We start from the raw sequence: 66,957 nt of genomic DNA on the forward strand, positions 1-66,957 counted from the left end.
TAGTCGATTTCTATGCCGCCTTTCCAAAAATGGCTCAGGGCAGTTTACACAGAGAAATATAAATAAATAAGATGGTTCCCTGTCCCCAAAGGGTTCACAATCTAAAAAGAAACTAAGAGAGACACCAGCTACAGTCACTGGAGGTACTGTGCTGGGGGTAGATAGGGCTAGTTACTCTCCCCCTGCTCAATATTTCATTTGCATAAATCCCCAGGATCAGTCCCTAGCATCTCCACTTAAAAAGATTTCCTAGAAACAGTTCTGTTTGAGATTCCTGAGAGCCAGCAAAGCAGGCAATAGTGGGTGTCGGTATGCCAGGTTAATATGTTAGAAAATCTGATTAATATAAAGCCACCCTATTCCACATCCCGGCATCCAGTGCATTTCATATACCTTTGTGTTTTGAATATTGATTCCCCTATTGCATTAGCACAGCCACACTGCAAATACATCAGTAACGGCTGTGTACAAAATGTGTTGCTTTCAGTGCTCAGAAAATGGGGTGTGTGTGTGTAAAGGAGCCTCCATCTCAAAGAGATGTGCTTCCTCTTTGCGATCCACCTATCTTTATTTGGAGGTTTAGCCTGTCTCATCTCAATAGTTCAGGGTGAGGAGAGCGTGACCTTCACCACAAGAAAATTCCCTCACATTAAATGCTCATTAGAAGACCCCACCATTGTTTGACTTAAACCATCCAGGTGGATCTCATGGTGCAACCCAAAGGTTCTCAGACTTGAACTTTGGTGAGTCACCTGGGAATGAAGGTCCACAACTAGAATGTAAAAAGCAAAATGTCCGGAATCAGGATTGATTCCCATTATTCCCATTTTAGCCAACCTGAAGGAAAGTGACGAGACCAAAGCCCTGCAGGGAAGCTTTTGGCAGAGAAAGGGCCTGCAATTCTAATTAATAAAAATATAAGTAAGAAATTGTCTTTCCGGGGGCAGACTATGGGGTCTCAATTTATGCGAATGCATTCCATGGCCATTGGGAAGGAACCAGTGCATTTCAGTGGGCATTCCCTGCCATTCATTTTAGGATGTCCTGACACTAGTCCACCATCGGAAGTGCATGCTGACAGTCCCAGGTTCAATCCCTGGCAGCATCTCCAGGAACGGCTGGGAAAGACTCCTGCCTGAAACCTTGGAGAAGCTGCTGCCAGTCAGTGTAGACAACACTGAGCTAGATTCTGGCCATGAAATGTTGGCAACCCCAGCTGAGACCCTGCAAGCGGGGGGGGAGTGCCGGACTGCATCCCTGCAGCAGCAGCAGCACATAGGAAGCTGCCATACACTGAGTCCGACCTAGCTCAGTAGTGCCTTCACAGACTGGCAGCGGCTTCTCCAAGGCGGCAGGCAGGAACCTCTCTCTCAGCCCTAGATCTCGGAGATGCTGCCAGGGAGGGAACCTGGAACCTCCGTCAGATGCTCTTCCCAAAGAGGCCTCATCCCCCTGAAGGGAATCTCTCCCAGGGCTCACACGGCTAGTCTCCCATTCAAATGCAAACCAGGGCGGACCCTGCTTAGCGGGGGGGGGGGAGAAGTCCTGCTTGCTGCCCCAACAACAAGGCCAGCTCTCCTCCCATGCTGCCGGTGTGCTGCTTGCCTGCGGCCCCATCTCCTAAGGGGAATCTCTCTCACGGGGCTCCCCTTCAAACGCAAACCAGACGCAGCGGCGGCGGCGTGCGGGTCCCTCTCTCTCGGGGAGGACCATGCTGGCTGTCCCTGCCCCTCGTGGCGGGTCCCGCTCGCCTCCTTCGGGGGCGCCGCCATGTTGTCGCCTTCTTCCCCCTCCTCCGCCGCCGCCGCCGCAGCAGGGCGAGGAGGGAGGAAGCGGCGGGCGGCCAGGGGCGGCGCTGCCTGGCTGAGGCCGGGGCCATCGCCGCCGCCGCCGCCGCCGCCGCTCCTCCTCCCCCGCCCACCCCCGCCTCTCCCTCCGGAGCGGGCGGCAGGTCCCTGCACCTCGCCGGCAGCCGCCGCCCGCAGCCAGTGTCATGGCCGGCTCCAGCTCCAGCAGCAGCAGCAGCCCTTGCATCGTGGTGAGGCGGGAGAGGGCGCAAGGCAGCAGCAGCAGGCCGGCTAGGCCTCCCCGCCTGGGCCGGGCCCTGTGGGGCGTGGGGGGGGGGGGCAGCGCGCTCCTGCTGCGGGTGGGGGGGTCCTCGGCCTCTCGGCAGGGGTTGGCACGGGGAGGGGAGGGGTCTCTCTTGGGAGTCTGCGAAGCGGGGGGGGGGGGTCGGGGTGCTTTCCTCCCCCCCACCAAATAATATTAGGGGTTGGGGGAATGGTGGTTAACCTGGGGGAGTGGGGGCTGTGTTGAGAGAGGAGTGTCGAGATGGGGGGGGGTCCGATTCGGATCCCAGGCCCTGCCTGGAGGTGGGGGGCGGGTCCTCAGCCCCCACCCCACCCTAAAGGGCTTGAAAGTGAAGGTGGGTGAGGAAGGGTGGGGCTGGGCTTCCTGGGGACCTTGATGCTCTCGCCGCCCCCCATCCCGAAGGGGGCAAGGGGTGGTGGGGGTGGTAGAATTGGGGTTATGTATTCTGATTCCCCCCCACCCCAAGAAGGGGTTGCAGCTGGAGGTTGATGTGGGAAGGGGAAGAAAAGGTTAGGTTATGGGGAGGGGTTTGATTTAGACTCCGATCCCCCCACCTCATTCTAGGAGGAGAAATTGGGGGCACACACAGGAAGTGGGTAGTAGTGGGAGACTATAGAGTTTAACTTAGGGGGTGTGTGGAAAGGGATTGGGGTGCATTGAGGGGTTTGGGGAGAGAGGTTAATTTAAATCTCAGCTTGCTGTCCTGAATTACAGAGTGAGCTCCAGTGCGCCCCCCCCGCCCCCAGGAAGGTGAACGTGGCAGTGGACCTGGGGTGGGGGGACAGGGTTACCTTATGTTGAGGGAGTTTAAAAGGGGTGTGTGGGAGTGGGGGCTGCGTTTAGGCAGGGGGGCACCATAATGCACTCACACACACTCTAGGGTGGTGTTAGGGGCGCCCCAAAGAAGAGGAGATGGCAAACTGTTGGTTCTCTGTGTGGGGAGTTTTTAGATACATTGAGGAAATGTGAGAGCGCCTTAATTTGCAGGAGGACTCACCTCCCCCCCCCCGCCCAAATACATTTCTAGTGATCCAGGAAGGGTTTCTGGAGACATGCCTCTGGGCATGGGCAGAGTGCCTCCATGCACTCTCACCTTTGCAGCTGGTCCCTCCCTACACAGATTTTCAGGCTAAGGAACAGGGTAGGTCTGAGTCTAATTAGAAGGAGGTGGGGAAACAGCTACTGGTTGGGTGTGGGGTCAAAAGGGGAAGGGGAAGCATTGGCTGGGTGGGGTTTATCACATTTGTACACCACCCCAAACTTTCCTCTCTGGGCGGTTAACAATAGCATAAAACAAGTTACAATATATACAGAAACTTAAAACACTTTACTTTTAATTCGTGGATGATACTTAAACACTAAACGTACAAGTGGTTACCGACTTTTGTGGGGAGATGGAAGGGGTCAGTGGTTTTGACAGAGCTTGTGGGTGGAGTCAAGGCCAAAGGGGGTCACTCTGGCTTGGGAAGCCTGTGGCTATCTTGAGACTGAATGAGTCTTAGTGAGAGGGGTAGCTGTGGACAGGACATTCTGAAACACTGCAAATATTGTACTTTGTGAACCTGCTTATTTGGTGTGTGGGAGATTGTGGGGTGGGCGGTTGCCTGGCTGTATAAATTTCCCCCAACTCTTCTCTCCGTTTTTAAAAACAAGGCACACCGATGCTGCAATCCTACACTTGCTTCCATAGGGAGAAGTCCTCACAGACTTGTTTCCATGCATGGGGCTGTCCTTTCAGCGTGCCCCAAGCACGGTTGGAAAATGAGTAACGTCCTGTTCAGGGAGCCTAGGATTGAAGGTGTTTCTGGTGCCTGCTTGCTTTTGATAGCTTCAGCGAGCTGTATCTGGGTTTGATACAGACGCAAAGGACTTCAGGCTGGCTGCTAAAACGGAAAATGTCAAAGCTGTTCAAGAGCTGGACAATGCAACACCATAACCCCTGCTAACTTGGCAAACAGGCACCTTTTAACGTGGTGATTCTCTTTTATTTAGCAGGGGGAGAGTAACTGGCCCTATCCACCCCCAGCACAGAACCTCCAGTGACTGTTGCTGGTGTCTATCTTGTGTTTCTTTTTAGATTGTGAGCCCGTTGGGGACAGGGAGCCATCTTATTTATTTATTATTTCTCTGTGTAAACCTCTCTGAGCCATTTTTGGAAAGGCGGTATAGAAATCGAATGAATGAATGAATGAATGAATAACCTTGACCATAATCTCTTCACTAAGCTGAGGCAGCACAGAATATTGTGGCACGCACCACCACCAGGCAACATATGCAAGTAACCCAGGGCTGAGGAAAATCCCTCATATTAGGGCACTGTAAGTAGGAAACACCATCTCGGCCCAAGACTTAGGTTAACACTTTCCCCACGTTTTGTGCTCAACTAGAACTTCCTTCTCTGACTGACACACATGCACACACCACCCCCAGTGCTGTGGAAAGGCCAGAATATGGTTTTTAGAGGGATCTAATCGCAAACATGGACCTAACAGGGTTGTGCCAAGCTTCCTGAGAAATCTGAATTTTGCTATTTATGGATCACAGCTGTCTCTGTTCCATCTTAAGGTCCCCATAGGACATCAGAAACCATTTCAGCAGTTGTGTTCACTCCTTTCTCACATGTGGGAGTTAACCAGGCAGTTTCTTATGAGTCGCGTTACTTGTTCCTTTCAGACCTCTCACTTAAACACACCCAACACTTTCTATATTTTAAAGTGTGTGTGCCTGTTCATTGCTGCCGGCAGCCGAGAGCTGCGACATTACAAACTTGGCAAGTATCCATTCAAAACCCTGCACTCAGAATCATAGAAGACTGAGGGGGTCCACCTAGGAGCTAATGCACAACTGTAAGGGTTTTCATATGACTTATGGCCAATTGAAATTAATAAGAGTTGCTCTCGAAATGCGCCTTTGCCAGCTAGGAAATTCTCACTGTAAAACCTTTACTATAGCCAGGTCCCTTGACACATGAATACAACAAATATTTGTATACTGCTTTTCAACAAAAGTTCCCAATACAACAAATATTTGTATACTGCTTTTCAACAAAAGTTCCCGAAGCGGTTTACATAGATACAAATAAATAAATGGTTCCCTGTCCCCAAAGGGCTCACAACCTAAAAAAAGAAAGAAAGAAAAGATAGACACCAGCAACAGCCACTGGAGGGATGCTGTGCTGGAGATGGACAGGGTCAGTTGCTCTCCCCCTGCTCAATAAAGAGAATCACCATCTTTAACAGGTGCCTCTTTGCTCAGTTGGCAGGAAACAACTGACTGCTGTATATGCTGGATGGTGGCTGTCTGTAAATTTGGTTGGATTTAGAAGAGAACTATATTGCAAATGTGTTGTCATTACTAAAAGTGAGCAATCTTCCCCCCCCCTCCAAAAAAGATACTGTTTCAGTCTGTAGCGGCTGCATCATGTGAGTTTCCGCTGGAGCAGGGGCTCCAAATCTTATTGTAATTCGACGTTCCCCCTTTGTTGCCTTCTCCCACGCCCTTTTCTGTGCCTTTGGCCACGTTGCTTCCTATGTCCAAAATAGCCACAGCATCTCTGTTAATCGGGCTGCTTCCTTCCTCTGGCCTCACTTGTTCAGCAGAGCCTCCCTTGTGCCACCAAAGCCTCGTTTTGCTGGCTCTGTCTTCATAGGGGCATAGGAAGTTGCCTTATACCACCTCAGACTATTAGTCCATCTAGCTCAAAATCTACGCTGGGTGGCAGGAGCTCCCCAAGCTTTCATGCAGGAGTCTCTCTTTCCCAGCCCCGCCTGCAGAAGCCAAAGATTGCACCTGGAACCTTCTGCCTTCACAGTGTGGGCTTTCCCACTGGGCTATGGCCCCATCCCCTGAGGGGAATATATCCCTGTGCTCACATGTCGTCAACCATCCAAATGCAAGCCAAGGCAAACCCTGCTTAGCAAAGACCATCCATGCCCATTACCCCAAGACCAGCTCTCCTCCTTCCTAAAGCCAGCTCTCCTCCTCTGCCACTTGTTTTTTCTCAGCCCCTCGTTGTGTTTGCCAGCTCCACATTTCTCCAAACGTAGATTGTGAGGACAGGCATGTTGTTTGGGTGGTGCCTGGCACATGCTTGGTGATAACCGGGTGTATAGTGGCGTTACCATCCCGAGGCCAGGTTTTGATGCAGATTGTCGTTGTGTCTAGATTGTCTTTGACTAGTGCATTTCTTGAGTCTTAGGGCATGTACAAAAACCCATTTGCCAACTTGCGAGTGCCCACCCCGCCAGCCCCCTGGCGAGCAGGACACCCAGAACCGTCCAGATCTCCTCCCCAGAGATCTAATTTCCAATGCCCTTTTTGAGAAGCAAAGAAACAGCGGGAATCCTTTCTGAATGTCGGAGAGTTTGTTGCTGTTTCTTGCCCTTTCCATATCCCGGGCAAATGACAGACAGCTTGGTTCTCTTCTGAGAGATCTGCCAGTGTGCCAGAAAAGGATCTGAAGGGGAGGGAGGGGATTGGTGTGTGACCACAGTCCCCTCTCTTCCTTAGCTAGTGTGCTAAGCCTGGCTGGCTAGTGTGCTCAGTCTAAATCTGTGGATCCCTGATCTTCGGATAAGAAAAAATAGGATTTGCGGGAGGTTGCTGCGTGGGAGCTGGCCATGGTCAACCCCTCCTGTATTCTACCCAAGACAACCGCTGGGCTCTGTGGTCGCCAGGAGTCAAAATCGACTCCACGGCACACTTTACCTTTAGATCCCTGAATACAGTAGCACTCTACATGCATTTCCGGAAGAGATCTGGTTGCTGCTCCTCTCTTGCACCCAGCAATGGAGGAAGAGCTGGCAATCCAAGCACTTAAGCTATTGGACCTTTCGCCGATGAGCCTTGCCAGTCAAGGTTTGTAATGGTGTATCATAATGGGCCTTGACTGGCTTCTGACTGTAAGAAGCCAACAAATCTTTCCCAGCCTTGAGATCTTTTAGCAGGAAATACCAAAGATAAAACCTGAAGCCTCATGTATGCCCTCTCCAATGAGTTACAGCTTCTCCTCCTCATTCAGTGATGAAAATGAATTCTGCCAGGTATAAGACTGGCACATCATCATCATCATCATCATCATCATCATTATTATTACATTTATCTCCCGCTCTTCCTCCAAGGAGCCCAGAGCGGTGTGCTACATACTTAAGTTTCTCCTCACAACAACCCTGTGAAGTAGGTTAGGCTGAGAGAGAAGTGACTGGCCCAGAGTCCCCCAGCAAGTCTCATGGCTGAATGGGGATTTGAACTCAGGTCTCCCCGATCTTAGTCCAGCACTCTAACCACGACACCACACTGGCTACAGTGTACACTGCACCACGCATGGCACAGTCTTTTTTTCTTTTTCTTTTCATATGATGGGCTGTCCTTTTGTTTGAGTGAGGTAGCCTTTCAGTTTATAAATCTGAATGTTGAAATAACCCCAGGTTATGGACTAGTCTATTTGTTGTTTTCTCTCTCTCTGCGGGGTTGTGTATTAAATTGATTGTGACCTCATCTTTTTTAATTTTTCTTTCAGATTGGAGATGATGAACAAGGTTATGATCTAGACTTGTTCTGCATACCAAAACATTATGCAGAAGATTTGGAAAAAGTCTACATTCCTCATGGACTCATTATGGACAGGTTGGTTTGACTTCAGCAGTATTTTTGAATAATTGTTTCCATTAAGGCTTATGTGTGTTTGTTTTACAGAAGTTTCTGTTAATAAAGCATGTGTTTCTTTGTTTATATGGATGATGTAACTTGAGGTTTAAGAATTCCTAGTGGTTTGTGCTTTAATTTATTGTATCTCTAGCAAACTGTTACCAGTTTTTGATCCAGGTGTCTATAATTTATAATTTAATTATAGCCTTTGTGCTATAAGTGAAATGCACTCTACATTTTTGTCTAGTAAGAAGTCCGGGCATTAATGTTTTTTTCCCATGGTAGCTTGTAAGCACCTGTATAGCTATGAGAAGATAGAATGCAACATCTGCAGTTGTGTAATGATCTGCATAATAAAAATTCAGCAATTTAGAAAAACAGACGAAAAGCTTTGCTAAATTGTGAGAGTGGTGATATTGCAAAACAAGCGGATTCTCAAACCTGGCGGTTGTCTCTGGATTTAATCATAAATAACAGTTGATCAAATGTAAACATGGTGTAATAGAGTGGGTCCCAACGGGGGCACTCAAACGTCTTGGGTTACTTTTAAGTCTTGTAAGGGGTAATCAGAGCCCTCCTGATGGATGGAGTAGTGATCGGGACGCAGCTCAGTTGCCTCCTATTCAAAGGACTTGACTGTTACAGTCACTGGCTCATATTTTGATTTAAGTGACTCATAAGTAGTGCTTTTGAAATTAACGGGACAAGATTACTTGTGCTGTTCTCAATGAGAGTACTCATGAGTAACTTAATCTGGATGTAAGCCAGTAACTATAATAGTCTGTCTCATGACTCTCTCCCTGCCCCTGGAATACCTGAGCTGAGTGTACCCTGTTGGTATGCTTGCATGTAACATTTTGTAAGTACGCCGTAACATGGATATGACATTTTGCTGCTTGTTGGTCTTGTTTCTGAATTACTGTGATGGTTACTGGTACACCAGACAGACAAGTTCAGTCTGTAATACACTTGAGAGAGTGAATTGAATTTACTGTCTAAAAATCTGTGTGCTCATATCTTTTGAAAGTTGTCCAATAACTAGGCAAAAGCTCCAATTTGCTTTGGCACATGCTGCCCTATAAAATCAAGGGAGTTTGGCAGTGCTCCTATTAGATTAACCTTGACAAGTGAGAAAAGGCAGAAATGTCACTGACCAGTAAATAGTCATATTCACTGTGAAGTAGTATGGCGTGAAGAGGCCTGTTTTATCTTGGTACGGTTATTTCCCAAGCCTGGGTGTAACCTTGGAGATTAGTGATGCACGGAGTAAGTGACATACACTCAATCATAATAATTATTTGTAAAGCGCCTAAACACTGGGTGTTGCACTGTAACGTAGCTTGCCTTTTCCAGGCTTAAAATCTCTCTCTTCACAGGACAGAGAGACTGGCACGAGAAATCATGAAGGCCATGGGAGGGCATCATATTGTTGCTCTCTGTGTCCTGAAGGGAGGCTACAAGTTCTTTGCTGACCTGCTGGATTACATCAAAGCCCTGAACCGGAACAGCGACAAGTCTATCCCTATGACAGTTGACTTCATCAGGTTGAAGAGCTATTGTGTAAGTGTGTCTGCAGACGATGGCTTAGCTTCTTAGCCTGCCATGATTTTGTGGTCACCACTGATCCCTCCTTCCTCAAGTCCTCTGCGTGTACCGATCTTGAGCAGGGCCGGATAGGAGGAGGGCATCTCATGTGGTGCTGTGTCCGTGTGGGCCACTTCTGCCTGCTTTGAAGCCCAGTGCAACCAGTAACCCTCGAAGCATGCAGCTGGAGAGGAGGGGAGTAGCAGAGCAGTTTGCCTTCTCCAAAGCTTAGCTATGAGACCTCCCCTTTTCCCTTCTCCAGAGTTGGGATGGGGCATGTCATTCTGGTAGTAGTAGTCATAATAATAATAGCTTAACCCATGCAGGGTATCTGCGTGCTAGTACTTGATTGCTCCCCTCACCTCAGAGATCTCCCTACCCTCACTTGAACTATGCTCCTGCTCCTCCTCCATCCCGTTGCTCCATCCCCCTCACCGCTGTCATGGCCGCTTGTTCTCCTCAGGACGCTGACAGGCCTGGGCCCATCCCTCGCTTGCCTCCCTCCCTCCGCCAATGGCCTCGGTAGTCCTGAGCAGCCGCGACAGTTGACCGGGTCCTTCCTTTCCTTGCTGCCGCCGCCGCCACTGCCACTATGGCCGCTCAGTCCCCTCAGGTTACTGACAGGCCCAGGCCCGTCCCTCACCCTTTCTCTCTCCCCTCCTCTCTCTCTTCCTGAGTTAATAGATCTTGCTCATCTTGTTTCCTCCTCTAATTTGCACAGTGGCAGCCTCCTTCTCCTGAAGGGACTCTTTCCTCTCTCATGACCCCTCTCTTTGCAGACCTCAACCCACTATTCATATATAGATTCATATATATGTATATGAATATATAGATTCATAGATATAGAATATAGAATATCTAGATTCACATATCTAGATTCACATATCTAGATCCACATATCTAGATTCTCCTCTCCTCTACAATCAAGCACATCTTCCAGGCAGTAACAGTTGCATTCCAACTGACCTTAACTATCACAGGCTCCTCCCCGCTATCTGCATATGGAATCCACACTGCCCAATCACCATGGTGCTTCTGACTGTTACCTCTGATTGGTAAAGCACTGTGTAGGCAAGGTTTGCCACATCGTCCTTAGCCTTTTATATAGAGAGACAATAAACTTTTATTTGTTGGCTGCCCCATAACCAATTGTTCTCTGGGTGGCTTACAGAGGTAGGAGCCCACACCAGAGCACCCTGGAGCACTCTTCCTTGGTGAATGGATTTGTGGAGGCCTGTGTTGTGTTAAATGTTGTGTAAACCGCTCCCCTCATCCCGGTGGTTTGGATAACCTGGTTTAAAACTAACTTCAGAGTATTGCCCGTATGTGCTTTCAAAGTATACATGGAGCTCAGGAGAAGGAAGCTTCATCAGAGAGTTGACCGATATGTTCCTTGCAAGTCAGAACATGCCATGAAATCCTTTTTGAATTTTAGAGGAGAACAATAAGACTAGAGTACCTGTGGCAGACGAACGGGTCTGCAGATCTTCGCCTTTATAAGTGAGGAAATGTCCAGGGCCAAAGGCCAGAGAGTAGGAACAGGATCAAGCCAAAAGCTTATTTTCTGAAGCCACATTATAGTGGCACTTCACCTTAAGTGGTGCAGCGGGGAAATGCTTGACTAACAAGCAGCAGGTTGCCGGTTCGAATCCCCGCTGGTACTATATCGGAAGCAGCGATATAGGAAGATGCTGAAAGGCATCTCATAGGCCATGGCAGACCCCTCCTACAGAAGACAACCACAGGGCTCTGGGGGTGCCAGGAGTCGAAATCGACTTGACGGCACACTTTTTACTTACTTACCCCATGCAGTGACACAAACGCTTTGCAGCAAAGTGTATATACCAAATAGGAAGGCATGATTGGCTGCAGCTTCACATTGTGCGTGCTTAGAGCAAAACAGACACACATGTGCCTGCTACATGCAACCTTGCACACACCAGCACAGCTCTGGAAGTAATTATTTCAGAAGCATCCCCTGTCTGCTGCTCTTCCAGCTGAGGTCTAGGCTAACCACTGGAGCTGTAGAAGAATACCCACTGATGTCAAGCATGTAACTAAAGCATTGGTCCGAGGGGGGTAATTGTGTTTTGCCTTCGGAAATTATCTACTTGGCTTTTATTTTGTGTCTTAAAAACTTCTTTCTGCAGAAAACGTTTAAAACCTCTATTTGCTTGTATAAAGGGGAAAGATGTTGCTAAGAAAAAAGTAAAATAAGAATCTGAACGGCAACATCTGGAAAATATTAATTCTGCAGTTCAGGCCTTGTACTCCTATAATTCCTCCCACATCTTACTTATGGGCCTGATTCGAGTACACAAGATGAGGGGGGAAATGTGGAAATAACTAAATGAGAAACATAATTTGCTTGATTTGACTATGAAATTAGTGATTAAATTGTTTACAGAGTTGAAATGAATGGCATTAGGAGGGCTTTATAAAATTAGGCATTGAAGTGGCGTGAGTGATTAATTTCTTTTTAAAAGAGAGAGAGGAGGGAGCAAGTTTTGTAAAGACAATTTTATTTCACCTTGTATGTTTCGGAGCCCACAAAAGTAAGGGTACGTGTAGAGCTTTCTCCTGTGTACCTACCAGGAATTATCATCAGCACCAGTGGGTGTTTGGGGCTTTCTTGGATATTCTGCTTCTTTCCTTGCCAGCATGGGATAGATCCCTTTATTTAAAAGTATGGGATATATCCAGCATGGGATATATCCCTTTATTTAAAAGAGCTACTTTCTGCTACCCTTTCCCTCTACCCCAGTCCCTAATACTGCCCTTACTGTCTCTGTTTTCCTGAATTGGTAGCCGTTATAAGACACCTTGTTAAAGAAGAGGAAACATCACATCTTCCAGACAGACAGTTATTTTTTCCACCGTGTCCAGAAGACACTTTACAGTTGGCCAGTTTGTTTTTGGGAAGTTTAGTCACAGGAGGGCTGGTAGAAGCAGAAAGAATGCGACGGGGGACCTCATTGTGTGCAGGTTACATCCCTGTGCTGTTTTGATGCATCGCTAAGGAAATATTCCTTCTGTGGTATGGTGGATGATGCCGGCCAGGGCTTACAGCCTTTTGAATAGCCTCGCTCTCAGAAGGTGGTGGTTGTAATCCTAACACTTTTTCTTTTCTGTCTGAAATTAGAATGACCAGTCAACTGGTGATATAAAAGTAATTGGTGGGGATGACCTCTCGACCTTGACTGGGAAGGTATGTCCATGTCATTTTCTTTTGGTACTGTATCTCCAAAAGAAGCAGTATGTATTTTATTTTATTTTTAAGTTTCTGAGACACATTTGTGGAGCCAACATTTTTCAAAACCAGTTCTCTTAAAAAAAGAAGAAGAATCTTAATGCTAAGGGCACATTACAGAAGTACATGAGGTGCCCAAATGTCACAAGCTTCCTAGCTATGTCGGGTTATATGCATTAGCCACAGTCTCAGCCCACAGCTTGGAATTCTTGCCCCAATAAAAATAATTATTTCCATTCTGTTGTGGGGGTTCTCGCTGATCCACAACTCCCACCATCTCCATCCACAGTGGCCCAGAAACATCTGGGGACCGACTTAGGGACTGAAATGATCAGCCAGATGATTGATGTATCCCACACCACAACACCTTACCTGAATTGGATTTTTTTTAATGCCGCCCCACACCCTCATATATAGGTGCAAGCATAATACATTCCAAGCAGCTGAGGTGGTTCTGCTCTAAATGTCTAAGTCTTTGAAAATACAAACTCTCTGTTCCAAGTCCTAATGTGGTGCTGGTTGTTTCAAAAGGTGGTTCTGCACATGAATATTCAGTGCTTTTTTGTTCATTGTCCAAGTGAAGGTGCCTAAAGCAGCTCAGAAATAGCAAATGATTAGAAACAGCAGGATTGTAATATCATCTGATTGAAATTAACTCTTTTATTCCTAATTCTCAGTTGATTCTGAATGTTACTACATTGAGATTAGCAGCTTACTCTTGAACAAACGTTCCATTTTTGAGTCCAAAAGAATGTGCTAATGAGCTCTAGAAACTTGGACAGTATAACCACGGGGCGCAATTTGTAGCCATTTTCTGCTCGTTTGTTTTCCTAGATGAGGTATCCGCCTGTATTTGTGTGCTGGCTAATTAGGGAAATGTGAAATGAAAACCAATCTGAAAACGTCCAGATAAATATAAATTGGAACCCAAGCTTGACTTGAATTACTCATGGGTTTTTCTTTTTCTCTCCCCCACCCCTTTCCTAGAATGTCTTGATTGTAGAAGTAAGTATTATGTTTTGCATTGATTTCTTTAATGTGTATGATTAAGATCTCTTGGCTTCCTTACAAGTGTGCCCTGTTTTACTCTAGAATGATGACAGTCCCTGCACTCTCTACTGGTGTTCGGCACTGTGGAGTAGAATCTCCCGAGAGAGAGTGATTCTAAACACTCAAGTCACTTTCCCTGAGATTAGTAGCTGCCAACACAACACTTCTAATTTGCACATCAATTTATTTTTCTCTAAATGGATAATCAAGAAAATATTGTTGAATTGATGCTGCTTAATCACATTGTGATTAATTCAGCTGTTGCTCGTTAGTATTTTCTCTGACAATGCTTTTATAATTGCAGAGGCTCACATTAAAGATGGTTCCTAGGATTGGCTCACAGGACTAGGCTTAATGAAACATAAGAGACACCAGCAACAGCCACTGGAGGGATGCTGTGCTGGGGATGGAGAAGGCCAGTTGCTCTCCTCCTGCTCAATAAAGAGAATCACCACTAAAAAGGTGCCTCTTTGCCCAGTTAGCAGGGGATGCATTTCAGACTCTGAAACTGCATCCATTTCCTCACATTTACTTTCACACCTCTGATGAATCCGAATATCAGTTCCTACCTGTTTTGTTCTGTTTTGTCAATTGGACATTTGAAAGGCTTCTTTTACTATAACGTTCCTTCACAAGGTTGACTTTTTCCCAATTATTCAGGATATAATTGACACTGGTAAGACAATGAAGACTCTCTTGTCTTTGCTCAAGCAGTACAACCCAAAGATGGTAAAGGTAGCCAGGTATGTTTTGCTTACTATCAGTCAGACTGCATTTTTGTCTGCCCAAGAACTGTCCCAGAATGTTCAAGCATAAGTGTGGAGTGGGATTTTTGCATATCTGTTGAGACCCTTTTTAGGATCAGTTCTGGCTATAAACTCACTGAAGGCTTAATAAGCCCAAGGGGCGGGGGGTCACCTTTCACTCTTTAATTTGATCTGTTCTAAAACGGAGTCTTCCACGGCCTCTCTTTCCTCGCTTCTGCTGACTGGTATTTTGCTACAGAAATAATGTTCAGGGACAAGCATTTTATTAATGGTTGTTAAATATGACATCTTCTTAAAGTCTAAATAAGAAATGCTTATTTTATTTTTATTTTTTTAAAACCCATTAAAGGAAAAGCACAGCCAGATCTCACACCACAACCGCTCAGAAGACAGGCCACACCAGCTTGGATCCTGTTCCCCCGCAAACATCTACATTTTTCATTTCTACTAAATAAAGCCTCAGCATTTACTATGCTGACTCCTGCACCCTTCTCAGTCACTTGCACACATTCTCATTTTTCACTTGCCTTATCAGGATGACTTTACCTTGCTAAGCAAACTTTTGTGTTGGTCTTCCTGTAATTGGCTTCAAAGTACTGTTTGCTTTGTGGGGAAAGCAGGATTAAAACAAAGTCCTTGCGACTCTCTAGAGCCAATGAATCCTGATTATTCCTGACAGATTCCCAAGTGTCTGTGACTCTGAGAAAGTCCGTACCCGAGAGGAAACCATCGAGGAGTTTCCTCTATGGGAAGAGAGCTGGTCTTGTGGTAGCAAGCATGACTGTCCCATTAGCTAAGCAGGGTCTGCCCTGGTTGCATGTGAATGGGAGACTAGAAGTGTGAGCGCTGTAAGATATTCCCCTTAGGGGATAGAGCCGCTCTGGGAAGAGCATCTAGGCTCCAAGCTCTTTCCCTGGCAGCATCTCCAAGATAGGGCTGAGAGAGATTCCTGCCTGCAACCTTGGAGAAGCCACTGCCAGTCTGTATAGACAATACTATGGACCTATGGTCTGACTGAGTATATGGCAGCTTCCTATGTTCCTGCCTCTTTAGGGTTCTGGGATTAGTTTTCTGTTATCAGAACTAGAGATAGGCAGAGGGCAAAGCAACGTCTCGGCCCTTTCTGTTGCCATAAAATCACTCAGGCATGTCTGTTGGAGGTGACTAGGGGCACTTGTGCTCGGAAGTCCTGAGGCAACCTCGAGAGGGCGAGGCCAAGAAGATCAGTTGCTTCCGTGTACCTTGAGGACAGCCCGCCAGTACCCTGCGAGTGCAGCTGTACGAGAGGGGAGATTGTTTATTTATATCCCACATTTCCAACCTATAGTAGGCAGCCAACTACCTGAGAATACACACTGCACACATTACATAAGAACCGGGCAAGTAGAACACCGTATAAGAGCAGTCAAAATATAGCTGATCCGGCAGAGAACATCTGCACCCCAAGTTCTCCATGTCTCTCCCCCCTCCCATCTCCATTTCATCTTCAGCCCCAATCCGTTCTCCCCCTCCCAGTCTGCTTTCCCTCACTGCCAGCCGTCCTGGCCACTGCTTTCCTTCCTTCCAGTTACTCTCCCCCTGCTAAATAAAAGAGAATCACCACGTTAAAAGGTGCCTCTTTGCCCAGTTAGACGGGGTTATGGTGTTGCATTGTCCAGCTCTTGAACAGCTTTGACATTTTCCGTTTTAGCAGCCAGCCTGAAGTCCTTTGCGTCTGTATCAAACCCAGATACAGCTCGCTGAAGCTATCAAAAGCAAGCAGGCACCAGAAACACCTTCAATCCTAGGCTCCCTGAACAGGACGTTACTCATTTTCCAACCGTGCTTGGTGCACGCTGAAAGGACAGCCCCATGCATGGAAACAAGTCTGTGAGGACTTCTCCCTATGGAAGCAAGCGTAGGGTTGCAGCATCGGTGTGCCTTGTTTTTAAAAACGGAGAGAAGAGTTGGGGGAAATTTTATACAGCCAGGCAACTGCCCACCCCACAATCTCCCACACACCAAATAAGCAGGTTCACAAAGTACAATGTCTGCAATGTTACAGAATTTCCCGGCCACCGCCCACCCATCGCCACCGCGTTCCAGCAGCTGCTCGCAAACTCTCGCAAGAGCTGCCACACATGGGATTAGCGGCGGGTATGCCTCAGAGAAATAGATAGACAGATAGAAGATGGCCGCAATAAAAAGAGTATGTAAAAAGCCATTTGAGCAGAATTGGGGCATAAAAGGCCATCGCAGCGAAGCGCAAGGTTTGTCTGAACAGGAGCTGGCTCCTCTGCCGAGGAGGAGAGGGGTCTGTATCCGCTGTCGGCTACCAAAGTGTCATGGCAGTGCGGAGGAGTGGGGAGACCGAACCGCCCAGAGCTGCCACCCACCCACTTCCCCTTCTGCACTTTGCACCACTCTGCTGTCTGTAGGACAGTGTCTGTAATGTAGTCAGAGAATACCTTGCCGTACTGGCTCCTCCTCCAGCCCGCAGGTCCAGGGTTCTCATCTGGGGACCGGAGCTTGCGAACTCCTGCCTCAGGTCAAGGTCTAAGCCACTGAAACCTAGAGGGATGCCAAGAGGTCTTTTTTTGACAATCTTCTAACGCTTGGTCCTGGTCCTTGAACTTGGATATACTTGGGAGCAGGGGCGGGCAAGCAGAACTGAATGTGGAGGTGTGCAGCCAGCATGAAAGGATACTGAATGGATTAAATTATGCATTTAAATCCTACGTTCTTTTTTCCTTCCTTTTTTGAAAATCTCTTCCACAGCTTGTTGGTCAAAAGAACACCTCGAAGTGTAGGATACCGGCCTGACTGTAAGTAAATGTTATGCAAGCATTACATAGGTGTTAAAATGTATAAGCTAGAACCACTATTTTATTGATTTATTTGATTTCTAGAAGGCTCCAAGCACATTTGGGAGTTGCGTGGAAAGAGGGAGATGCTTCATTTGCTCAGATTAAACTTTGCAAGGTTCAAGAGCACCTAGAATTATATTAAAGGTGGGACAGCAGGACGTGAAGCAGATCCAGATAGGGGGATGTGACCTGGCTTATATAGATCTTTCCTGTACCCCACATTCTTTCCTGTAGGTTTAAGTAGGGTTTATTGGAAGGACTCAGAGTAGGGTGACCAAATTAACCCTTTGGCAGTGTTTAATATACTTCCAGCGAAATGGGATGGGGTGTTCCCACTGATTTGGAATCCTATTCTCCACTCCCTTTCAGGCATGGTATAGTAAGTAGAGTTAACATTTTAAAAAGATGGTTTCCTCTGTTAAAATGCCATTTTCCCCATATTACCTGTATTTAAATGCACCTGGTTTCCAATACCTAATTAAGATTGTTATATTATGTTGTTGAATTATATCCACCTAGAGATTTCTATATCAGGAGGTCTAGAAATCCAATGAATAATAAATGAAATATATTTAAGCAATGCCAATAGAGTCTTGGTGCTGCATTATTAACTGAGAATGGCCCAGATGATTCCACTTGACTGTCCAAATGCCAGTTAAGTTTAACACATGGCTGAATTGTTGTTCTTTTTCAGTTGTTGGGTTTGAAGTGCCAGACAAGTTTGTCGTGGGCTATGCTCTAGATTATAATGAATACTTCAGAGATTTGAATGTAAGTATCAATGCTTAGTATCAACCTCTTTTGTTTAAAAAACAAGAGGAATCTCCTCTCCTTCTCCCCTCCAGCGCCAACCCTTTTAGCCGTACTTCTGGATACAAGCTTCCACTTCTCCTTTTAGTGACGGGAAGAGACGTGCTAAATAAAGAGCAAGGGTTTGGACAGAAGCAGCCCTCTGCTTTGGAACAGAGTGATCCTCAGACCTAGTCAAGAGCTTCCTTTACCCTCTGGCCCCAGTTTATTCATTTCATTTTTTCATTCATTTTACTTTTTATCTCCCGCTCTTCCTCCAAGGAGCCCAGAGCGGTGTACTACATACTTGAGTTTCTCTTTCACAACAACCCCGTGAAGTAGGCTAGGCTGAGAGAGAAGTGACTGGCCCAGAGTCACCCAGCAAGTCTCATGGCTGAATGGGGATTTGAACTCGGGTCTCCCCGGTCCTAGTCCAGCACTCTAGCCACTACACCACGCTGGCTCTCCATAGAGAGATTGAGATTTAGACTTTTGTCTACCTGGAAGTTACATGTGGCATTTTCCTGAGAGGCAGAGGAGCCAGGCTCAAAGTGGTTTCTCGACAGAGGAGCAGGGAAGTGAGGATCCATTTTGTAATCACTGCAAAGAGGCAGCCTTTCCAGTGGGGGCTGCTGTCTTTAGTGGGGGAGAGCAACTATTCTTGTTTAGCCCAGCATAACATCCTCGTGTCTTGTGTTTCTTTTAAAGATTGTGAGTCTGTCTGGGACAGGGAACCATTTTTACCATTCCTTTTGCTATGTAAACCACTTTAGGAACTCTTTTGTTGAAAAATGGCATGTACATGTAATATTAGGAAATTATTATCATCATCATCATAGAGGCTGAGCTAGCTATTCACTTACAAGAGAAAATAATAAGGGTAGGAACATAGGAAGCTGCCATATACTGAGTCAGACCATTGGTCTATCTAGCTCAGTATTGTCTTCACAGACCGGTAGCGGCTTCTCCAAGGTTTCAGGCAGGAATCTCTCTCAGCCCTATCTTGGAGATGCTGCCAGGGAACTTGGAACCTTCTGCTCTTCCCAGAGTGGCCCCAGTCTCCCATTCGTATGCAACCAGAGAAATAATAAATAAATAAGATGGCTCCCTGTCCCCAAAGGGCTCACATTCTAAAAAGAAACCCAAGACAGACACCAGCAACAGTCACTGGAGGTCCTGTGCTGGGGGTGGATAGGGCCAGTTGCTCTCCCCCTGCTAAATAAAGAGAATCACCATGTTAAAAGGTGCCTTTTTGCCAGTTAGCAATAGACTCTTAAGACACCAATAGATTGGGCACTCAGCCTACTCCCTGGTGGATTCTAGTGTTTGGGTGACGAGCCGGTCTAGTCCTTACTAAGGACCAGGTATGTCCCAGATTACACCCAGTTGACCTTGCCCCCTTGAACTTCAAGGGAGCTCAATGCATGATACCATCCTGGGCTCAGACAGAATCCTGGCGTATCTATTCAGATCACTAGACCGGATTCAGATACACACACCCTAAGAGTGGCTTGGGATAAGCACTGGCAAAACGTTTGAATTCCTTGCTCTTAAGGTCCTAATTCACACAACACTTGTCTTTTCCACGTTTCAGCATATTTGTGTGATAAGCGAGACTGGGAAACAGAAATACAAGGCGTGACGCCGCCAGCTGAAACGCCATGGCCGCTGGACTTCGAAGCAGGCATCCCCAGTGTCCATCTTTCCACTGCCTTCAGCTCCGGTCACCAGCTTAAAATTGTGGAATGTTCCAACCTTGTCATTTTGCTTGCTATAACTCAGGGGTTCTCAAACCCGGGTCCCCAGAGGATGCTAGACTACAGCTCCCATCATCCCCAGCCACTATGGCCACAAAGCTTGTGGAAGCTGAAGTCCATCCCCATCTGGGGACCCGGGTTTGAGAACCCCTGTTATAACTTATTGCATGTACAGTGTGAGAACTTCGTCTTGTTCATTTACATTTGAGGAATGTCACGCGGTGCAGTTCTGCACTCTCCTCTTTCCTTTTCTTTTTCAATTTGCACTATGAATCTACCTGTTCTAGCCCCTCCCCATCTGCCCCCCAACTTCCTAATGGGAGTTTGCTGTGTGTTGACCCAAGTTTAACTCTTCAGGTCATTCTCTCCCCCCCCCCACTTTTTTGCACCTCATCAGCCCAGAACTGAAATAGTTATATAAGTACTGTAAATGTATAAGGCATTTTAAGATGGGAAATCTATATTAGTAATATTTTTTTAAGAAAATCTGTAATTTAAGTTTTATATTGTAATGAATGCAGAAATTGGGATGATTTTTAGATAGCTGCTTTTTTGGGGAGGGGGGTGAGGGTGCCGTGCTGTACAGAAGAGGCACACCGGGGGCGGCTGCTTGACGGCTCCTCTGCCCCTGAAGGAGTACGGACAGTGTTCTGCTGACTGCTTTTTCTGGAGTTGCCTTACTTGCCTCTTACGGGAGTCCCGGAGGGAGGAGCGGGGGGAGAGCCATTTTGGCCCAAAAAGAGAGCAAGACACACTAGAATGTTCAAGCAGCTCCTGAGCTCTTGACCTCCCCTGTTGGATGAACAGCGCAGTCCCCCGGGAACTTCTCACACCCAGTCCCCATAGGGGAAAACGGGGATCCATTTCCCTGAGACTTGCACACAAGAAGTTCCAGGGGGGGTTGTGCCTTGATGCTCCTTCCCTTTCCCCGTCATCTAACAGGATTGCCTTTTCGGATCTCTCCGTCTCGACTGTATTTTACATCTATGATAAATGATTGTAACATTGACGGGGAAATGCCCGCACTTCACAACGCAGGCTGTCTCTCCAAAGGTAGCACCTTGACAGCTGCGTTGTCCTCTTCCATCCGCTTCAGCATCTGTGGCGCCTGCTTTTTCATCACTGGCCACCCCTCTGCCTAGCCGTGGAAGAGAGCCCTTTGGGCCAGGGCAGCCCTGCTGTTATGGAAGAGCTGAGCTCTTGTGTCTTACCCACGCAGTTCCTGGGAAGAGGTATATGCAATTGGGCCTCCAGCCATTCGAGATTTCGGCAGGTTGAAAAACACTGTATGTTCTGCTCTGGCAAAGTAAATAGCACAGATGAATTGTTCATTAAACACCCATGTGTGGAAAAGCAGGAGGTGGTTTTGCAAGTGGCCTTTTTGTTTCTCCTCGTGTGGGGCCCCTTTTCAATTTCGCTTGTAGATTCTCTAACACGGGGGTCCTCAAACATGGGTCCCCAGAGGGAGTTTGGCCACTGCAGCTGGGATTGGTGGGAGTTGTCTAAGCCAATAACATCTGGGGAATCACATCTGAGACTGCCTGCCCTCGTGCATTTTACAGCAAAGATGCATCTTCTGCTGGGGAATAGCAGCGAACGTGTACGTTTTAGTTGCATCCACCAGAGGAACAAAAGTCACCAATCACAACATTAAGGGGTCTTGTTTCAACGTCAGTAGCTGCTATGCATTTAAAATTTTAAGTGTCATTTATGATATCGGACAGGAGGGGTCAGAGTGCAGTGCTGGTGCATTTTAACACGGCAGATTAGGATTACCCCTCTGATCTCCCTGCATTTTACAGAGAACATCGCCCTCTGGTGAGCAAGCAGCAAACCCGGCTCCTCTGGAAACCCACACCAAAGTTCCACTGGGATCCAATTAAGAGTACCACGACACACCCAGCCGTGAGTGCACAGTTAATAAAGGGCCGCCATCCACATCCCACTGAAGCCAGACTTTTTCCAAGCCTCCCAAGGATATCGGAATTGTCCGGCTGCTTCAAATAAAAATGGCTCCGTCTCTGTCTGTGTCCCTACCACCCACTTGTTCTTTAGGTCCCGGATCTTTCAGCCCTCTGTGTACTTCCTCCTACTGTGCCTCCTGGCCAGGCTGCCTACATGCCCCATGCCACCAGCCTCGCCATAGAAGACGGACGTTTCTTCAGGGGGCTTTCATTCCCATCTATCTTAAGTGCTCTGTGATGCACCTTGGCCTCATCGTGATCTCGGACCATGATCTAATGGCACACAAAACAGCTACCTTGCTGAAGCTAAGCAGGTCTTGATGTGGGCAGAGGCTGGATGGGAGACCCATGCATGCCACCTTGGAGGACTGGGCTGTAGCTGAGTGCCAGAGCGTCTACCTTGCATGCAGAAGGTCTCCAGTTCAATCCCTGGCAGGATCTCTGAAAGAGACTGCTGCCAGTCAGTGTAGACAATACAGGGCTAGATGGACCAGTGGTCTACGGTAGCTTCCTATGGTCCTCCTCACATATGGTCATCTTGCCCAATCAAAATGCTCCTTTGAGGATTTCACTCAATGGAGGTAGCTCAGAGAAGCTGGATTGCAAAACTAGACAATTAGGATGTTGGTGAGCATTCTTTGCTGCCCCAAGCATGATATCGTATCGAGCAATACTGAGTGAGCTACATAGATGCTTATCCTTGTCAAATGCTGAATTCTTCCACAAGGAAATCTGGGATGCAGTCACTGATGCAAACTGGGACCAACTGGATGTAATTGTACGGAGGCGAGAGTAGTGTAATCTCCCTGGGAACAGAACACTTATCTCTGCTGATGCCTCTTTGGGCCCTGGTTAACATCTGTATATTGAGATTTCAATAATCCTCTTCCCCTGGTATCCCTAACCATGTGCACTTAATGCTGATAAAAATGCAAGGACCCATATTCCTTTGCAGCAGAAGATAATAGGGACAATGCTGCATTTGGAAAGGACAGTCTCGACGGATACGGTCCTCGGAAGCCCCACGCAGCCCCTTATAGGTGGCTTCCCTGGGTTTGCCAGATTTTACTACACCAGATGCCACAGTTACTGATTCGGGCTGCATCCTACGCACACTGACCTAGGAGATTTGATTCTGAATAGACTTGTAGGGGGGCATCGCTGGACATGGACTGAACTGCTCCCTTCATGGGCGATTCTGAATCACTTACAGGGGGCTGGACTGTGCCACTTCAGAGGACAGAAGGGGAATGGTGTTTTTAAAACGCTATTTTGTATTAAAACAAAACAAAACACTCCCTGCAAATGGAAAATTAGCACAGTGAGGCACAGTGGTGTCTAAAACATTTCAACCTAGTGTGTTAGTTTCATATTTGCAGGTTGGCTGGTTTGACGGAGGGAAAACATTTCAAAATGTGATTCGCTGGGGTTTGAAATGGTACAGTCTACTCTTCAGGATTCTGCTGTCCCATTCGACATACAGCCCAGGTCACAGACAAGCAAGGGTATTACATGTGGCTAACATGCACACACTATAGACAGCGTGGTGTAGTGGCTAGAGTGCTGGGCTAGGACCGGGGAGACCCGAGTTCAAATCCCCATTCAGCCATGAAACTCGCTGGGTGACTCTGGGCCAGTCACTTCTCTCTCAGCCGAACCTACTTCACAGGGTTGTTGTGAGGAGAAACCTAAGTATGTAGTACACCGCTCTGGGCTCCTTGGAGGAAGAGCAGGGTATAAACATGTAAAAAAATAAAATAAAAATATATCAGCCATAGGTAAGCCACCTAATGGCACAGCAGGGAAGTAACTTGCCTAAGGAGCATGAGGTTGCCGGTTCAAATGCTCGCTGGTATGTTTCCCAGACTGGGAAACACCTATATCGGGCAGCCGTGATATAGGAAGATGCTGAAAGGCATCATCTCATACTGCATGGGAGGAGGCAATGGTAAACCCCTCCTGGATTCTACCAAAGACAACCACAGGGCTCTGTGGACGCCAGGCATTGACACCGACTTGATGGCACAACTTTACCTTTACTTTAATGTCTCCCACCCAATTAGCAGTGACTATAACTGCTCCCACAACCTTGGAAGAGGTCTGGCCAAGTGTGTCTTTACTTAACAAGCCAGAGGATTCTGAGAACTCAGACCTATCGGACTTTGCGGACAAATGAGAAGGACATGCATGTGGTGGGCAGCGTTCCCTCTAAGGCGTGCACTCAGTTCATTTTTAGATCACGCTCAGGTTGAATCAGGAATGCATGTGTGCACACACTGCCTTGATACTGCCCAGAACAAAACTCATTCTACACACAGATGGAAAAAGTGATAACACTCGTGGTAGGGTGAGCGTTCCTACCTGAATGTGAGCCTTGTGAAGCTTTTCCAAGGGCGTCTCTTTGATGTCAAGGAGAAGGGTCAACGCTGCGCTTTTTTCACAGCAATATCTTTAGTACAGGAGCCAGCTGGGGTGGTTGGTACCATCTGAGGGATGAATGCACCTTGTGTGTGTTTTTACAAGGTCTGTTCCCTGAGAGATGGGAAAGAGGTTACGGTACGACGAGGCTTTTAAGCTTTCAGTGTGTCCATGCTTTCATTGTCCTGACCATCGGGCCTCCAGCAGCCAGATTTGCCATGGCATTTTAAGAGCTTTTAAAAGTTTTAAAAACACAAAAGCTACTTTTTGTGGAGGACGGGTCTATCGACGGCTACTAGTCTGGTGGCTATAAGCCACCTCCAGTCTCAAAGGCAAAATGGCTCTGAATAGGCATTTAGTTGCAGGGGAGCAACAGCAAGAGAGAGGATGTGCCCTGAGCAATTGCCTGTGGGCTTCCCAGAGGCATCTAGTGGGCCACTTTGTGAAACAGGATGCTGGACTAGATGGGCCTCCTTGGGCCTGATGTTCTTAAACTTCTATCAATGATGTCACAGCAGAGGAGAGCTGGTGTTGTGGTAGCAAGCTAAGCAGGGTCCACCCTGGCTGCTTCTGAAAGGGAGACTAGAAGTGTGAGCACTGTAAGATATTCCCCTCAGGGGATGGAGCCGCTCTGGGAAGAGCAGAAGGTTCCAAGCTCCCTCTCTGGCTTCTCCAAGATAGGGCTGAGAGAGACTTCTGCCTATAACCTTGGAGAACATAGGAACATAGGAAGCTGCCATATACTGAGTCAGACCATTGGTCCATCTAGCTCAGCATTGTCTTCACACACAGACTGGCAGCGGCTTCTCCAAGGTTGCAGGCAGGAATCTCTCTCAGCCCTATCTTGGAGAAGCCAGGGAGGGAACTTGAAACCTTCTGCTCTTCCCAGAGCAGTTCCATCCCCTGACGGGAATATCTTCCAGTGTTCACACTTCTAGTCTCCCATTCATATGTAACCAGGGTGGACCCTGCTTAGCTAAGGGGACAAGTCATGCTGCTGCCAGTCTGTGTAGACGATACTGAGCTAGATAGACCAATGGTCTGACTCAGTATATGGCAGCTTCCTATGTTCCTAATGGAAATAAGGGGTGATAACAAGATAAAGATGTCAATTCAACAATGCTCTCACCTATTTTCCATCACTTTGGGGGTGGGGTAGATGTTGCCCAAAACCACTATGAGCATTTGTCCAGAGATGGTGTCAGTGGCCAAAATTTGTGGGCCTTGCCCTTGGACTATTTTATGTGTTCGCAAAAAGCCACCCTGTGCCAGGTGCCACATGAGAACCACCCTCCAGGCAGTACTCTCCAAACGGAGGCTTATCGGGAAAAGCAAGACATTGCAAGAACCTCCACTCCAACCCAGCTGTCTCTCCAAAGCAAAATGCTCCCTCTCACCTCCATGGCTGTAACACCAAAAGACACTCACCAGATGTTCTGGACCCTAAACAAGGGAGTTCAAAATGAGCTGGACAGCCTAAACACGGAGCTGGAGCTGGCATGATTAAGTCCTGTGGAGATAAATACTATGCGATGCCTCTAGAAAATAAAAATCAAATGCACATGTAGAGACCTGTATAAATCAGGCACTTGGGGCATAGGGCAGCTTTTTTGCCCACACAGAAAACAGATTTGTACAACCTTGTACAAATCTATGGTGCGGCCACATCTGGAGTACTGGGTACAATTCTGGTCACCATATCTTAAGAAGGATATTGTAGTACAGGAGAAGGTGCAGAAGAAGGCAACCAAGATGATCAGGGGAGCACCTTCCTTACGAGGCTGTGGAATTCTGTGCCCTGGGATGTGGTGATGGTCACCAGTTTGGATGGCTTTAAAGGGGGCTGAGATAAATTCATGCAGGAGAGGTCTGTCAATGGCTACTAGTCTGGTGGCTGTGGGCCACCTCCAGCTTCAGAGGCAGGATGCCCCTCACCACCAGCTGCAGGGGAGCAACTACAGGAGAGAAGGCATGCCCTCACCCCCTGCCTCTGGACTTCTTGGAGGCATCTGGTGGGCCACTGTGTGAAAAAGGATGCTGGATTAGATAGGCCTTGAGCCCGATCCTACAGGGCTGTTCTTAAGTGCCCAGAAACCTATTTGTGTAAATAGTGTTTTGTATGAATAGAAATTGGAACTTTAAAGCATTTGTGGTTTGAGTACTGGAGAGCCAGAGGACTCTCTCCGCCCGATCTTAGAGGGAACTTGGAACCTTCGTCATGTAAGAATGCAGATGCTTTTCCCACCTGGGGCTCTTTAGTCTGGAAAAGAGGCGATTACGGGGAGACATGATAGAGGTGTATAAAATTATACATAGAGGAGAGAGAGTGGACAGGGATAAATTAGTCTCTCTCTCTCTCACAACACTAGAACCAGGGGTCACTCCATGAAACTGAAGGTTGGGGAATTTAGGAGCGACAAGTGGAAGGACTTTTTCACACAATGCATAATTAATCTATGGAATTCTCTGCCACAAGATGTGGTGGCAGCCAACAGCCTGGATGGCTTTAAGAGGGGTTTAGATTCATGGAGGACAGGTCTATCAATGGCTACTAGTCTGAGGGGTATAGGCCACCTCCAGCCTCAGAGGCAAGATGCCTGCAAATATCAGTTGCAGGGGAGCAACAGCAGGAGAGAGGGTGTGCCCTCACCTCTTGACCGTGAGCTTCTCAGGGGCATCTGGTGGGCCACTGTGGGAAACAGGATGCTGGACTGGATGGGCCTTGAGCCTGATCCAGCAGGGCTGTTCTTATGTTCTTATAGGGTTATGGCCTAGCTAAAGTGTCACACCCAATGAGGGAAGTTCGGTGCATCCTCCCACTTAAAGGCCAAGGAGAAACAGACCTTCCTTGTGGAGGCGCTTTCCTGAGTTGATATTTCCCTCAAGAATTAAAATCAGGAACATAGGAAGCTGCCTTCTTCAAAGTCCATTGGTCCATCTAGCTCAGTATTGCCAACACTGGCTGGCAGCAGCTCTCAAGGTTTCAGGCAGGAATCTTTCCCAGCCCTACCTGGAGATGCTGCCAGGGAGTGATCCTGGGGTCTTCTGTGAACAAGCAGAGTTACAGCCCCATCCCCTAAAGGAAATCTCTTACAGCAGAGAGTACTTACATGTAGTCACCCATCCAAATGCAAACCAAGGTTAACCCTACTTAGCAGAGGCTAATTCATGCTTCTTACCACAAAACAGGATCTCTTGCAGACCCAAAAGGTGAAAATGAGATGTTGAAGGCCATAGAAAAAATCAAAAGGGTTTTAGGACATTTTTTCCTAATTTAACATACTTTTTAATTTATTTGCGTAAATTATCAGCATATGCATTACAGTTGATGAGCCATCCTCTGTCAATTTTCTCCTTGGGTTTCTTGTTATCATTTTGCACAACTCTGTTAATAAATATAAATATCACAAACGCAGGCTGTTCATCTTCAGGATCATTTCTTGTGTCTGGCTCTTCTAGGCCTTCAATTGATATGCTCATTCACTTCATAGGAAGCAGCCTTATACTGAGTCAGACCCTTGGTCCATCTAGCTCAGTCTTGTCCACACAGACTGGCAGCGGCTTCTCCAAGGTTGCAGGCAGGAGTCTCTCTCAGCCCTATCTTGGAGATGCTGCCAGGGAGAGAATCTGGGACCTAGATGCTCTTCCCAGAGCAGCCCCATCCCCTGAGGGGGAATATCTTCCACTGCTCACACTTCTAGTCTCCCATTCATATGCAACCAGGGGGGACCCTGTTTAGCTAAGGGGACAAGTCATGCTTGCTACCACCAGACCAGCTCTCCTCCCCAGGAATAATTCATGTAGTTGGGTAGAAGATGATTTATTTCAAAACATAAACTTCTATTCAATAATGAGAAGAATATTGTTATTGGAAGTACCAAGACATTCATAAGTATTACCTTTTTCATTAGAGAAAACATAGCACCAAGATGCTGATTGATAGATAGATAGATAGATAGATAGATAGATAGATAGATAGATAGATAGATAGATAGATAGATAGATAGATAATTATTACAGATGTAACAAAAGAAGTTGTTTTCTCCTCTCTCTTCTCACTCATAGAATGTTATTCTATCCTGTCCTGATCAGTGTTTCCTCTAATTTATTCTCACTTGTGTGAAGAATGAGTTTTGTTCTGGGTAGCAGGATCAAGGCAGTGTATGCGCATGTGCATTCAGAGTGGAGCCTTCCTGATTCAACTGGAGCGGGATCTAAAACTAACTGTGCGGATGTTTTAAAAAATTGTGAGTGCACACACAAGCGCACGCCTTAAAGGGAACACTGGTCCTGACCCCGCTGGTCGCATCCCACTCCCTTCTGCGTCTGGCAACTCAGTTGACACAGGCATCCGTAAAAGCTGCCTAGAGGTTAGGTAGAAACCCAAAGCCGCTGTTCTAAATGTTTCAGCCGCTTTAACGAACACTTCTTATTTTCTTCAGTGAAGGATTCAGCGTCAACATCAACATTAATCAGTGTTTGCACTGCAGTCTTTGCTTCTTTCAATGAACTTTCAGTGGATCAGGGATCACTCCGATGGTTTTAAGGGCACCTTCTGTTGCTGGACAAAGATTTATGACTGTTGTTGCAGACAGATGCCTGGATAGCATTGCTTAATGACTGAAGTGGCTTTGCAGGAGGTTTACGAGCGAGAAAATGCCAATCGTCTTCTCTCAACATAGTTGCAAACGTTATCTACAAACTTCACTTCTTAGATCCATCCTATGTGGAAAGACTCTTTCCAAAGCCAACAATAGCAGTTGTAATAATGTCAACTGTTACGTTAAATAAATGTGTACCTGATCTAAACAAAGACTACTGTATATGCATAAACGAATATCAATGGTACAGCATACAAAACCTAAATTTGTTTATTAATATTTATAGTAATCTAGAAACCTCAATTAGTAAAATACATGCTCAAGTATTATCCAAAATCATTATTCACAATATGTAATCACTGATTTTAATAGTCTCTCTTCATAGTTTTAACATGAAGGCCACGAAGTCTGACTAACTTGTGGATCCTTTATCTTTATAGGACATGCCGTCAAACGGATTTTCTCCTTTTCGACTCAAAAGCCTTCATCAGCGGCTTCCTTTCACCAGCTTATCGTTAATACAAAGAGTTGTAAACAAGATCCATTTTCCCCTTCTGGGAACCGATAAATATTCTTTATCTAGTAGAGTGTTCACTTTTCAGCAGCTACAGATCCCACTTGAGGAGTGGAAGCAGCGAGCTCCCGGACAACAAGAATGTTTATCGTTCCCAGGAGGGGAAGATGACAGTGAACAGGAACGGTGGCATACAAATAATTAATACGATGGTTATTGTTTTACCGTTGTACTACAAGCTTCCAACCAGTCAGCTGAATTCATTGCAGGAAAATAAGCAAGCATGCATCCGTTGTTTGGAACCAGCGGCCACTTCCACAAGTTGCGATGCATTTGAGACTGGTCTCCAGGTTGTGTGGTATCTCTTGCGTATATAGAAAGTATGATGCAACAGGCACCTTGGTTTGCATAAACTGTGTTCTGTCCTCAGCATCATTATCCTCATGAAGTGTTTCTGCAATTGGCTTTGACAGGTTAAGGCATACAGCATATTGATGCAATCTTGAGGTTTGGTGCTTTAGCATCCCTTTGACATTTATCATCAATGGTTTTCCTGACCTGGGAAACCAAATTTATCCAATTTTGCAAGATGTAGCAGATGGCAGCTTTTTTATTTTATTTTTTTGGCAGAGATTTACCAGTAACGGAGAGCCAGTGTGGTGTAGTGAGTAGAGTGCTGGACTAGGACTGCGGAGACCCGAGTTCAAATCCCCATTCAGCCAAAATACTTGCTGGGTGACACTGGGCCAGTCACTTCTCTCAGCCTAACCTTCTCTCCTTGGAGGAAGAGCGGGATATAAAACGTAAAAACAACAACAACCAAAAACCCCCATCATTTCTAACCACAATCAGTCTGCAGTCCTATACAGTGCACACTTACCTGGGAGTAAATTATGTTGGACTCAATGGGACTTACTTCTGAGTAGGCATGCACAGACTGCTGCATGTGAGAAAAGTCTGACCAACAACCACCCAAGAAACACCTTCTAGATGTGTCGCTGCTGTATCTTCAGTATCAGGAGGTAACTGTATTTGTGTGCTGGGCTGTCCGATAGAGATAAATCACTTGAACAAGATGGCTGGCGTATAAATCCTGGTTGAGTTTTGAGGTCTCTGAGTGGAAAGATTGTTTTTCGCCTGTTTGTTTTCCTTCTGGGCTGCAAAATATACAACAGATTTGAATAAACAAAATGTAATGTTAGGAAAATGCATGTTTTATATCAGATTAATGCAAATTATACCAAATTGCACACTTAGATATAAAGAATGATGGTCCCTAGTTTTAAAATCGCCTTTGCCCAATAAATCCTATGAATAATAGGATTTATTTAATAAAGAGAGAGGAGGAGGAACTGAGGTGGAAACATATATATAAGCCCTATTCACATGTTAAGTATAATCCATGTACAATGCATGTACACTATCTATATACAGCTCTGTATACACATAGTTATTCACACACTACATTCAATGCAGATACAAAAGTGCTCTTCCTTATCTGTTCCCTGCATTCAAGGATCCCTGTACGCAAGTTCATTTTTTAAAATGAATTAATGTACAATCATTCACACAAAAGCATGTACATGTCTACACACATCTGTACCTATGTACAACATAATGTCTGATTTGGGTTATAGACTGGTGCTCTTTAATGCTGATATACTTTATTAATAAAATAACACATACCTTTTTATTAATGAAGTATTTCAGCAGTACAAAACACAAAAGCACAAGTGTGTGTGTGTGTGTGATGATGATGATTTGAATGCAGACAAAACTAGGGCTGACTTATGGAGGAACTTTGATGCACAAAAGGTACCACAAAAGGTACCTCCTGTACCTTTGATGCACGGAAGGGGGAATTTCAGGCGCTGCAGCTTTTCTCCCCTCTGCATGACAAGCGGTACCTGCTGAAATCCCCTCTTCTGTGCACCTCTTAAAATGGTACAGGGCTGTCCTCTTTCCATATGGCAGCCCTAGACCAAACCATGGCATCTTGGGGCTGGGGTGGATGATGGGAGTTGGGGAAACCACCCCACCCCATCTCTAGCCACCACCACCACGCCCGCATTCCTCTCCCCAGCAGCCTGTCCCTTTAAAAGCCGCCTTTCTCATCAAGTCCCAGGCGGCTGCGGGGATCGTGGTTGGAGAAGGGCGAGTTCTTTTCTCCATACGCCTCGCTTTCCAGGCGAGCAGATCCCATCCCCTGCTCGTCAGCTGGGACCCAACAGGTTAAGTAGCACTGAGCAAGTATGAGGGTGTGCACCCCTCTTGCCTCCGTCCAAGCCTGCCTTCCTTTCGGCTTCTGCCAGACAGACTCCTGCACTGGCAGAACCGCCCGGGACCCATTCTGCAAGCCGCTTGACCCCCCAGGGAATAAGCCCCCGTCATCAACCCCCGTGTCTCGTGGGGGACATCGAAAATATCATAATCTAGCCACCAGGAGCATGGATAGGGATGGCCAGCCCCCTCGCCGCTGGAACAGGTACTCGTCGTCTCCATCAGTTAATCCGGGGTGGGCAAACTTGGCCCCTCCGGCTGCTGTTGGACTACAAACCCCATCACCCCCCCCCCCGCCACAAGAGTTTCAGTTCAACAAGAGCTGCAGCAGGGCCAGGTTTGTATGGAAAGGTGTTAACAGGTAACTACTCTCCGAGAGGGGCAGCACACCTGTTTTGCATGCAGGCCCCAGCCCTCTCGGCCCCCTTAGGGCGGGGGTTCTCAACCGTGGGCCCCCAGATGTGGCTGGACCACCACTCCCATCACCCCCAGTCTTCAGGCAGGGTGGCTGGGGATGATGGGAGTTGTAGTCCAACGAGGACCCAAGTTTTGAGAAGCTCGGTCTTCCCTGTGGCACTCCGGATGTTGCTGAACTCCAGATCCCATCACACACACACCCCTGCTGGGGATGATGGGAGTTGTAGTTCAGCAACATCTGGAGGACCACAAGTCGGGAAGCCCTGTCTTAGGGAAAGAGCCTGCCTCCCGCCCCCTGGTGGCAGGGCAGGGGAAGACACCATAACTCAGCACCAAACCTTGCAACAGAAGGGGAAACGGAGCTCAGGGCCACCGCAATGGGAGATGTTCCTTTAGCGGCAGCCCGACGGGCGAGCTGCGAACAGCTGGAGAGACACTTGTGAAAGCAAAAGCAGCATCACTCCCAACTTCTTTCTCTGCCACCCACAGATCGTTTCCCCTGGAAATGAGAGTGGCATCGCCTGTGGGGGTGGCGGTGCCCACGTTTTAACCCCCGACATGCCCAGCTAAGGATCAGGGTGCTCCTTTTTTAACCACCGCACCGTAAAAACTTCCTACCGGCACCCAATCCAGTGTTGGCAGCTTAAATTCGGGTCCAGTGGGGGCTCCCGGTCTGCAAATGCCACGCGCCCACTAGAGAGTTCAGGATACCGACGCAAGCCTCGCCGGGGAGCAGAGAGAGGAGCCACGCAGCAATTTCTCTCGCTCGCAATGCCAGCGCTTATTTAATGTCGGCATCACGGTATGTGACATCTGGGCGTGAAACCATCGAGGCGCTGGGAGGATGCAAGACGCCGCAGAACCAGCCGGCGCGTGAGCGAGGCAGGCATATAGAATCGTCCCAGAAACTCTGTTAGGGGGACGGAACTTCGGAATTTCAGCCTGTCTAATGAACAGAGTTCCGAATTAGAAAGAGAGCCCTCTTGGGTCAGAGCAAGGCACCGGCCTTCTGCTCCCCACAGTAGCCGGCCGGATCTCTCTGGGAAGCCCACCAGCAGGGCATGAGGAGCCCTCTGCCGCCCCCCCGCCCCCGCCTTTGGCATTCAAAGACATCTTGCCTTGTAACCCTGCGGCTCCATTTACTGGTACGGCTAAGAGCCGCTGAGATACCTTTTCTCCTTCCTGAATGGGTCCAATCCCATTTAAAAAAACCCATCTAAGCCTGTATCCGTTCAGCACTTCACGTGGCAGCAGGTTCCACAAGTTAACCATGCAGAGTGTGACGGAACCCTTTTCTATGGTGGCTCCTGAAAAAGACTCCGCGCTCTAGCATGAGGAGGGGCATGTTCCCTTTCCCCACACCCTGAAAAGTATAGGCCTCTTTATCACATCAATCACTCTCTGCCCCCAGTCCCAAGTACTTTCTCAATGGGGAGTATTCCAGCATGGGGGCAGGTAGTTTCAAGCAGTAGGCTATTTTTGTGGATCATTGTGGATTATTTCGGAGCAGGTGTTCCCAACCTTGAGTCCCCAGATGTTGTTGGATTACCCTAAGATGTCATTGTGGCCGGGGATGATGGGAGTTGTAGTCTTTCTACCACTAGAGACCAAAGGCTGGGGGTCCCAGCTTGCACCCAATTATATTGCAATCTTGCATCTCCTGCAAGGAGCTCAGGGTGTTGTACAAAAGTTCTCTCCCCTCCCCTCTGCTTTTATCCCCACAACAACCCTGTGAGGTAGGCTCGGCCAAGAGCTAAATAGTGACTAGCCCAAAATAATCCAGTGTGCTTTCAGGGCCGGAGGATTTGAAACCGGGTCTCTTTGCTTCTACTTCAGCACCCAAATCCTGGATCTCAAAAGGCATCAATTTTAAATCCTTTCCCCAAGAAATTACTAAACCAGAAGCTGCTTCTGTTCACTGGTGTTTCCAGGGAGCATCCTGGAACAGGCAAAGAATCTCAGCCATCATGAGGCACTAAGTGAAACTGGCCACAGGTGAAACTAAGTCAAACTGGCCCCAGCAGCCTAGGGACCACCACCTTCTTGCCAGTCCTAGGTTAAGATGCCCGGTTCTGCTCTTCCAGGAAAGATTCCCGTTTGTCTCCATCCAGGTGCTGAGCAGGTCCACATCTGCTTTTCAAAAATGATGGCGGCCTGGTCATTGTTCCCACCCGAGTTCAAATCTCGACTCAGCCGTTATTTTACTTTTATTTATTTCACATATTCACACCACACCTTTAAAAACATAGGTCTCTCCAAAGCGGTTTACAAAACAAGAACGCGAAACGATGCAGTCAACAGAAGAATAAAACCAACACAAAAACAAGGACAGATCAGCACACACACACAATCTAATTTAAACAGGCAGCACTAAGGAGGCCATCCATAGCTGGGCCTTTTGAGACAATCTAACCCCCTCTTTATTGCTGGCCCACCTCACTGGGATATTGGGATTGGGAGATCCTGTAACTGAAGCATTTCAAGCACTTACAAAAAAGGATTGCTGCTTTCCTTCTTTTAACGAGGCAGCCAACTAGCTGCCTCGTTAAGAGAAAAGCTGCCTCCAGACCCAGTTTACCAGATTTTTTTTGGGGGGGGGGGGGCGCTTCATGGAAATCACACACGCACACACAACACACAATTACACCGATAGAACCACATCATCTTTGAAACTGTCTCTTGCCATTCTAGTGAGACTGCTCCTTTCACCCCTGAGCTGATAGGAAGCCGCAATTCCCCCCCCCCGGTTTCAAGAGTCCACAGATGTTCTCCGCAGAAGCGCATGTGTGCCAATGTCCAGCCTGGCTAGAGCAGCAAAGCAATACTGGAGGGTATTCAGCCAATCCTATACTCCAGTATTTACGTGCTGCTAGAGCTCGGCGGACAGATGTTTCCTCGCGGGAGCCGTCTCTGCAAGGCTCCCAAGACGGCTTCAGGCTTCTGCTCCCCAGCTGAGTGGAAGGCGGGAAGGCCAGACCAGTTAATCATGCAGGGTTGCAGTAGTGCAACCTCCTCTGTTCTCCACGGCCCCGCCAGCGGTTCTTTGGCTGCATGCACCTCGGAAGCCAACTTGCATCTGCTCGCCTTTCAGAGGAAACTAGGTTTGCACGCTTATGCAGCCTCTTTTGGGAATGCCGCTGAACTCAAGGCATACTTATCATTCCTAAGATGGGGCTTGAAGGATGCAAACCTCAAGCTACTTTGGTGCAAGCTTTGCAGAATTCTATGGAAGGGCAGGCTGAAGCTGACCTCTCATGGCAAACAGCTCTTCAGAACTCCAAGCCAGTTCACACGCCACCCATCTTTGCATTTTTGATTGCTGCTCAGGGCTTGGAGAGAAAGAGATTTGTGACCCAAGGAGCACGCCCCCTAGTGGCTTAGGGAATAGCACAACCATTTCCCAAGATTTTTCAGCCATCATAATCATCATTCCCCTGCTAACTGAGAGGAACCTTTTAAAAGTGGCGATTCTCTTTATTGAGCAAGGGGAGAGCAAATGACCCTATCCATCCCCAGCACAGCATCCCTCTAGTAGCTGTGGCTGGTGTCTGTCTCATGTTCCTTTTTTGAGATTGTGAGCCCTTTGGGGACAGGGAGCCTATTTATTTATTTATTTATATCCATCCATCCATCCAAACCACTTTGGGAACTTTAGTTGAAGAGCAGTATATCAATATCCATCATATTCATACAAAATTATGATTTTTAAAACTATTTCTTAAAGATTTCCATTTTTTAAAAAAAATCACATTCACATTTAAAAAATCACATTCTAACGAATTTTTTGACTGTGTCCCTTGACATTTGGGAAAGAGCATGCAACATTAATCAAAAAAGAGATGGGGGACCACAGTGTGAAAACGTATCTCAACATACCTGATCATGCAACCTAAGGATGGTGCTGGAACCTTAAATTCCTAACTTTCTTGGCTCCAAGGGTGCTGATCACCTTTCTTGACTTAATCCTTGAGGAGAGGAGGCAGCCCAGAACGGTCTGTATCTTCTTGTCCCTACAAACCATGTTGTGCTGCTACACCTCCTCAAAGCCTACCACTAGGGACAGCATCCCGAAAAGGAGATGGGGTTGTACAGCAGGCCAAGGAACAAGGTGAGAACCTCCGCTTCTGCCCACTCCCCCAAATCTATCAAAGAAAGGGTTGGAACAAATCATTTACAACAATAATCCACGTCATGAAAGCACAGTGAGCATCTCAATAACTCAGGGGAAAGCTCAATAATCCGATAAGCACAAAAGTCACCTTTTGGATACAAGATAGATTTCACTGTTTGTTTCTTAACAGAGAATTAACTCCTGCAATTTTATCTGTAACAGTGCTTCTTGTCTCTGCTCAAGTATCCGACAGAGGGGCTTTCCCACCAAAAAGGTAACTGTGGGCAAAGATGAATTTGCTTCTAGGTAAATGCCAGCCCAAAATGTATTTAATGTGTCACTAGACTTAAATGAATTTGGATACATAGGAGGTTCTTCTGACAACCGGTGCTCTATAATTTTTAAGAGCCTTGAACATGTTCTTCTGACTGTGGGTCTCTAAACCATTTGTGCTCTAATTAGGTGTTCTCTCACCAAAGTGCAACTGATGCCAAGGAGACTATTCTAGGATAATCCTGGAATACAGGACATGCAGATTATAACCTTTGAAGGCTTCATGGAGTTGCCTGGTTTTTGTTTTTAAGTTATTTGACCAGCTATCTGAACCCTACAGGCTTCTATTGAGACTATGCTGTGAAGAACAGGGAAATGGAATCCTACCCACCCCTTTTCTTTTGTATGTTGTGTTATTTCATTCCCTGCTATCCTTGCACCCTAAATTTATTTAAGAATAAATGGATTAAGACAGTGCAATTGATTTATCCATGATCTCATACTATATGGCTGGTTTTTCATGAGATTTTAATTTGAAAATTATGCAGAAGAGTGCTTGAGTTACTGTGCTTTAGGGAAAACATTAGGAGTGCAATGTTTATGGCATTGCTACACACTACTTATGAGTGTCTCTTGGTTTAAGCAGTGTATTTAAAATGCATCTCTCCTTAGCTACTATCTCTGTTCAGTATCAAGGCATCACCAAGTTCGAGTCGCAAAGTCCTTTTCATTAACTCAAAGATTATTCAGTTGTAAAACTGTTAATTGATCAAAACATTTGACTGGCTGAGATCAAATCTACATGGGCATCTAGACAGATCAATTTCCTTTTTTGACATTGACATCTCTCAGACTTATGTTTAATCAAAATGGACATAGATAGTGGGAAATGCCGTTACAATATTGTATTTACCTGGACCTAAGATGAAGTTTTTCTCCAGTTCTTTCCGTGTGTGTGTAGGGTGGGTGGGTGGGGAGGCATTCCTCTTTCTTGAGGGTAAATACAGATATAACTTGCATTTAGTCTCTATCTTTGAAGTCATTGTCTTGCAGTCAGTTTTGCCTTCTATTTGGGTAAATATGGTACATCATTCTTCCAAACCATTATCTACACCTATATAATGGTTTAGGAGATTTCTGGTGGCATGGTACCAAGACAGACAGCTCCCTAGTAACTGAAAGAGCAGGGTGAAGAACAGGTATTTACTGGGCTAAAAGATTTATTGCCAAGTTAGATTTGAAGGTACTGGGCTCGTTGGCTGTTTTATACCCCAGCCCATCTTACTCACCTGTCCCAACTTACCTGTTAAGAAAGTAAAAATGATTCCTTCGATCTATTTATCTTCAGTTGCAACACCAACTAAAAACAAACAAAAAAGCCACAAGAAGTTCTTACCAACCATTCAAGTACATACATATTTTAGATAAAGTGGTGAGTGCAGAAACCAACCAAATAGTACTCCTATCCTTTAGGCCTATAGGCACAACTAACAACAAAGGCCGTTAGAGGAAGTTGTGCGTGCTGATTTCTTTTCATGGGGGAAAACCCTACTTCCCCAGACATGGCACAGTACAAAATACAAGATACAGACTGTTTATCACACCCATCCTTTTGTTCTATCACACCCATCCCTTTGTTCATCTCCCCCCACCCCTGCAATTCATCTATCAAAAACAAAAACAGGGTACTGGAAACACTATACTGCAGGTAGGACAGGTTTATGATCCAGCCCCGGTTGAAGACATTTAAGCCCTGTTGGTGTCCAAGGAAAGCTTATGCACCCACTTATCACTCTCCTAAGGACCTAGCAGTGCTTTCTTTTGGCTGGACTGTGCCAAGGTATGGCACAGGTATGGGATGGGTATTGCTGTTCATTAAGCACTGGGTACAGTTCTCCTGTCAATGGGCTTTACCTCCAATCTGCTCCATGGTTGTGAATCTGCCAACTTTGGAAACAGTAGGACTGTTCGCCCAATCAAAAATTGCGTCGGTTAAGCGCCCCACCCTGCTTCAAGAGCTGCGCGCGCGAAAACAACTAGATGGCGACTGTGTGCGAGAGAGGAGCAGAGTTAGGACCCAGCTCCCGTACCCAGCATTTGACAAGGTAGGATTAAAAGCCGTACTACTCACACATGGTTACTCCCCACATCCATATGCAATGGCCATATGCATGCGAGTCATCCCTTGATGCTGGAGCCATCAAGGTACCAACATGCACACGGGAACCAGCCCACAAAAGGGATAATTAAACCAGCTTACCCTCTTCAGTCCACAGGGGCTGCAGTCTCTGTTCTGAGTCCCAGCCACTGGGCAGAAGCATTGCCTGAAATTTAAAAATGGAAACAGACTTACTTGCCGAAGAGAATTCTGTTAAAATTGAAAAGGAGAAGAAGAAAAAAAAGAGTTAAATACAGAGGGCCTTTACTGATGTGAGAAAGCGGGTGGTACCTCAGCATAGCCCTTCACCCAGAATCTCGTTCCAGGACAGGGCAGAGAAGGGACTACAAGCTACATGCCCTGGCTGCAGACCAGCCGCGTCAAGCAAACAAAGACCAGTGTTTGTGGCATCTTTCAACTTCCCCCCCCCCGCTCCTCCACAACTCAGCAGCAGAAAATACACCATAATCATATAGAAAGAGAGAAATCTCCCTGTGTGTTTGGAGGGCCCCTTTTCCTCCCTCCAGGAGGCACAAAGGACTTCAGAAGTTATCGCATACAACCCACGGCTGTCCTCCTTACTGGCATTTTAATAACTCTTTTTTAACAGACCGAGACCCAAGTTTTCCAGAGCTTATTGCTTGCCTAAAACTTCTGTAGCCAGAAGAAAAAGAGGGACCCCAGGGGTATAAAATAAATAGGAGCCAATAAGACCCACGTTTCAATAGGGATCATACCGTTGTACTTTTGACAAGAGTCTCAAAGATTCTTGCTGGATAATGGGACATTTCAGGGTGTATTGACAGTGGCTTCTTTCTAAAGCAAGAGGACTTGTGTTGGGAATGTGGATCTCATGAATGGTTCAGACAGTGTTCAGTATGGGTTCAGACAGAGGCCAGGCTGATCTGGGCCAGTTCTGATAACCAAATCCATCAAACTCTATGCCGGTCCATGCGGAGAACACACTTTGGATCATCCACCAGACTAGACACCACCACCCACACACACACCACCACCACCAATAACTGCCAGATTCTCTCAGTGGGGAATATGAACACACCTTCTTCAATCCAGACTCTTGTGCCCATGTTCTGTTTTTTTTAATTACCAGTTTCTTAAATGCACACACCTGAACTCTCACTATTTTAGTGGTATATGCACCAAGCCATAGGTAATGAAAGGAGGAGTGACCAGGGGAGAAAAAAAATCCAAAACCCTGTCATGAGCCAGAAAGATACGACACACAGTAACTGGACCAATAATTACAAAGGGCACTATCCATAGAGAAATTATCTCCCATTGAAATGAATGGGAGTTGCACTAGTGACCTTCCCACTGGATTAGACCTTCTCTATTTTGAAGTTAATTTTTCTGGTGTTTTGTTTTTAAAAAATAACTCATGCCAAATACAATTATATTTAATAATTTTATATATGCACATCCATTTTAGCATCTCATCATCATGTACTGGAACAGAAATAATTATCTTGCAGGGTGGGAATGAAGTACTATTGATTTGGGGAGAAGTTAGCAAAGCTATTCCCCACCCCCCAAAAAATAACTTCTGAAATAACATCCGGGCACTTACAACTAGAAAACATGTGATCCAGAAGGTAGCACCTGCTTTTGCTCTACCCCCAACCCCACCCTAACTTTAAATAACTTCTTTTGCTTTATCGATCCAACTTAGAGAAAGGTAGGGCATGCAAATTATATCATCTGTTTTGATCGGCTTGAACCACAGAACCAAACGACCACAAACTGTCATAAATATTCAAAAATGCAGTTTATTACCAACACACTCCCTTGATAGAAATGGTTTCCTAAACAATTCAACTGAAATCATTGACTCATCCCCAGTCAAAAAAAAAGACAAAAAAAAATTAAAAAATTAAAAATTAAAAAGAATTTAAAAAACCAAATCTGGTTATCAACATAAAAATATGCTGCTCCTAAAGCAGAGATAGAGTGTTCAGCTATGTATTCAGTGTTTAACTTCTGAACAGAGGAAAGTGTTGTGCTTTGCTATGTTAGTTCATGTTAAGAAGCTTTATATGAGAGAGAGAGAGAGGGAGAGAGAGAACACAAGACCTACGCTTACTGTATGTTAGGATGCCAGTAAAAGTTTTTCCTCAAAACTGCTGACAAAGAACAGTATCTTCCTGGGGGTGGGGGGCTGTCTTTGGTAGTGTCGCCTCCTCCAGATTTAAGGGCTGCATTGCAGACCTGCAAATAAAACTCCTTTAAAAACATGCATTTGTTAAGTACAAGAGGCTGCGTGGGGAGGGAGTCCGTCCTAGAGCAGCATCCATTCAAAGCATTCTGCACTCAAAACAGTAGATTCGTTTTCTTTAAGTTTTTCCATCAGCTTTTCTGAAGGCCATCAAGAATTCTATGGCTTAGAAAATGGACTCTCCCTCAAGATTATGAAATATACACACTATAAGGTCAATCGCAAGAACAAAAAAGTGAGTTTTCTCTTGATTCCCACCCCCAGCATAACACGCTACAGCTGAATTAGACAAATGCTGACACACACAAATTTCACCCCCCTGCTGCCACCATCACACCCCCCCCAGTAAGACATAAAAGGACTTTCTCTCCCCCCACCCCACCCGCTTTGCATGTTTAATAGCATTTTCTAAGCAGGAAAAAAAAGTGTATTCCTAGGCAATAGCAAAAAAGTCGTTTCAAATACTGTTTGCACAAGGTAAATGAAAGGCAGGGTGAGGTGGGGGGGGAGCAATGTACAGATGATATATACCCCGCATAGCTGGAGAGGAAGCATACATATATTCAAAATATAATGTATAAGATAACATTGGTGAGGATACTAATATTTCCTGTGTAAAACAGGTCAGCAGAAAATGCATAGAAAAATATACTGCTATTTTTCAAAAGTCCTAAATGCTAGAAAAATTAACAAATATTTGGATTTTGCTGGTGGATTTCACGTATCAACCCCAAAATATTTTTTTTTAAATTGTATTTTGGTGTTTTTCATATGAGGTTAAAATGTTTGAGTGAAATGTGGCAGAAAAATTACATTAAAACATAAGATTAAAATTGTGAACAGTAAGCATCATTTTTTAAAAAACCAAATAAACCTAAAAATCATACACGAATTAATCCAAACGAAAATTACAACATATGTTTTAAAATTATCAATATATTTTGGTTTAAAATTCAACACTTAAAATGTCATCATGTAGAAATTAGTTTGTGATAGCAATAATTACACTCAGATTTAAAAAAAAAAATCAGTAAATTTTAACTACCCAGAAGAGTACACTCCATTAATGTATTCAAAATACATGCAAGTCAAAATAATTAATTTTTAAAAAAATCACTCTTTTACAACACCTGTATATATATGTGTGTGTGTGTGTGTGTGTGTGTGTGTGTATATATATATATATATATATATATATATATATATATATATATATATAATGTATGTACTTTTAACATAAAAATATTTATGGAAAATGTAAATATTTTAATTTGGGGGGGGGATTTGGATAATGCCAGTAATTGGGTTTTTTAAAAACCATTTTTACCATGCTTTTGTAATTTTCACCAGTTTTTGCCATTAAAAAAAACCACACCACACTAAATATGCTGGGTTTCAATTTTAAAATTGCTTTTTTGCATTCAAATTTTGCATTGGTAAAATTCTTCAAAAATGGCATAAGAAAAAAATTAGTAAGATTTAGTATGTTTCAAAAAAATCTATTTAATATTTTATGGTTAAAGAAACACCCAGTGCCAAATTAACCCCCCACCCCCGTAATCATTTCAATGGAAGTTCATTCTGCCTTCTAAATTTCACTCCAGATGTGACACTGCCATCGATGTGACAACTTTCCAGATACCGCTCAAACTTTTTTTCTTTTTCTTTACAATTAATTGTTGTGAGGGTTGAGTGTTTTTGAGGGTGGGGGACAGGATCTTTTTGGTGCAATTTCATTTCTCTTGGGAATGGATTTAATTGTGCATCTTTTTAACTCTTTCTCTGCTGGCGATCTTGTGTTGTAACGGTCTGCAACATGGGCAGCCACCCCCCCCAAGAGAAGAGAGAAAGCAACTCCAAAAAGAGAGAGAGGAGGAGGAGGGGGCAGTTCTGGGCTTCTCCCCGGGTTGCAAAGGGTCCCCCTCATCACTTCTGAACTGCGTCACTGCCTCGCAACCCCAAGGCAATGCCCACCCTCCACGCCCTGTCTAATGGGGGGCGAATTGCTGAGGAGGTTTTGTGTTTTTTTAAAAAGTGGGAAACTGAAATGGCTGGACAGGAGAATCTTCATTCCTAGAGTTATAATTAAGCTTGGCTTTTTTTTTTTTTTTAAGGGGGAAAAAACAAAACCCTAAAGAAGATGCACACTCAAACAAATATAGAGGAGAAATTAAAGTGAAAACAGTGAAAACACCCAGAAAAGTTTTGGGTATACAGAAATGCACACAGACACACACAAGACGACTGCCCACCAAACCGAACTGCAGAGGAAGCAACTTTCAGCGCTGAAAAGGAAGAAATGGTTTGCTGCCCGCTTGAAAAATGTCAGCACCCCCCTTTAAAGAAAGGGAGAAAGGAAGAAAAGAAGAGCCACAAGCCTTCAGCGCAGACCTTCTCCTCGCAGCCCCTTATCTATACATTTGCAATTTCTTTCGCTGTATCCATATTTAGCTAAAAAGTAACAGGAAAAGAAGAAGAAGAAGAAGGGGGGGGGGAGGCTAGCTCATTTAAATTTCTCCTTCTTCTTTCTGATTTCTCCACTTTTTACATTTCTTCCCGCAGCCTTCCAAGGAAGCAGCCCTCCAAAGCCACAGGCACCCCCTCCAAAAAGAGAGAAAAAACTGGGGGGGGGAATCAGCCCCCCCCCAGCTGCTCAAATGCTGCCCCGTGTCAGTTCTTCTCCCTCCCTCCCTCCCTCCCTCCTTCCTTCCCTCCCAACTCTCCTCTCCTCCCCCCCCCAACGGTTTCGGGTTTTTTCCTAACCAAAAATCCGCGAGGGAACGAACACTGCCCAATCCCCCCCGGCGTCCACTTTTTTTGGGGGGGGAGGTGATTTAAAAAGTTTTCCCAGAGCATTTGAAGGGGGGGGGCTTTTTAATGTGGCCTCATTGTTTAAAAGCAAGACTGGAGGCGTTGCAAAAAAAAAAGTTGCCCGTGGGGGGGGGGTTGGCCGGTGGAGCCCCCCCCGCGGCGCCTCCTCCCGCTCTGGCGCCCCCTCCTCCCCCGCCCCGCCGCCTCTCCCTCTCCCCAGCACCACCAGGCCCCTTCCTCGCCCTCCCCCGGGCTTCCCGGGGCCTCCCCGGCCGGAGGGGATTTTTAGGGATTTTTTGGCGATTTTTGGGGCGCCCCCCGTGGCCCCCCCGGCGGCGGGCGCCCTCCTTTTCCCCGCCCTCCCTCCTCACCTCCGAATCCACTCGAAAATGGCGCCGAAAACGAAAAAACTTTGCAAATTTCATTGTAGCGAGTGCAAAGGCTGCTGGGAGGGGGGAGGGGGGGCAGGCACCGCCCAGAGCCAGAAACCCGGGCGCGAAGCTGGGCTGGGGGGGGGGGGCGCGCTGCGAGGCCGGGCTGGGCTGGGCTGGGCGCGCGCCTGCGCGCCCTCCCCCCCTCTCCCCCTCCAGCAGCGCAGCAGAGCCCTGCTGGGGGTGGCTGCGCGCCGGGCAGGCAGGGGGCAGGACCGGAGGGGGGCAATACGAGCTGCCCTCCCCGCAATGCAAGCGGGCTTTGCATCGGAGCGGACCGCTGCGCGTTGCGTTCCTGGGACGCACCGCGCTCTTTCCCGTCCTTGCGCTCCCACCGCCCCGCTTCGGAGGGACTCCTCTGTGTGTGGATGGATGCTCTGGTGTGTCGTTAGCCTGATTAGTATTTCCCCCTCTCGCCGCCGCCGCTTGGCAAAAGAGGAAGAGAACGGCTTGGTGCGGGCCTGGCAAGCGGCGTGGGGGATCCTCCTGCTGCGTTTGGGGGCGAGGGCCAGGGAAGGTGCGCCGCGCGCGGGGATGCCCGGGGACGGGGCGGGCGGGCGGGGTGTCGTGGAGGCTCCGAGGTCGCAGAGGGCTGGGTGGGATCGGGTGCCCAGCAAGGGGAGAAGCAAGAGGGGCGCGTGGCCTGGCCTGGGGTTCCCCTTTGGGGAGGGGGGACAGATTGCTCCTGGCGGGGGTGTCCCGGGATGGGGGCTGACATTGGCTTTTGAGTCGGGTTGTGCGCGAGCCCGCGGGCGCGCGCGCGCGGAAGGGGACGGTTTGCAGAAACCAACGGGCTGATTGGGGATCTGAGCGGACGTTCAAACGGCAACATCGGTTTGAAACTTTTTTATTTGGGGGGGGGCACAATTATGGGGGTCAGTTTGCATCGTGTGCCTTCCGGTAAAGTGGCGATCGCGATGAAGAGAGAATACCTTGCGTTGTCGGTTTTTGTTTTTGGCTGCAAAGGGGAGTTTTTTTGAGGGGGGGGCGGAGAAAGGATTGTGTAAAGTGCTGCGGGGGAGAGAAAAGGTTGCTTTTAAACTATATATATATATATATATATATATATATATATATATATATATATGTACAATTTTTGTATTGGATTCAGTTTTGCTCTGGAAAACTGAACGGGAAGGGTTATACTGTACATTATGACTGTTGCTGTTATTCCTAGGAGAAGGCTGTCCAGCGTGGAGAGAGACAGGTATCTGTGTCACTTGACAGGATGTCATGCCATGTGCAAGGATGGGGCACCCATACAGGTGTGTGTCCTCCTGAGCATCAAAGCCAGACTCGGGATGCGCGGACAGGCCTTCACAATGAATGGCCACAGGTGCCACCTTTGCACCCCTCAATGTTGGCTTAAAAGCAGCTCTTTTCCTTGGGGACAGGTCAGACATCTGCCCAGGAGGGAATGTGAAGGTATGTGCCAGTGGTGTGTATCTTGTGTTGATGGATGGCTCCGTGGGATCTGTTATGATGCGCGTAATGTAGGGTCAGAGGGCACATTCACACCAGAATATGGAATGTTGGATCCATGCGCAACATGGTGTTTGTTTGTTTTTTTTAAAAAACTACCATAATAATGCATATTTGATTTTGAAAACATAATTACTGCCTCTGTCCATTTAGGAGTGTCTCTGCGGCCTGATCCTAGGCAGAGTGTGTGTGCCTGGCTTTGCATCGGATGATGCCAGTTTGCAAAGAGTTTTGCAGAAACATAGGAAGCTGCCATATACTGAGTCAAGGTTTCTAGAAGCTGCCTTCTACTGAGTCAGACCCTTGGTCCATCTCGCTTAGCATTGTCTGCACAGACTGGCAGCAGCTCTCCAAGGTTTCAGGCAGGAATCTCTCTCAGCCCTACCTGGAGATTTATTGTTATTATTTATTTACTACATTTTCATACTGCCTTTTTGCCTTGACAAAAGGCACCCAAAGCGGTTTACAATAGGAAAAGAAGCAAATTAAAGATTGTTAATAAAACGTCGTCTCAGGCTGTTGGTCTTTTCGGGAGCTGAGGACAAGATCTTGGTCTGGGTGCCTCCTTTCATGCCTTCCTCTCAGGGCACACTGGTCTTCCCAGTGAGTGAACCTGGGACTTTCTGCATGCCAGCAGATGCTCTCTCATTGAGTTGTAGCCCCATCTGCTAAGGGGAATATCTTTCAGTGCTCGTACATAGTCACCCATCCAAATGCAAACCAAGGTGGACCCTGCTTAGCAAAGGGCGCAGTTCATGCTTGCTGCCAGAAGACTTTTTGACATTTTTATATCAAATACTTCTGATTTTATTCCCCCCCCCCGACAATTAAAGTTCTGCTATCTTTATAATTTATATATTATTATTTTTGTAATCAAACTGTGGAACTCTCTGCCACAGGACTTGTTCATAGCCACCAGCTTGGATGACTTTAAAAGGGGCTTAGGCAAATTTATGGAGGACAGGTCTATCAGAGGCTGCTTATCTTGATGGCTATAGGCCACCTCCAGGCTCAGAGACAGGATGCCTCTGAATACCAGTTGCATGGGATCAGCCGCAGGAGAAGGGGGCACACCTTCATCTCTTGCCTGTGGGCTTCCCAGAGGCATCTGGTGGGCCACATTGTGAAACAGGATGCTGGACTAGATGGACCTCAGGCCTGATCCAGCCGGGCTGTTCTTATGTTATGATTAGCTCTCCTGCCTGTATTGTACCAAGAGGAGAGCTGGTCTTGAAGCAAGCATTTGCTAAGCAGGGTCTGCCCTGGTTTTCATTTGAATGGGAGACTACATGGGTGAGCACTGTTAAGATATTTCCCTAGGGGAAGGGGCCGCTCTGGGAAGAGCATTTGCATGCAGAAGGTTCCAAGTTTCCTCCCTGGCATCTAAAGATAGGGTTGAGAGAGACTCCTGCCTGCAACCTTGAGGAAGCCGCTGCCGGTCTGTGTAGACAATACTGAGCTAGATGGACCAATGGGTGTAAGTTGGCTTCCTATGTACCAACCTAAAGCTGCCTTTGAACACTTCTCAGAAACGACAATGGTCCAAAATCAGGTTGTTGACCAGGACCAGTAGGACGGATGGCATCATGCCAGTTCTAAAACAAGGTTAGCATATTTCCTCGTGTACCTGCCTGTATGTCACCTTAAGTGGCGCAGCGGGGAAATGCTTGACTAACAAGCAGAAGGTTGCCAGTTCAAATCCCCGCTGGTATGTTTCCCAGACTATGGGAAACACCTATATCGGGCAGCCGTGATATAGGAAGAGGCTGAAAGGCATCATCTCATACTGCGTGGGAGGAGGCCATGGTCAACCCCTCCTGTATTCTACCCAAGACAACCTGAGGTCGCTAGGAGTCGACACAGACTCAACGACACACTTTACCTGCCTGTTACACATCAAGAACACATTCAGAGGCTTTTCCCCCGAGTGCCTGGCAAGCAGCAGTGGAGAAAGGGCCTTCTCTGTTATGGCTCACCACTTCTGCAGTTCTCTTCTCAAGGAGGCCCACCGGACATCAAATCTCATGCTTTTCCAGTGCTCGACGAAGACCTTTTTATTGATCATTCTTTCTGTAATGCTTGTTAAATCTGTTTTATCTTGTCTTGCTGCTTTTAAAAACACTCACCTTATATGATGTTTTAATTTTTGATTGTAAGTTGCCCTGAGAAATCTGCATAATTTTTCAAATAAATGAATGTGGAGAGGAGGCCGTAATGATTTTTAAAATAATTGTTCCATTGTGGGCAGAGGCTTACATGTTTTTTGTTTTTTTATTTAAAGCACTTATATACTGCTTTTCTATGCCTAGTATCAGGGAACCATACATTGCATTGGGTGGAGCTTCTCAGTCTAGGGGTAGCCTACCCTTCAGGTAGAAGCAACTCTTCCTAACAAACCTGCAGGCTGGTCATTCCTGGTTAACCTCACAGCTCTACCTGACCAATAGCCAGCCTCCTGGGTGGGGCGGAGACGCTACTACCTCCAGGATCTATTTCATTTTTTTTCTGCTAGAACCCTGAGATTCACCAGCCAGAGAAAAACATGGTTCAGGTGGGTAGAATCAAGACACAGGCAGGGTGCCTCTGATTAGATGCTCAGCCTAGGAAAGAGCTCCCAATCCTCACACAAATCCACTCCTGTTTTTCTCCCGAGCTTTTTTTCATTTCAGTAGCCTTAAGTGGCACAGCGGGGAAATGCTTGACTAAGGTTGCCGGTTCAAATCCCCGTTGGTATGTTTCCCAGACTATGGGAAACACCTGTATCGGGCAGCAGCGATATAGGAAGATGCTGAAAGGCATCATCTCATACTGCAAAAACCCCTCCTGTAGTCTACCAAAAAAAAACCACAGGGCTCTGTGGGCGCCAGGAGTCAAAATTGACTTGATGGCACACTTTAGCCTAAACTAGAAAGGAAGAAAGCCATTTTGTCATAGCTGTTGTTAACCTATGGGGAATCAGAAGCCCTTGAGATCTACTGCAGATCACCCACAGATCTACAAGTACATCTTGATCTCCTTTTACTCTGCCTTGGTCCTTACCCACCTGACTGAACCCTCAGTAAATATGAGTACCTATAATCTGCTCCTCTTCTTGCATCTGCCTTTCCTTCTTTCTGTTGATTTCCTATTGTCACAGTCCACACTGAAATTCCTCGGGGCAAGGAACTGACTTTATGCTTATGCTACTCTTTAAAGCACCATGTACATGGTGGTGATAAATAATTCTATACAGATTTCAACACTAACCCTTTCTAACTGTGTGATGCCTACAACAGCACGTACTTATTTAACCTTAGAAAAGGCATTTCTTCCTCTGTTAAAGAGAAAGGAACTATGACACATATATGCACCATTTTAGAAGAAGCATTCCCTCCTGTATGTCAAGAGAAGGGGGATTGCCTCTTTCTTAGATGGCATCTACTGTGACACAGGCAGGAATGGTCTTAAAAGAGACATTCTCTTTTGCGTGGAGAGAGAAGAGGAAATGCCTCTTTCGAAGAGGTCATCTACTATGGCACATACATGCATAGTCTTAGAAGAGGCATTCCCTCCTGCAGGGAGAGAGAAGGGGCAATGCCTCTTCTAAGATGGCATCTACTATGACACTATGACACATGCATCTGAGATGGTATCTACTGTGACACATACAGGCATGGTCTTAAAGGAGGCATTCCCTCCTGCATGCAGACAGAAGGGGAAATGCCTCTTCTAAGACGGTGTCTACTACGAAACATACAGGTATGATCTTAGAAAAGGCATTCCTTCCTGCATACAATAGAAAAGTGGTGATACTTCTAAGATGCCTTCTGCAGTTTTAAGAAGTACTTGTATTAAAAACATTGCTCAGTTTAAAATGGTGCCTTTTTAGTTGACCAGGTGGTTTTAAAATCTGTTAAGTAATCAATTAAATGTTGTGGCATCGTGCTGGTGTCTTTGTCCATTTAACAATTACAGCAAGGAGCTCCGCATGGTCAGCACAGAAATGTTTCTGCCCTACCTCCCTTCCTTTTGAAAGGAACAATCACTACTCAGAGGTCTGGCGGGGCGGCTTCTTCAAACAAATCATGTTTTTCTTGTTGGGCGTGTGCTATTATTTTCTTAATTATTCCTGGATGTTTGCCTGCTCCACTTAAGAATTTCCTTATAGAGTACAAACAATAGTTCCCCTTAATAAAATAAAATAAAGGGGGAAACATCCCTCCACCTGCAAAATGGGAATATCTCTGAAGATTTGAAAGAAGGCACTTTCTTTCTGTTCACATTTTATTTACTGAGGATTTAGACACACACACACATTTTCATATATTTATTTAGGGTGCAAACTAGGTTGGCGTCCATGGAGCAGGTAATAAACTCTGCATTTAAAGGACTTCAGCATCTTTAAATTACTCTGCATTGAACCCATATAAGAAAGCCAGGGATGGTGCAGTGTTTAGCCCCATGTTCTTCATTGTAAGGCCTGGGGGCCAATGGGAGCCCCCACCAACCTGGTTTAAAACAAAACAATATAAACAAGCAAAAAGGTTAAAACTTTACAGCAATTCAACATTTAAAACAACATCAAAACTATTTAAAACCATCAAAACAGTATTGAATGAAAATCCTGGGTCTTGACTGCCTTTTGAAAAGTTGGAAGAGATGGGGAGGCTCTTATTTCAGCAGGGAGCATGTTCCAAAGCAACGGAGATGGGTGGTCCATCCTCAGGTAGCCACCAGATGAGCCAGGGGCAACTTGCAACCAAACTTCTCCAGATGACTTCAACGGGCGGTGTGGCTCATAGCAAAGAAGACATTCTCTTCAATACCCAGGGCCTAAGCTGTTTAGGGCTTTATAGATTATAACCAAGACCTGATATTTTGCATGAAACTTATCAGCAGCCAGTGTAGATCTTTTAAGATAGGAATGATATGGTCTCTCTGAGATGACCCAGAGACCAACTGCAGTTTCCAGACTATGTACAAAGGCAGCCCCACATAGAGTGCATTGCAGTAGTCAATACTCTTCCATTAGGGGGCTAGGTCTTGTCTGCATCCACCATGTGCACAAAAGCTGTCAGAAGAGATGCCGTGTACAAATTTAGAGAGGGCCCCAGTGGAATGTCCAATATAAATGCCAGCGTCGCTGTCGTAACGGTGTCTTGGGAGGCAACCGAGTTCAGTCGGCCGGTTGCACCATCTATATCATGACTATAAAGCCGCTCAGAGACCCGTGAAAGGCACTTGGTCTAAGTCCAGCCGAAGTGTTTGCCAAGGTTGGATTATGTCATCATTTTATGACTGCACTCTGTAAAGGGAGAAGCCTCCCAAGGCGGTTGGAACGTGGCGTTGTAGAGCAAAGGAGGCTGTTAACCTGAAAGAAACAGAAGGCATACTCGTCTTTAAATTGATGCATCCATGACTGGCAGCCTCAGTGGAGAAGAAGGGCTTGGAATTCTAGGTTTAAAAATAAATAAATATGGAATCTCACGGCTGCAGCCTCTTCCACCTGCTGCTCGGTTCTGGGCGGCTGTGCTGGGAGAGATGCGTAAGGTTTTTCAAGTGATGGTGGAAGCCATAAGCTGCCTCTCCTAGACTCTAGGGAGTCTGCAGATTGTTGCAAGGGGTACAACTTGGAAATGCACTTCAGCAGTCCTCTTGGGCATAAGGGCTGCAGTGTTAATCAACTAACTGGACAGATTAGCTGGTTCAAAGACGTAATTAATCCTGATTAATTGCACTGTACATTTGCAAAAAAAAAAAAAGCATAAGTACTTAAACTGCAGATGGTATGTGACATTTGGAAAAAACGATTTCTTCATCTCTTTTGTGGGGGTGGGATGAGAAGAGGATGGGGCTATCGCTCAGGGGAAGAGCATACAGAAGGTCCCAGGTTCAATCCATGGGAGCATCTTTTTAGCAGACCTAAAAAACCCCGGAGAAGCTGCTGCCTGTCTCTGTAGGCAATGCTGAGCCAGATAGAGGAAGGGTCTGATTCAGTATAAGGCAACTTCCTATGTTCCTAATGCCTTTTGAAAACCCTGCTGTGACACATGTGTGCATCTTCTAAAAACAAACCTATTTAAGACACAGTGAGGAGAGCTGGTCTTGTAGTAACAAGCATGACTGGTCCCCCTAGCTAAGCAGGGTCCACCCTGGTTGTATATGAAGGGGAGACTAGAAGTGTGAGCACTGTCAGATATTCCCCTCAGGGGATGGAGCCACTCTGGGAAGAGCAAAATGTTCCAAGTTCCTTCCCTGGCAGCATCTCCAAGAGAGGGCCGAGAGAGAGAGATTCCTGCCTGCAGCCTTGGAGAAGCCTCTGCCAGTCTGTGTAGACAATACTGAGCTAGATGGACCAGTGGTCTGACTCAGTATATGACAGCCTCCTATGTTCCACTGCTTCAGCGCTATTGTTTCTATCCCTCTGCAGGTAGGAGGAGAGCTGGTCTTGGGGTAGCAAGCATGACATGTCCCTTCCCCTTTGTTAATCAGAGTCAGCCCTGGTTTGCATTTGAATGGGAGACAACATGTGTGAGTGCAGTAAGATATTCCTTTTAGGGGATGGGGCCGTTCTGGCATGCAAAAGTTTTCAAGTTCCCTCCCTGGCATCTCCAAGAGAGGGCTGAGAGAGACTCCTGCCTGCAACCACAAGGAACATAGGAAGCTGCCATATACTGAGTCAGACGATAGGTCCATCTAGCTCAGTATTGTCTTCACAGACTGGTGGCAGCTTCTCCAAGGTTGCAGGTAGGAATCTCTCTCAGCCCTATCTTGGAGATGCTGCCAGGAAGGGAACTTGGACCTTTAAAAAATATTATTATTATTATTACATTTATATCCCGCTCTTCCTCCAAAGAGCCCAGAGCAGTGTACTACATACTTGAATTTCTCTTTCACAACAACCCTGTGAAGTAGGTTAGGCTGAGAAAGAAGTGACTGGCCCAGAGTCACCCAGCTAGTCTCATGGCTGAATGGGGATTTGAACTCGGGTCTCCTTGGTCCTAGTCCAGCACTCTAACCACTACACACTTCTGCTCTCCCCAGAGCGGCTCCATCCCCTGAGGAGAATATCTGACAGTGCTCACACTGTTAGCCACTGACAGTCTGGGTAGACAATACTGAGCTCGCTGGGCCAATGGTCTGACTTAGTATGTGGCAGCTTCCTATGTTCCTAAAGGTTAATGATTCAACTAATGGGTGAAAACTGACACAATTACTCACAAACAATTTCTTAGTTTGTAACTTTGTTTGTAATTTCTGGCAAAATTTAAAAACAAAAAACAAAAAAAACCCCAAACCCTTAGCATTCATTGAGGGTGTTTCAAGTATTTCATGCACCTCTCGTACACTTCTTGGATGTATTTCCTGAAGAACAGGACACACACTTTTGCCAGCAGACTGACCCACAAATCCCAGGGGAACTGTAGAGTTCCCCCTCTTCCCTTTCTCCAGTCCCCCTGTGCTGCTTATTGCAGGTTAACTTATACAGAATGCTGAGACCAGCTATAAGGGTCTGGAGCGGGCTGAGGATCGGTGGACGAGGAAGAAGAGGAAACCAGAGAAGAAACCCTTGTAGGAGTCACAGGGTGATCTGCTGGCAAGGACAACGGCTGTGACACTCCGCAGTTGTCCGACCCCTAATAATGAAGGAATCAAATCAAATACTCTTGCATCCCTGAAGAGTATTTAGTTTCTGCTCTCCCTCTCCCCTGTGTTAACCAGGATGTGGCTGCCGGGAACTGGGAAACAAGCTGGTTACTCTAAAAGGCAAACACACCACACACACCCCACCTCAAAACATAACAAAAGGCAACGTAATTTTATGAGAGTGAAAACTGAAAGTTCATTGGGGAAGAGGAGAGCTAGTCTTGTGGTAGCAAGCATGACTTGTCTCACTAGCTAAGCAGGGTCCACCCTGGTTGCATTTGAATGCGAGACCACATGTGAGCACTGGAAGATATTCCCTTCCTGGGATGGAGCCGCTCTGGGAAGAGCATCTGAGGTTCCAAGTTCCCTCCCTGGCAGCATCTCCAAGATAGGGCTGAGAGAGACTCCTGCCTGCAACCTTGGAGAAGCCGCTGCCAGTCTGTGTAGACAATACTGAGCTACATGGACCTAGGGTCTGACTCAGTATATACAGCAGCTTCCTATGTTCCTACGAAGGGACCCTCTTTTTGCTAATGTCTCTTTGGCTGTGGTAGGCTCATGCTGCATGCATCCACAGGAGATTATGGTGAAATGAATTTGCTAGACTTTTAAGGTGCTGCATAACTCCTTGTTGCTTTTAGGCTAACACAGTTATCTCTTGGAGGCCATGTAAGAATGCTGTATTTTCCTTGAGGTGTATGCCTGAGAGAATTCAAGCTGGGCTCACACGTGTGCGTGAATCACTTTAGGACTTAAGTATCTGGTGTTGGCTTGCATGTGAGAATGGGTCAACACCCTGATGTAGGACTGCATTTGTCTTCTAGGCAACTGATGGAGGCCTGGTCTTTCAGTGAGGATGAGCCTGCATAGCTAAATTCATTCATTTGACATATTTGTATACCACCCATTACCGGAGTCTCTAGGCGGCTTACAGCAATAACAAACAAAGACATTTTAACAGTTAGATAAACATATCTAATTAAAATACCCATAAAAGATGACCTAATAGTTAGGGTTGTGTCTTTGTTTCCTAAAAGCCAACAGGGATTGAGCTACTCTAATCTCTAATCAAATGACCTCAGAATGGTCATACATCTGCTGGTCACCTCCAGACTTGACTACTACAATGCGCTCTATATGGGGCTGCCTTTGTACGTAGTCCAGAAACTGCAGTTGGTCCAGAATGCGGAAGTCAGGTTTTTCAGTTTGTAGATCTTTGTATTTTGTGATTTTTTCTGTTTCTTTTTCTTCTATTCTGCTATCCCCTGGTATTGCTATGTCGATTATTTTAACTTGTTTTTCTTTCTTCTCGAGAAATAAATAAATAAATAAATAATTATTATTATTATTATTATTATTATTATTTATACCCCACTCCTCCAGTGCACTACTGCTTGCGGTGGCTCACAACAATAAGATAGGCACAAGGTACAATAAAAGTAATGACATTAACTAAACCCAACAAAAGTTGTCAGATTAAAAACCACAATCATTATTAGGTTCAAATTAAAATGGGAAAAAATCAAAAGCTAAAGAATCTAACAGATATAATCCCCCCACCGCAAATAACAAGGCACAAAGTCTTCAGTCTGGTCCTCCTCTCATGTTGTTTTGCCTAGTCTACTACTTCAAGCCTGAAGTCTTCAATCTGGTCCTCCCCTCTTGCTGACTATTTATATGCCCAGCTCTCTGAAGAGGAAGTATCTTCCGAAGGCTTCCAGCAAGTAGGGTAGAGCTCTTTAAGTAAGGTGCCCAGGTTCTTTTGAAGGGACCTTGGATTGTTGTGAAAATAAATTCAAATCAATTGAAAGTGCCCCCCCACCCGCCTCCAGGGCTGGCATCTGTACCATCGGCCAGCCCCTGCATCCATTTGTGGGTCCTTCTGTATCTTCTAAGGGAAAGACCCTGGAATGTGAGCCAGAAGTATCTGCCATGCAGATACCCCCAAATGTATTCCTGATATACCTTTTTGTGGATTTTGTGCAAAAGCTTACCCCACTGGTATCCAGTAAGGCAACCTACCCATGACTACCAGTGTGAGTGTCCCTCAGATACCTAATTGCCCTGATGAATTTCCTCCCTGTAGTAGGTGATGTTTTGGCACTGGTGTGGTACTATACTCAGGAAGACAAGATATGGCAAATGCAGCAACAATATATTGTTTCTTAAGGTAATAATTTACAAATATATTTAAGTTGGGTGATTCAGATTATGGTCTGAACATAAATAAAAAAACGATGAAATAATCTTGAGAGACTAAAAGAGATGTCTAGTTAGGCTGATCTTAGTTCTAATCCCTCCCAAAACACTAGTCTAGATTCCCTGTTTCCTTTCCAATACCACTCACTCATGGAGGCGCCCTCAGGATACAAGCCTCAAAACAAAAGGAACCTTTATTTCTTCACTGGGCTCTGGTGGCTGTTGAGTCAGATAGCCTTGACATGTTGGACCCTGAAAGAGAGTTCTGCAGCATTGTCCAAGTGCTGTCCTAGGCCTTTGCTTTGTCTGCTCAAAAACACAAAGTCTTCAGTCTGGTCCTCCACTCCCTTGCTGGCAGTTAACCACTTAACTGCCAGGCTCCCTGAAGATTAGATGTCTTCATTAGGATTCCTGGGTGGGCAGAAGCAAAGGTCCTTAGGCCAGATAGATACCCGGCTTCTCTGAAGGTGCCTTGGGTTGTGAGAATAAATTCAGATCAATAGGTTTGTATTTTTGTGGGCAGACAACTATATAATCAGGCAGCCCCTATATTAATGTATAGGTCCTTCTGTACTTTTCTTCTAAGAAGGAAGACCCTAGGGCCTGAGCCAGAAGAGATGGCCATACAGATGACCCCAAATAATTTCCTAATATGTTGCAACATTTTGTGGATTTTAATGGTGTTAAGGCTCACCTCAGCAGTACCCAGTAAGCAGTTTACAACCTCCCCATTTGCACCAATCTGAATACCCCTCAGAAAGCTCATCATCCTGATGGATTTCTTCCCTTGTTAGGTGGTTTTGGCAATGGTGTGGTACCATACAAAGAGAGACTAGATATGGCTGATGCAGCAGCAAAGTATTGCTTGTTTAGGGAATAATTAGAAATATATGTGTGTGTATGTGTGTATATATATATATATACACACATATATACACACATACATACACACACACAGATGCATATATACATATATATATGGCTAAATTGTATGTCTAACTGGGCTGGCCTTAGTAATCTCTACAATAACCCTGCTCCATATTCCCACCCCCACAACCCCAAGTAACACACAGAGGCACCTTGCAAACACAGGCCTCAGGGAAATAGACTTTATTTCTCATTCCTGGCCTCTGATAACTGTTGAGGCAGGTAGCCTCAGGCTGCAGGAATTCTGCTTACAGGCATCCAAATGCAGTAGTCTGCTCCCTCAGGACTTAAGTCTTCAGTCTGGTCCTCTCCTGTTTCTGGCCAATTAACAGCCAGACACTCTGAAGATGAGATGCCTTTGCCAGCCAGGTGTTAGACTTCTTGAAGGTGAAAAGCAACTCAGGCAGGGTGCTCAAGGCAGACACTCAGCTCTTTTGAAGCTAGCTTGAGCAGAGCCAAACTACCAGCTCCCTCTCAGCCTTCTTGGGGATCAACTCTTCAGCATCCCTTCTCAGTGGGCTGCCTTCTTCCTTCTCTCTTCAGCTCTTCTTCCTCCAAAGCTGTCTGACACCAGAGCTACTTCAGACCCTCTATTTATACTCCACTCATCAGAATCTTGGGGGAGGACCAGCCAATCCTAGTCCAGCTGTCACCTTTCAAATTGATTGGCCAAAGCCACCACCTGCGGAGTTCCTTCTGCTTTCATTTGATTGGACAGGGCCTTTACCCGTGAGAGCCTTCTCATAGGACAGTTTTGGATTCCACCAAAACCCCTAAGCTTTGTCCAAGCTATTGCCTGTAAACAGGCAAAGGTATAACCAAGTCAGCCAAGAAAACAGACCCTTCACTGGTTACAATGTAACTGTCAAATCTTATTGTGACTAAACACCAACATCTCATGACATAAACTAAATCAATACAGACACATTGTGCCCAGCACCCAATGCACAGGTCAGTATCCTTTGACAGATAATGAACCAGAGAACTATAGTGCTTATGTCTACATCTGCTTACAAACAGACTGAGAAGCAATGATAGGGATACAGTTCCCATTACAGGTGGCATAGCCTTACTTAAAGCATTTTTAAAATTCTAAATATTCATACAATTGTGGGAAAATGCAGAACACAAGCTAAAAAGCATTTTAATGTACCCATGATAAGAGCTAGTGTCGATTCCTGGCGACCACAGAGCCCTGTTAGGTAGAATAGAGGAGGGATTGACCATTGCCTCCTCCCATGCAGTATGATATGATGTCTTTCAGCATCTTTCCTATATCGCTGCTGCCCAATATAGGGGTTTCCCATAGTCTGGGAAACATACCAGAGGGGATTTGAACAGGCAGCCTCTGGCTTGGTAGTCAAGTCATTTCCACACTGCGCTATTAGCTGATGATGTTTCTACTGTCATGTAATTAACTGACTCCTAACATTTAAACAAAAAGTTCTCTAACTTGGGCCCCCAGATGACACTGGACTACAACACCCATCATCCACAACCACAATGACCATTGTTGCTGTGGATGATGGGCATTGTAGTCCAACAACATCTGGGGGCCCAAGTCTGATAACTCCTGACTTATACAATTTCAACATTCCGTAGTCTGATAGATGCATCTGCAGGTAGACCGGAGGAAGGCCTCTCGTGGGGCAGAAGTAGAGAGCTGTGCAGAGCAAACTTTTCCATAGGAGTCTTGTTTAGATAATTCTAAATCTGAAGCGAGAATCCATACAGTTTCCAGTTTTCCCCAGAACCATCAGTTGTTCCCAGATACTGTGGCCATGCAAAATATAGAGTTGGCTGAAACCATTATAAAATTGTTAGCAGGGTTGTAGCAAAGTTGGCATGGTCCCTAGGACAAAAAAGTCAAGAGGGCCCCCTTATTCTTCAGAGAGGGGAGAGGGGGAGCGCAAGGACTAAGCTAGCCAGTGAGCCCCCCACCAAGGCCCAGGGACATCTGACCGCCCATGTTCAGTTGTAGTGATGTCCCTGATTGGTTTTTTTGTTTGTTTGTTTTGTTTTAAGTTCAGTGTTGCATGGTTCAATGTAAACATGCACAGGTCCCCCACCACCACCACCCGGTCAGTGTTTCACAGGTTATAGATTTGTGGTTACACATTAAGGACCCAAGGCACCTTCAAAGAAGCGGAGTATCTGGCCTAAGCTTTGCCACTGCCCTCTCAGGAATCCTCATGAAGACACCTCATCTCCAGGGAGCCTGGCAGTTAAGTGGTTAAAGTGCCAGCAAGGGAGTGGAGGACCAGACTGAAGACTTCATGCTTGAGACAGCAGACAAAGCAGAGGCCTGGGATACTCTCTGTCTGGGGCCAAACAAGGGCCAGACTCCATGATATGTGTAGGTGAGACTTCCCATTTCCCTCACCTTAAAAAGGCAGAGGCAAATCTCCCAGGTCCTGCTGTTAGTCCCAATCCAGAGGAAGGGTCCCTTGCGTCTATTCATTAATTATTATTTATTATTATTATTATTTCTTGTTTACACAGTCAGACAGGTGTTATTGACTGGTTTGTTTTATCCAGACATCGAGTCCTTCCCAAGGACCTGGGATGGCTGAATTTTATTGTCAATGGTTATAGATATTGTCGCAGAATATAGGCTGTTTCCAGTAAAGCTGCTTTTTGTAATTGGCTGATGGTGATTTCTGTGGCCCCTATGGTGTTGAGGTGCTCTTCAAGGTCTTTTGGAACTGCACCGAGGGCGCCAATTACCACTGGGATGATTTTGGTCTTCTTCTGCCACAACCTTTCAATTTCAATTTGTAGTTCTTTGTATTTGGTGATTTTTTTCTATTTCTTTTTCTTCTATTCTGCTATCCCCTGGTATTGCTATGTCGATTATTTTGACTTGTTTTTCTTTCTTCTTGACTACAGTGATATCTTACAGTGATATTAATTTATTATTATTATTATTATTATTATTATTATTATTTTGATTTCTATACCACCCTTCCAAAAATGGCTCAGGGCGGTTTACACAGAGAAATAACAAATAAATAAGATGGCTCCCTGTCCCCAAAGGGCTCACAATCTAAAAAGAAACATGAGATAGACACCAGCAACAGTCACTAGAAGTACTGTGCTGGGGGATGGATAGGGCCAGTTACTCTCCCCCTGCTAAAGAAAGAGAATCACCACGGTAAAAGGTGCCTCTTTGCCCAGTTGGCAGAGGTTAGTATTTAACATGCAAGGACAAACAACATGACATTTAGTGCAGCCCTTGGATGAAGATTTGCCCTCGTATATGCAGGTTACTCTAGGGCGGGGCGGGGGGTGTTGGTTCTCCTGCTGTTGCTGAACTACAATTCCTATCATCCCCAGCTGCAAAAGTTGCATACCCCTGTTCTAGCATATGGCTGATGGGGTGCAGGAAGTTATTGGCTCCACCCCAAGGCACCATTGTGCATATGTTATTGGCCCCACCCCCAATATGGAACCAATATGTTATTGGCCCCACCCCCCAATATGGAACCAATATGTTATTGGCCCCACCCCCACCAGCAGCTCATTTGCTTCCAGTTGGTGGGCCTCATGTAGAGCACCATAGCCTGCAGGCTGTCCATCACTGCCTTAAACCTTTGGCTGCATTGTGCTGTATTTCTTTTTATATATGAAATAATATAATGGACTTATTTATGAAGTCTAGGGTATGCAGACGTCAGTCTAACATGCAGTGCAGTGAGTGTGTTGTTTCCCACTATGGCACATTCAGAAAAAATAAAACCAACTCAGATTGGCCTCCGTTCCATTCCATGTATTTGTAAACATGATCACTCCAAGGAGTTTTGCAAATGCTATATGCATATTTTCCCATAACACTTTCCATCGCTTTCCATCAAGTCCTCTACCTGGCCTGAGGCTTCTTGCAACATTAGAACACGTTTTGCAACAATGGACATTTTGTGACTATTTCCCCCAGGAAATTGTCAGGGGAACCCTTGTGCTACAAGATATCAAAGAGAACAAAAGCAAGCAGGTGAAAGGAGTTGGCGAGTTATATGAAGTGAGTTCATATAACATAAGGAAACCTCCAGGCTGCTAATCCTAAAGGGCTCTCTATCTTTGCAAGCGTCGACTGTGCAGAGAAAAAACAATGCAGGGAGAGCAGAAATCAGAAGACGACTATCAACACAAGAGACTTTCAACTTTGGCTTTCAGGGCCTTGCTACAGGCAGGTCAGTGGCTACAAGGAAAGATAAACCAAGAGAGGAAGGGGCGGGGGGGGGGATGGATTGGGTTAATTAGACAGATTCAGATTTCAGGATGCATTGGCACTGTACTTCCAAAAAGCAGTAGCTCAGTCCAGTGGTCATTTCCAGAAGTGATGGACTTCTGTAATGTCTGCAGAGAGGAAACTCAGACTGTCCAGACGCATAGAAGCAGTGCTTTTTCTTTGTTCTTTTTAAACATAGGAAGCTGCCATATACTGAGTCAGACCCTTGGTCTATCTAGCTCAGTCTTGTCTGCACAGACTGGCAGTGGCTTCTCCGAAGTTGCAGGCAGGAGTCTCTCTCAGCCCTCTCTTGGAGATGCTGCCAGGGAGGGAGCCTGGAACCTAGATGCTCTTCCTAGGGTGGTCCCACCCCCACAGATGAGAACAGTTAGAGAGAACTCTGGGGAGAGGGGGCCCATGTTCACTCGTCTCTCTGGTGGCCCCTCAGAGTGAGGGAGATAATGAAGAAAACAGGGAGGGGTGGAGTTGGGTGGCCCGGGTTCTTTGGATGCTTTCTCTCATAGCTACGCTCCTGCTTTTCACCAAAAACAAATCTCCAAACTGTCTCCACTTTGCATAGTATTTGCATATGTGTATTGCTGTTATATAGGCATGTTTTGATAAAAATGGGATAAATTGAGAAGAAATACAGCTCACCACTGTGAGGCTGATGACCAGGTGAGCTGTGTGTCTACTCCGTCTGCTGCCTAGGTGCAGAATTCTCAAGGCCCTGACTTCAAAAAGTAAAGGTCAAGTGTGCTGTCAAGTCGGTATCGACTCCTGGTGCCGGAAGAGCCCTGTGGTTGACTTTGGTAGAATACAGGAGGGGTTGACCATGGCCTCCTCCCACGCAGTATGAGATGATGATGCCTTTCAGCACCTTCCTATATCGCTGCTGCCTGATAGAGGTGTATCCCATAGTCTGGGAAACAGACCAGCGGGGATTCAAACCGGCAACCTCTTGCTCCCTAGGCAAGTTACTTCCCCACTTCGCCATTAGGCGGCTCCTCAAGAACCTGCATGCTACCAAATGATGCTTAAGTTGCAGTGGGGGTGGGTGGGGGGAGGTGGTCTTCAAAGGCCTTTAGGTCCAGGCTCCAAAATCACCTAGGTGTACCTCTGCCCACCCACTCCGACCCCCAACTGGCTCATGATAATCATCATCAGAGGACGATTGCCTCTGCTGTTCTTAGCGGCTACATTTTCCAGAGGCAGAATGAGCTGGAGTAAGTGGACCTTTGGTTTGTTCCAAGTAGACAGCAGTTTAAGTGACTAAGGGGTAAGAATCAGGACTACAACCACATTCCCACACCTGGTTGTAAGAGGATAACATGTTCTTCCTCTAGCCTGTCTCCTTTTTTGCAGCTTTATTCATGGTGTGGGGTGGGGGGGGGGAGAAAAGAAACATGAATCAGGAAACAAAGGGGCCCTGCAAGAACTCCAAGCTCTCCAAGCGTGGGGAGAGGTGCAATTCACAGGACACCGAGTAAACTTTTAAAATAAAACACAGGTAAGTTTATGTATGTACATTAGCTTAGCTCTCTGCCTAAGCAGGGCTATGCATGCATAATGGTTTCTATAACACTGTATCAAACTTAGTCCTTCAACAGAAGCTATACTTATACAGGGGAGTAGCCACCGTTGGGCGACTGGGCTCAAAGAACCCAGGCCGCCGCCCCGCCCCCCAGGAACCGTGCCTCACGGCCCCGACACCCCCCCACACACATGTCTGACGTCAGAGAGAGAGGGGAGGGAGGGAGGGAGGGTGGGGGTGAGGGTTAAGAGTCAGGGTGGCTACCACTTACTACCCACCTCCCAATACCCAACCCACCGACCTCCACTAGAGATCCTATCGCTAGTCATCACTGGCTCCTCCAAGCCCTCTCTGCCATTCTCTCTCCCTGAGCTAACAGACGGTTAAACTGTCACCCACTGCTCCATCCATGCTCAAGCCTGTCCTTCAGGAATCCCACCTGGAGGGCGGTTCCTTGGACTTCAAAAGATGATCGACAGTGCTGGAGCTGCTGCCAACCATCACAGGTGGTAACACAGAGACCGCTATAAGTGCAACGATGCTATCACCTCTTCTCCATCTCTAGTGGGGCAGGGTAGACATTGCTAACCATCACTATGAGCATTCGTCCCCTGAGCTGGTACTGATAGTCAAGATTTGTGGGTCTGGCTCATGGACTATAACCTGCTCTAGCGAGCAATTAATTTTTCAGATTCTGAATCTTGAGCTAACATTTATTGATTGCATTTATGTGCCCCTTTCCTGCTTTGGTCAAGGCACCCAAGGGAGTTTACAAGCCTAGAACAAAACACAAAACAAAATGTATTGTCTCCACCCGTTAATGGAATTTTCAGGAGTGGTTGGGCTTTGCCTTCCCAGCTCTTTAAAGGGTGTTGTCTGAATTTCCCATAATTTTAAACTACTTCAAGTGTGTGTGTGTGTGTGTGTGTGTGTGTGTGTGTGTGTGTGTGTTTGTTTGTTTTAAGTGAGATGAGGGCAGCCTCAAACCAGCACTTCTGTATACGACATTCAGTCCAGTTCTGGCTATCTTTAGTTTGTGGTTACGGCTGGCTGTTCAGCCTGGGTTTGCAGAAAGTGGAAACGATTTTGGTTTTTTTCTTCTTATTTTCCCTTGGGCCTCTTTTCATGCCCAGATGCAGCTCTCCCAGGAGAAGGAAAAACAAATTCAAATATAATGCTTATTGAGAGAGGGTTTCTTCTCAGCTCATGGACATGGCTAACCCATGCTATAAAAGCTTGCTTTGGGAAAGATGGTTACCTTTCTGAAAAGTCAATAGATAAAAGTAGGAATGGACAGGCTTTAGAATTGTGGGATTTACTTTATATATATTTACACTTAGGATTATGGGCCAGGCAAAGTGCCTCTGTGCACATGAGCAGTTGAGGACTTTCACCCCAGTAGCAGAACTGAGCTCTCAGTTATTCTGCATAAAAATCCACTTCTGGTTTCCCCAAGCCTATTTCATTTTAGCATCTTGATTTCAGAAAGAAAAAACCAAGGCCATTTGACTTGCTATTACACCTGTTCACACAACTGTTCTTCCAAAAAAAATGGCTCAGGGAGGTTTACATTAAAACAAAACAATTAAAATTAATTAATTAAAAATAGAGACTATAAAACACCATAAAACTATTAAACAGTTAAAACATTCAAAACAATTTTAAAACCGCAGAAAAACAGGCTACAGCAAATTAAAAACATTTACAAGAAATTAAAAACCCTGGAAGGCCAGGCCAAACAGATAGGCTTTGAAGGCTCTCCTGAAGGCCAATAATGAATTCAGATTATAGATTTCTGCCAGGAGTGCATTCCACAGCCCAGGAGCAGCTACAGAGAAGGCCCACCTCTGAGTCGCCACCAGACGTACCGGTGGTATAATTGGAGACGGACCTCCTCAATTGAGCTTAACGTGCGGTGGGGATCATGCAGAAGAATGGTCCTTTGGGAGCTGCGTGCACACTCCCAACTCTTGATCATGTGCGAGTTAGAAGCTAGATCGGAGGAGGGGAAGCAATCGTGTGGCAGGCAGGCATGGGCTCCAATGGCATCATCCTACCCAACACTTTACCAAGGATATTATCAAGTTAGGAGGAAACGCCATCGGAGCCTGCCCCTGCTTCCCACAATCACTTCCTCTTCCTCCAACCATGCTTTCATCTCACACACAACCCCAGATCAGGAGTGGGTACCTGTAGGCGGGTAGGACTCTTAAAGGCTGTGTGAACAAGCCTACTGCTGTTAGACCAGGGGTACTCAAACGTGGGCTCCCAAATGCTGTTGGACTACAACTTCCATCATCCCCAGCCACAATGGCGAAAGGCAACATCTGGGGACCCCAGTTTGAGAACCCTTGTGTAAGACAGTTGAGAGCCAAACCTTTGCTGCTCTACTGGAGAATCACCCAGGGATCTGCCCCTGCTCTAAAGCATTTTGCAAGAGACCAGCAAGACTAAACCCTAGGGTTCTGTTTTTGGCGGTTGTGCACAGAGAGATAAGGGTGGTGGTTGTTTTTTGCACAGTTGTTGCCTTTATTTGTTATTCTTACCAAGATTATAAACTGATCTGCAATGTAAGCTGCTTTTCATCTTTCATGGCTCTTATTTTTCTTGGCTTTTGGCACGTGCCCTCCTTCCTTGGACTTACCTGGATGGGTTGATTCAGTTTAGTTGTGTTTTGTAAGTGTTCTGAAACAAACACAAATTAAAAATTAAAATCAGAAGGGCAAGTGGGGGCGGGGGTATGGATCCAAGGAAGTTAAAAGTCATAGTTAAGCATCTACCCTTCAATCCAAGTCAATGTAATCTGTTGGATTTCTGCCTGCTATGCAGAAATGAAATTCATATGCAACTGTGCATCACAAGAGGCAGTTCCTCCTCCATGCCTCTCTGATGTACCCTTGCACAAACTTAGGTAGAACGGCAGCTCTTAGAGCAACTGCTTTGCATGCCGAAAATCCCAGCATTTCCAGGTAGGGCTGAGAAAAACTCCTGTCTAAAGCCCCGGGGAGTTGTTGCCAGTCTAAGTAGACAGTACTTAGCTAGATGAACCAATGGTCTGACTCAGTATAAAGGCAGCTTTCTATGTACTTCTAAACTTGGATGTAGGTGCTGGCAAAATTCATTAGCGACCATTCCAATCATACAGTTGTGTGACTCCAACAAGTTACCCATCAGTTTTTGGTCTCTGTTTCTGTTGTTGGTTGTCAACTTTGAAGCCCTAAATCAGAGGTTCTCAAAGTTGGGTCCCCAGATGTTTTTGGACTACAACTCCCATCATTCCCTGACACAAAGGCCTTTGTGGCAGGAGATGATGGGAGTTGTAGTCCAAAAACATCTGGGGACCCAACTTTGAGAACCTCTGTCCTAATAGTTTGGGACCAGGATACTTAAGGGACCATCTCCCCCAATATGATGCTTTCCAACTTTTAAGACGGACAGGGGAAGCTCTCTTGTGCATCTGGCCATTATCTTAGGTACCTGGATCAAGGGGGAATACAGCACAGGGCTTTCTCTGTGCCAGCATACAGCTTGTGGAACCCCTCTCGCAGAGAGACCTGTCTTAGCCCCTACTGGGATGAAATTCAGATCTCCATCTTACCTCAAGAGTGTCTGAGCCTGGAGGCAAAACCTCAACCCTGAATTCTTTCTCAGTACCTGTGTATGTGTCTTGACTCCCATTTCCCTGTTTTCTTATTGCGAGAAACTCTCACCTTTCTAAATAAATTTCATATATTTAGAAGTGGCTAAGCTTCAGTCTGGTTTTAAAAGATTCTGGAGGGCTATTTGCAAAACTCTTCCCCATGTGCTTCGTAAGGTCACAGTGCTATTGAATGCTTATATTAAGAAGAATGTGCCGTTTGCCTAAAGCTGGGTTTTACAGACTCTGACCGCACAGAGCCAATACGTCAACTGGAAAGTTCCAGGGTGTGTTGAACCCATGTCTGAATCCAGTCAGTGGCTCTAGATCAGGTCTACTCAACTTAGGGCCCCCAGTTGTTTCAGAACTACAACTCCCATAATCCCCTAGCCACAGCTAAGGATCATGGGAATTGGAGGCCAACATCTGCAGGGGAGCCTAAGTTGAGCAGCCATGCTCTAGATCATTCTAGCTCTAGAAGTTGGATTAGAGCAATCTCTCTACGAAGGGCTGAACCCAGGAAAACACACACCCAGGTTTATTACACCTTGCTTGCTATTTTTGGCTGCCTAGCCGAGCAGAAGATTGCAGTAAATTTCTGCCTTGAACTGCTGTTTTGCTGTTGACGCATTGCTAATTTCTTTTCAGATGAATTATTATCCACCCCCCACCCTGTTTAAATATGGTTTGTCTTTTTCTAGGGCTTCAAAACATCACATTTTTTATTTAATTAGAAATTACATCATAGCTCAAAATGCAGGGCCTTTTAAGCACGGCCGGGAGAAACCACGAGAGGGAGGCAGAGAGCATCCTCTCCCATGGAGCACGTAATGCATCTTACTGTCACACATATACTATTATGAACTTCCCCTGCAGGGAAGAATCCTGAACAAACAGACCTGTGTCTGCAATGAGGGAGAGAGGAAAGGCACGGCTGGAAAATGCATGAATCACATTTGGGTTCGACATCCGAGATAAAACTGCTGACATGGGCAAGCTGTCCGCCTTTGTTCCTGTGCTGTGGGAGCTCCCTTTTTAGAAACAAGCTGCCTGCGGGTAATCCCGTATGGCAATAATTTCTGGACGGAGCGCAGCTCTGGAGAATCGGGGTGGATTCCTGAGTTACAGACAGGCAACAGACTGCGGCTAGGGAGAATATCCTGAGCCAAGGCGCACACACAGAGGTGTGTGGATAGTGCAGGAGGACAGGGATTCTCAACTTTGGGGTCCCAGTTGTGTCCTCTGTAAAAGGGATTCCCAGATGTTGTTGACTACAACTCCCATCATCCCCAGCCAAAGGCCACTGCAGCTGGGAATCCCTGTTATAGGGAGC

At 46.2% G+C, this 66,957-nt stretch overlaps 1 protein-coding gene and 2 long non-coding RNA genes across 4 annotated transcripts; 1 reads left to right on the forward strand and 2 right to left on the reverse strand.

The window, feature by feature from the left end:
- The first annotated feature begins 1,646 nt into the window (after window positions 1-1,646).
- HPRT1 (hypoxanthine phosphoribosyltransferase 1) lies at window positions 1,647-21,136 on the forward strand. 2 transcript variants are annotated; one of them, XM_053273863.1, is made up of 9 exons: window positions 1,647-2,038; window positions 7,610-7,716; window positions 9,114-9,297; window positions 12,464-12,529; window positions 13,559-13,576; window positions 14,282-14,364; window positions 17,146-17,192; window positions 17,929-18,005; window positions 19,618-21,136. In XM_053273863.1, the coding sequence occupies exons 1-9, from the start codon at window positions 1,994-1,996 to the stop codon at window positions 19,663-19,665; spliced, it is 675 nt and encodes a 224-aa protein (XP_053129838.1). In that variant the 5' UTR covers window positions 1,647-1,993; the 3' UTR covers window positions 19,666-21,136. The 2 variants fall into 2 exon arrangements, with proteins under 2 accessions (XP_053129838.1, XP_053129837.1); XM_053273862.1 differs by lacking the exon at window positions 1,647-2,038 and adding an exon at window positions 2,412-3,232.
- A 13,034-nt stretch (window positions 21,137-34,170) lies between these two features.
- LOC128335491 (uncharacterized) lies at window positions 34,171-37,314 on the reverse strand. Its single transcript, XR_008311635.1, has 2 exons — window positions 35,851-37,314; window positions 34,171-35,303 (listed from the first exon to the last, which is right to left on the reverse strand). It is a non-coding gene; the product is annotated as an uncharacterized LOC128335491 (long non-coding RNA).
- A 1-nt stretch (window position 37,315) lies between these two features.
- Window positions 37,316-40,829, reverse strand: LOC128335490 (uncharacterized). Its single transcript, XR_008311634.1, has 3 exons — window positions 40,618-40,829; window positions 38,619-38,682; window positions 37,316-37,718 (listed from the first exon to the last, which is right to left on the reverse strand). It is a non-coding gene; the product is annotated as an uncharacterized LOC128335490 (long non-coding RNA).
- Window positions 40,830-66,957: the final 26,128 nt, after the last annotated feature.

The sequence above is a fragment of the Hemicordylus capensis genome, chromosome 11 (genome assembly GCF_027244095.1).
Source record: "Hemicordylus capensis ecotype Gifberg chromosome 11, rHemCap1.1.pri, whole genome shotgun sequence".
Classification (NCBI taxonomy): Eukaryota; Metazoa; Chordata; class Lepidosauria; order Squamata; family Cordylidae; genus Hemicordylus; species Hemicordylus capensis.

What these genes read in the sequence shown, in the direction of transcription:
- HPRT1 (XM_053273862.1), top strand. Translation starts at nt 3,173, where the DNA reads ATGCACTCTCACCTTTGCAGCTGGTCCCTCCCTACACAGATTTTCAGG. An exon ending in AAGATGGTAAAGGTAGCCAG is followed by an intron (nt 14,365 to 17,145) that starts GTATGTTTTGCT and finishes TCTCTTCCACAG; the next exon opens with CTTGTTGGTCAAAAGAACAC. An exon ending in AATACTTCAGAGATTTGAAT is followed by an intron (nt 18,006 to 19,617) that starts GTAAGTATCAAT and finishes TCCACGTTTCAG; the next exon opens with CATATTTGTGTGATAAGCGA.